This window comes from Coloeus monedula (assembly GCF_965178545.1).
Source record: "Coloeus monedula genome assembly, chromosome: 3".
Lineage (NCBI taxonomy): Eukaryota > Metazoa > Chordata > Aves > Passeriformes > Corvidae > Coloeus > Coloeus monedula.
In genome coordinates, this window is record NC_138783.1 from 25,983,793 (window position 1) to 26,036,434 (window position 52,642).

At 40.5% G+C, this 52,642-nt stretch overlaps 1 protein-coding gene across 1 annotated transcript; it reads left to right on the top strand.

The window, feature by feature from the left end:
- Positions 1-1,118: 1,118 nt before the first annotated feature.
- CD200R1 (CD200 receptor 1) lies at positions 1,119-17,973 on the top strand (the record flags this gene model as incomplete). Its single annotated transcript, XM_082277772.1, has 6 exons — positions 1,119-1,206; positions 12,914-13,222; positions 14,007-14,261; positions 15,515-15,614; positions 16,546-16,597; positions 17,851-17,973. The coding sequence occupies 6 exons, from the start codon at positions 1,119-1,121 to the stop codon at positions 17,971-17,973; spliced, it is 927 nt and encodes a 308-aa protein (XP_082133898.1).
- Positions 17,974-52,642: the final 34,669 nt, after the last annotated feature.

Below are 52,642 nucleotides of genomic sequence, written 5' to 3' on the forward strand. Positions count from 1 at the left end.
CACCTGCAGCCCATGGAGCAGCCCCACACTGGAGCAGGTGGATGCCTGAGAGGAGGCTGTAACCCCATGGGAAGCCTGCACTAGATTAAGGGCACATAATAATGGATTTTTTTTTTGTTTTAGTCATCCAGAGAAAAATGTAATTTCAATTGTGCCAAAAAAGAAAAAAAATTGCTCAATTTTTTGCCTTTTGTACAGATTTCTGACCCCTTCAAATTAGACCAGTTTCTAAACAAAAGCATAATTTAAATGTGAAGTATCAGTGTTTCATTTCAGAAACATTTACTATTTCCTTGTTTCAGTCCTCCAGAATGAGACATTCTGCATTTTTTCTGGAAACTGTCCCATATTCACAATTTTTTTTCAGATTCAGGAAGAAACGAGGTTTGGATTTGTAATATTTTAGTTGGCAGGGGTGGGGATGGAGTAAGGGTACACCTACAACTTATTTAAGAGTTCACAAGGCCTGAACTTAGAAGTTCACACAAGGCTGTGTATATATATATGAGAAGTCTAGAATTCCATGTGCTAAGTAGGTACTTAAGAGAGAAATAACTGAAAATGTCACTTACAGAGAAGATGTAAGACTGCTTTTTTTTTTTTTTTTTGAGGAAGACATGAAGAAGAATTTTCTTGGAGGTGGTGCCAAAGATGTGATAAAGAAAGTAGCAGAAGGAAAAATCATGAGAAACATGAAGAATAAGTTTCTCTTTAGTTTCCCAAGACTAACATTTCCTTTTTGATATTAAACTCAACATTGAATAATCTCCTCTGCTTTTACTCTTTCTGAACTCTGCTGCAGGGTTTATCTTCACTCATCAGCCTCCTGAGGAGAGCCAATGAACGGAAGGCAGAATTGTTCAGCCCTGCTTCCTCAGCGTTTGCCTGGGCTCTCAGCACAGGAAGCTCTGAAAAGTGCTCTCAAAAGTCAGAAGGAGGAAGCTCTCCAGCTTTGAGGAACCAGTTGATCAGGAGCATGCACAGCTAAAGGAGAGGCATGGGAAAGGGGGAGAGGAAACACTGACACTGGCTGCTGAGGATATACTGGCAGGCAAGAAATGCTCCCCATGACCACAGTTAAGCTGGTGGAGGGATGGATGGAGTGAGCTGCCTGAGCCATGAAAGCAGGAACCAACATGAAGATGGCTGGGAAGACTGTGTATGTTTTTGTGCTGCTCACCATCATCAAGGTCATGAGATTATCAGGTGAGTCTAACTGGGACCAACTGGCCATTGGGATGTAAGAACGGGAAATGTGCATAGCTCCTTTCTTTCTAGAAAATCATTCAGTGGATTTTATTAAGTGCTAAAATTTATGAAGCACAATTAAGACATGCTTTCCCAATATGCACTCCTGCTCCTCTTTTCTTAGTGGTCACAAGGCTGCCAGGAATTTTCCCTGTGACTTCCATGTAAGCAACTATTTAGAGACCCTTAGCTGGGAATGTACAATTTGTCACAAATGGCCTTTTACTGAGACCTCCAAATCCATGTCATCTGAGAAACCGATCCTTTTGACATACTAAAAATGTCAAAAAATAAATAAAAATATGCCTGGGAAAGTGTTTGTGAAGTTGAAGCTTTTGGACATGTAGTTTCTGCTGAAGAGAGGCTGCAGGCACTCTGAAATAGGGCAGGGATCTCTTGCATCTTTTAGAGGAGAAGTGGAAGGTCTCTGATGCCCTGACAGAGGGGAGCAGTTTCTGCAATTTTGTTCTAAGGGGCACGACCAGTATCAAGATGGGAAAGGCTTTTGTGCCAAGGGCAGTGGCAGTCCAAATCTTCTGTCCTTTAGTGTAGTTGACTTAGTCTTAATGCAGTTTAGCTACAGCAGTTAATGTTTCCCACATACTGCTCATTTGCATTTTTAGAGCTTGTGTTCTTCCAGACACCATGCAGCAATCCAGGGACTTGATAATGGAACTAGGGATTTGAGGAGCAGTTCCAGAAACTTAAACTGTTTCTGTACAAGAGGAAGAAGGCAGATAGGTCCATGAGATCAAAATTAAACTTCAGACATCTCTGAATAATGTGTAACATGCATGTGTCCATTCCTATTATGGACAGATAGAACTAAACTAAATGGACAAGAGTTTACTTCATTCCACTTGGTCAGAAAATAAAAATATCTCCTTTGTCATATTTTAAAGCAAAACAGATGCAGTCATTGTTGGCAGTGATGGAACATCCATCTATAATGTGTTTGAGTGATAATAAAGGATCCCAAATGGTTACCTCAGTGCTACCCACTGGAAAAAATTTAAATACTTCATGAACATTATTAAACTTTGAATCACTAACCTCACAACAGGCATACTGGTGGTAAAAAATCTGTCCCTATTCTGTAGGTAAAGAACCATGTCAAAAGAATACTGAGGAACCTGCTCAAGTTCATACAGATCAATTTCGGTAGCATCAGAGACCATCTACATTTTTGAATACAGTTGCTCAAAAAGTAAAGGAGTGCGGATACACCACAGAATGTTGAAGAAAATGGAGACACAGGGGAACCCTACTGGCAAAAATTACTTTAAAAAATTCACTTTGCTGGAAATATTTTAAAAAGTCCAAGCCAAAAAAGTGGGGGGGTTTTCACCCTAAGGTACTTGGATTTTAATTTCTTGGTGTCTTGGTTAATGAAATATATTGCCATTCAAAGAATGTAGAAAAAGATGTTCCATTAAAATCTTATTTCACACCTGAAATCTCTTCCTCCAACCTGCTCCCAATAAAAAGCAGCCCACGTTTGATGGGAAGTTTTTAGCTAGCACTGATCCTAAACTTGTTTCCTTCTATGTTAGGGTGGCTCCTCTGAGCAAGATCTAGTGGCAAGGGTTTTTTTTTCTTCAGAGATCACAGGCTAAATGTGTCAAGCTGATCCAATGTGTGAATTTTGTCCACATAATTTTAGTCATGTATGTCATACACAGTGTTGCATGAAGGTCAGAAGGATCTATGTCCCCCCTTCTGAAGACTAGAGCAAGCTACTCTGAAAGACATAAAGTAGTGAAAAAACTGTTGTGTGTACCCAGACTTTATCGCCATTAACATTTTCCTTAACATTTCCTTAGTGTGTTGTTTTTGTGTGACTGGGTTAGTTTTTACCACAGCAGATGGGACAGCTTAGAAAAAAGGATTGAGGCTGCTTCATAATTGTCATACCTAGAGCTGCCCTCAGGTAGAGTTGGATAATAAGCTACTGAAGCTGCTGGGGCATGATCTCTACTAAAACTCCTTTCGTGATGATCCTCAGGAGGAGCAGTGAAAAAGACTCAGCATTAAAATATTTTTGGTAATGCTTTGAAGATTTCTCTAGTTTAACTAAGCACACACGACACCTCAAGTGGTTGTGTACATACTCCAAAGGGAAGTGGTAAGGACAGATAAGATCTTCCATGAGAAGTCCATGCAATAAATCTCTTTTTATTGAAATAACATTTGCAGCATTTGACTGGGTAAGCCCTGCCTCTGTAGTTGCATCCTGTGACAATGGGTATGTCCAACTGATTCACAGGAAGTTGCAAGAAATCTATTATCAGTAATGAGATGTGATTTTCTATGGTTGTTCAGTTTTATCAATAGTGAAAAATTGAAGTCTGTGACATTGTGCTGGAATTGTAGAGTATGAGGTGAATAAAAGTAAAGTTGATTTACAGAGCAACCTAGCTATAGTTCAAGTTCTCCTACATGACTTTCTTGAATGCTACTGCTTTCATTTAGTTTCTTTCCTTAATAAAACTGGCAAATTCTTTTTCACTAGTGTACTAGTGTTTCATTGCCTTTTGACTCTCTCTGTCCTAGTATGTTTCACTGCACCTGTCTCTGTTGCCTTCTATTCTAGTTTATGGTGGAGTCTTGCTCCAGATATAAAAAATCATAGCCTAAAAAAACTATTATGCTAAACTTACATTTGTCTCCATTTTACTATTTCTTTGCTGCTCCTTTGGGACTATGTGCTGGAATCGTTCTGACTTCTTTTACCCTAAAAACATCTTAATCCAAGCAGCCTGTTTTCCTCATCCAAATTCTTAGAAAATAATTCTGTACTATTTTGAGAAAAAATTTTCTTAGAACGCATCTAAATTGCCATAGTACAACCTTCCAAGCATGTCCTTATGATACCAACATTTTACTGTGCTGTGGTCCAAACACACTGAGTGCATTCCTGTCTGAACTTGTCTTCTTTCAAAACCACAGAAGGAAGGAATTTCAGTCTTGCAAGTTGACCACATACTTCATGACCTACAAAGGAAGCAGATTTTCATTAACTGCGAATGCACTTCTAGAGACACATGCTACTTAAAACTCACAGCTGATATATTTTGTAGTTAGAGGTACAATCATTCATAAGAAAAAAATGTGTAGGGGATTTTCTTATGCTGCCTTATCTCGGTGTTGAATAAGAAAATGCTGGGATGAAAACTACCGTCCTAAAGATACGCACTAAACAGGGTATGACTGAGATTTTAATCGTATAAAAGTGAGGTCATAAGTATGTTTTCACAGCAGTCCCTTACCTGCTGTCAGCAAAGAGTGAAAAAAGAAGGCACACAACCTACAGTTTGCAGTCAATGATCTATTTTTGTTTAGAACAGTAGGAAAATGCCGCTTAAGCGTAAGTGAAGAGTACTTGGTTTATTTTTCTTCTCATGTGGCCAAGAGTAAAAGGCCAAGTTCAGCACACAGAACAAAATATAAAACAATCTGTATCTGTTTCTGTAGTGAGAACTGGAAGCACTTTGTTACACGTGGTGTCACAGTGCTACTCTTTAAGCAATTCTACCCAAGGCACTTCGACATCCAGTGCAAATCCCTTTTCCCCTCATCCATTCCAGCTCATATTCTGCAAGGACAAAGATGTACTTACTTTGCATACAAAAGGAGCAAAGTTCAAAGTTTACAGCCAGACTGGTGTACTATGTAACAGCTTGTTAAGTTCAGTGATGATTTATTATCAGCTGAGGATTTGGCCAACAGTGTTTGTTCTCTAAACTGCATGACTGACACATCGTTTAAACACCAACTAATTTCTTCATTTAACAAGTGTACACATCCTTTTTTTTTCTACACAGTCATGTTTATATCGAGACATAACTTATTTACGTGAGGATAAATCACTGAATCACTGGATCGAATTGCAGTGATGAAAATAAATTGCCTTTTCTTTTGCAGGCATAGTATTAGAAAACACTTTTCATAAACAATATGAGCATCAAAACAAGCACCTATTTTATTGAAAAGCTGGTTTTAATACTGATTGAGGCATGGTTCTCTATTCTACTTTCCAGTCAAAATTTGTTGTACTACCTGGTTTTATTATTATGACATTTTTAGCTGCTGAATTTCAGCATACATCTACCATTCTACTCATCAAGGTCAATTGGTTCTTTTAGTGTGACATATCAATTCTTTACACTAATGACACTGTATTCTTCCTGCTTTCAACAAATTCCCTCACACACTCCTGATACAGCCAATGCCATTAGTAAAAAAGTTAAATGGAATTACAGCAAAAATCATCTGCTGAGAAACATTATCAGCAAGCTACCTTCAACCTGGCACCTCCATTTAACTGCCCTTTCTTTCTCTCCTTACCCCAGTTCTTTATCCATCATGTAGTTGTCCCTTTATTCTTTCAGCCTAATTTTTTTCAAGAGGACACTGTATCAAACACATTAACATCTTTTCATTGCCTTCAAAATCAGTTGTCTTGAAAGGCTGCTTGAAAAGATACTGGAGAAAGCTCAAGATGATCGAAAGATCATAGAAAAGTTACACACTAGGAACTGGCAACTGCAAAGGTATATTCCACCTTGAATGGGAAGACTGAAACCTTGGGATCACTATTGAGTGCTATCAGTGTCCTCAGCCCTCTGCAACATATAAAGTCACATTGAAGTTTGCAATCTAAAAAAATCCACCCATGCTATGAGCACTTCATATTGTAAAACCAATGACAAAGTGTGTAAGGTTGCTATTTCAGCTTGCATGAAACAGCAAGAAAGAGTGACACAGTATTGGTGGCAAGAAAAGTACTACAACTGGCATGGTAGTGGTGACAGAAAAGAAATGTGTCAAAAGAAGAGCAAAATAACAACTTGAGTATGAGGAAGAAAGGAATTTCTGAAGATAAGGAAAAAGACTAACTAGAATTAAATGAGAATAGGATATCTTTTTGAGGAATAATGATAAGTATGGATAAAACAGTATGAGTGTGAAACTAGCAATAAAGGTGTAAGTCTTTTAATGTGTCCTTTAAAAGATATATGTGTGCTGAAAAAGCTGTGCTCTCAGTTTCAAGAAACAGAGTCATATGAGCTTAGGTCAGCTATTTGATGTATTTCTATAATGAAAATTAAAGCAGTCTAACTACTTACTACTCACCTGAAACACAGGGGTGTTTTTTAGCCTACACTCCATCCTGTGCTGTTGTGACTATGTTCTCACAGTCACAAAGCCACAATATACGAGTCTGTCAGTATGTTAGCAATTCCTACCCTAGTGCAAAGCACTTCTATTTATCTTTCATTTCATTCTAGACAAGCCTTGCTGAGTGTCACAGGAACTCTGTGGCAGTAGAGGGGGAACACAGATGCAGAACACCGATACTGTTGTATCTGAACTCTTCCAAGCGTCCGGTGCTGCCTTTTTGATTATGACTTGCTGTGACTCATATACTACATTCATTCCAAGATACAGTTAGACATTTGCTGTGGTATGATCATTGTTTCAGTTCATTATATCTCTAAGTTTAATATCTGCAGGGGGTATAGGGGGAAGATCCATCGAAATGATGTGGTAAATTGTTGCTCTAAGAAATAAAGAATCAGTAGGATGTTTGAGAAATATGTTGGAGAAAGTAAAGCAGTCTCTTTATAGTGCAAAAACTCTTTAACAGTTAAATTTTGGAAGAGGCTGTCATGGAAATTGAGGCAATAAAAAGTTCTACTGTGGTTTAAAACCTGCTATAAAGAATAACAGAGGCTGGAAATCTTTCGTGTTTGAAAGCAACCAGAGGCACTTTCAACCTACGTAGCTGTGTCTGATTTTGCAGTGATTCCCCTCAATAGTTTAGTGGCTTCACCATCAAATTTTCCTGTTTTTAAAATCTTTCTTCTTTTAGTGTGGGAAAGTCTCTGAGAAACAGGAGAAATGACTAAATAAGTGATACTGCAAAGAAGCTGGTGCAACTAGTTATTCATGAGAGCTGTCGAACACTCTACATAAACCACACTGAAGAAAAAGGAGCAAAGTTAATTACAGTAATCTTACCATGACAACAATAACCAGCACATTTTTGAAACACAAATGTGAACTCCTCAACCGAGTTTGTTTTTTTCCTGAGAGAGGATATGTCCATTTTCAAACATAAAAGTGGAGTCTGTCATTGTGCTGGAATGTGCACTCAATGCACTGCAATAGAGCTTGAGAACCTTCTTAGACATGGCTTGAAGTCTTCTTCAACAGTCAAGGAGAGACAATGAGGCATAATTAGATTTCAAAGGCTGGAGTCAAATTGGAGGACCTCAGTCTAAAGGCCTGCTACTGTCAGATGAGTCTCCAAGGTGAAACCTGTTCACAATGGATTTGCATTCACAACCAAAATAAAACGGTTCAGCCTGGTGCTGTACAGAACTCCCAGAACCTGACTCACCTTTTTTCCACATTGGTGTGACAGGCAGCACGTAATCCTGGTTTCCTGAGCTCTGCTCTTTCTGGCTAACAGAAAAAATGATTGCTGTTTTCCAGAGTCAACTCATTGTGAAGAACATGACTGAAAATGAGATGTTATTTACAATAAATATGTGGATATATGACCTTTCATTTTATCTCTCTTGTGTGCAATGAAATATTTAACAGTACTGACATTTAATTACCATCCTACAGTTAGCACTGCACCGAGATGAGTGTGATAGCTCACACCTCTTCACATCACTTGTTCTCTGCAGGCCCACAGATGATGAGGCCTTTGCTGCACCTCTTATCCCCTTTTTCAGCCACAGCAAGCTGTCAGTTCAGCTCAGCTGTAAAATGAGATTTCACCTTGAGAGATGTAGCCATGCAACATTGCTGGTTTGTTTCTGAGCCTTTGTTTGAGTAGAGAAATGCTGATGTGGATGCCATATATCTTCCCTAATGCAATGGTCATAAACCAATTGCTTATCACAGAGAAAACGTCAGCAAATGACTTTTAGCCACTTTGCAGCATGAAAGACCATTCCAGAAAACAGTGTTCTGATGACAGGTCTGAATTAGAACACTTGCAGCACTGAACCTTTCCTGTTTAACAGAATGGAATACTGTGCTGGTTTCTGGCAGGGGTAGAGTTAATTTTCTTCACAGTAGTTACTATGGAGCTGGATTTGTGCTGGAAACTGTGTTGACATTACAGGGATGCTTTGAGCAGTGCTTACACAGAGCCAAGGCCTTTTCTGATTCTCACACCACCAGTGAGTTGGCTGGGAGTCCAAAAGAGGCTGGGAGGGAACACAGCCAGGACAGCTGACCCCAACTGGCCATAGGGGTATTCCAGACCATGTGCATCATGCTCAGCACATAAAACTGGGGGAAGAACAAAGAAGGGATGCTTGGAGCTATGATGTTTGTCTTCCCAAGTCACCATTATGCATGATGTAGTCCTGCTTTCCTGGAGATGGCTGAACACCTGCCTGCCCTTGGGAATTCCTTGTTTTGCTTTGCTTGTGTACATGGCTTTTCTTTACCTATTAACATGAGAGTTTTCTCACCTTTCTGATTCTCTCCCCATCCCACTGTGGGGGGAGTGAGCGAGAGTGAGCCAGCAGCTGTGTGGGACTTTATTGCCAGCTGGGATTAAACCACAAGAAATACTTTCGTTTGTTTAGTTCTCGTGCTGATTAAACATGCACCCTCTAGGTTTAGTGAAATTCCCAGAGGGAAGGGGAGATTGTGTCTTCCCTCAGAGCTGCTCAGTCCACATCCAAGAGCACAGGCTGGGGCAGGCAGCATAAGAAGGACTAAAAAGCAGATCAGGAGACCCAAGCAAAGGGCTTGATTGGAGCAGACCCACAAGAAGTCATGGAAGTGAAGGAAAAGGAGCTCAGATGTCATCATGTAAGAAATGTTCAGCCTGACAAGTCAACAAAAGCTTGTGGAGTAGAAAAGAGGATTGAGGGAAAGAACCTGTTCTTTAGGGGTAGAGGAAGCAGAGGAGATTTATTTTCTTGTCTTTTATTTTCATGAGTATAGCCAGCAATTCTGCATTCCCCGCAGAACTGTCCCTTTCTAGCATATTGATTTATGTTCTAATAAAATATACTTTTAGATACTTAGATGGCTTTTGGTATGCTCAGAGAAATTAGAGAAAGCAGAGTATGCCCAACTTCAGTCTAACATGAGGTCCTAGCAACATCGCCAAACTGGAGGAAATGCTAAGGCTGACCAGGAAGGACAGGATAAGGCTGAGGATAATTTCCATTTAAAGAACAGCCTTTGAGCTTGGGGATCCCATAGCTATTTGCATATTAACTTCTGGGAATATCCATTTTGGATGGCTTCTAAATAAAGTTCACTCTGTGGTAAAAACCAGCAAGTTTTGACATTTCCTGAGATTATATTTTAGCTTGAAATGGAAAGTTCATCAGAAACTGCTACGAAAATGGATTACATTATTCTTCATGGTTTGGAAGCTCCTCATCAAGTATTACCCAGGTCCAGTCCTATTTTGCTTGTAAGTCACTTCAGAGTTACTTCGGAAGCACAAATTAACCCAACCTTTGAGGATTTTTGGCAGACACATTCTTCTGTAAAAGAAATTGAATGATCATGTTTCTAGCAGCATGTACAGAAAAAAAGCAGGTCGAGGAAGAAAATTCACAATTAATATTTACACTAATGCTGCTTACCTGCACTCTAGCAATGAAAGAGGCAGTAAAGTAAAAACAGTTTAACCTTTTATATTAATAAGGCATCTTTGCAAAACTAGAAAGCAGTGTGGAGAGGATAAGCAAGAAGATTTTTTACTAATAATCGGCCATCTGGGGAAAAGCTCTTGCCTTACTAAGAGCCTTCTGATTTGATAACAAGATACAGGGGATTTCACAAGCCTTCTACAAATTTTCTGTAAACCTAAACTTGTACTTAAACTTGATTCAGCAGATTATAAGCTGACTGATGTGGTTTCTTATTTGAAGTGAATGGTACCTGATTCATTCAGAGGAGAATATGAAGGGCATGGCAGAAAGCCCCACTTTCACTGCCTCTTTCTTTACAGCCTTGAAGCGTGAAAACCCATTATGCTGGGGAACTTTTACATTGCAATGAGCTCCTTAGGAGATGAAGAGTTGAAAGACAAGTAAAATGATGCTGCTTTAATATGTAAATGAAAGTGTACACAGTTAAATATGTACAGCACTGTCATTCATGCTCAACGTTTTCAAACATCATCCAAAAAAACCCAGCTCCAATACATGGGCTTGTTTGAGTGCTTGGGTTTGCTTAGTCATTTTCAGATGAGGTCAGCCATACCCTGCATGACTCAGAGCTCTGAGGCTCTCAGCAATGTAAAACTAGGAGAGGAAACACTTTGTTCTCCAATTTTCAGAGACACTCATTGAACTCATCCAGAAACTATCACGAGACAAAAGGCTTCTTTCATTTCCACTCCTGGTAAAGTCATCGGAGTTTAAAACAGGTGCCTCACATTTTCTTGGAATGCCATTAGGGAGAAAAATACTTGTCATTTAAAAACACCTCCAGTGTAATAATGCATCACAGAACACTCTTAACAGCTGAAGTGTCTTCACCCCAAGGATATCTAATGCTCAAAATGAAAAGGCAAAAACCTTTAAAGGAATATATAAGAAGTTAAAATGCAGTGAACTGTGTTCATTTTGCAAGACAGCAATCATTTCCCAAGAAAACAGTCAAACAGAACCAAAAGTGCTTGAGCTGCAATGGTTCATTCACCTAGATTCAAGAAGATGACGAGGTTTCAGATAATATTATTGAGGTAAAACCAACTATAGTTTTCTCAAAGAGGCTAATAGTAATGATTTGACCAATGATTTAAAGTTGATGCTCATTAAGACCACTGCTTATAGCATTGTGAATGTTCAGGAACTGGGCTTCACATTGTGCTGAACAGTACAGGTAATATAATTCCAGACCTGGGTAGGGGGTAGCAAAACCCAACAAAATCAGGAATCAGGTCTGCTACCATGGAGGAAGACTGACAAGAGTTTGACTAATCATGCAAAAATTAAATCTTCTAATTCTTTGCATATTCCAGATGAACTTTCAATTGCTGCTTTAGTGTATCTGCTTGGAAGATTTGGGGAGGGGGTTAACATTTTTGGAATCATTTGTGAAAAACTCATTTGTCAGTACCAATCAGATTGGTTAACTTTAGCTGTCTGTCCAGATTAATGCATGTTTTGAAAGTAGTACTCTGATTTTCTCCCCACACACAGCTTTCAGAATGCCACTAAAACCATTGCTCAGCCCAAGGAAAGAGCAACTCGTGTTCCACCAGTGACACAGGGAACTGAGAGATGAGTGGTTTACGGCCCCAAAGTTTAATGGCCACCTACTAAAAGAGGAACTGAGTGAAGTGGTAAATAGAGGTTTGTTTGGACTACAGCTATGGGTATTATTCCTGTTAACTCATTAATTGTGAATTTTCATTCACATACATTGTGAATTCTAGGGATTCCTTGCTTTTAATTTCAGCAGGAGCCAAGGGACACAAAAGTTCCATTCCCTCTCCTACTCTTCACAACCTGTGCCTCAGACTCTTCTCTGAGTCTCACCAGTGCCTCACAAAAGAGGCTGCCTATGGACGTGTAGGCAACACTAATGCACATATAAGACAACCCTGAGACATAAGGCAAAATTCTTTTGATGCCTTCAAAAATCTAGAAACAAAACAATACACTTTCAAGACAGTATTAATATAGTAAGTAATATAAAAGCAGGTCTTTAATTGGAGGCATCCAGGTGTAAATATGGCAAAATGCCTACGTAATACAGGAGTTCTACAATTTTATAAGTTCAACAAATTAGCATATTTAACAATAGTGTCCAATTAGAAGAGCAGTTAGTTAAGTAATCCCCCTTTTGTTTCTGCTCCATATGGAGCACCACCCCCCAAGTTTCTAGACCCATATTTATTATGTCTAGGATACATGGTAAAAAAAATATGATGTCCTTGGCTAAAGAGGCAAGACTAAATAATATTTCAGGAATGTAGTGTAATACGTGCTAGTGTTAGCTTATTGCTCTAAAATGTAGGGGGAAAGGGGTAGGAAAAGTACTGGGAGCTACAGCCATGTATTAGAAATCTACAAAGCTACAAATATATGAAAAATATTTAGAAAGCTTAGGCATGACTTTCCTCCTACACAAAGCTCCATCACTGTTATGTGCGCCTGTGTAATGCCTGAGAGGTGTAGGTGGCCTTTGCCCACAGTGCTGGATTCGTAGGAATGCAGAAGTAAAACTGTTTACTTTGTTGGTAGCAACAGTTCCAGAGAAAAGCCACTATCATGTGGCCAGATGTAATAGTCATATTTCTATATTTTCAGCCCTGTGAGCAACCCACTGGAGGATTTGCTGATAGAAGCACACTGTTTGGATGCTGAACTGCTTAAGACAATGGGCAGCTGTAGGGTCCTTCTCCAGTATCCAGTCTTGTCCGCTAAGATGATCCCCAGTGGGAAATTTGTTGAGAGTATTGCGAGGGTTGGCTGTGACAGGCCACTGGCTCCACAACCCACAGTTACAATAAGAGTTGACAGACAGTGTGCAGATGAGAACAGCCATGGCCTCATGCTGGTGTGTACCAGGGCAGACATCTTGTGAAGTGCAGACCACAACTCCAAGGCTAAGACATCCCTGGGCACCGTCTCACATGTTCTTTTTTTTTTCTCCTCAGGGAACAGCAGAGTGTCAGTGACTGTAGGTGACAGCTCAGTACTCACCTGCCCTCTCAAAGGAAATATCACTATGCTGACATGGACAACAAGCCCCAAGGCTGGAGGCTCCTGCTCCTTGGTATACAGAGCTGATAAGAACATGACAAACATAACAAACTGCTGTGACAACATAAACTTGATATTCAGACCACGTCTGGCTCCTGCCCTTGAGATACGGCAAGTGGGAATAGCCCAGGAGGGAAATTACAGCTGCGAAATGGTATCAACAGAGGGGAATTTCCCCACGACGTACCACCTGACTGTGCTGGGTAAGGCACTCCTTGCTCCTTTTACAGTTATCCAAAGGACCATGGCCAGGCCTGGACATACAGAGCTCCTCTGCCCATGCAGCAGGGGAAGTGTGCAGCAAGAAGTGGAACTTTTTTCTTTTTTTGAAGTGAAGGAGAGAAGATTTAGATCAGATATTTGAAAGAAATTCTGTACTGGGAGGCTGGTGAGGCACTGGAACAGGTTGCCCAGAGAAGCTGTGGATGCCCCATCCTTTGAAGTGTTAAAGGCCAGGCTGGATGGGTCTCTGAGCAACCAGGGGTGGTGGAAGGTGTCCGTGCCCATGGCAGTGAGGTTGGAACTAGATGATCTTTGAGGTCCCTTAAAATTCCCTTAACCTAAGCCATTCTGTAATTCTTGCTGGGATAAACTTATGGATTTCATTGATAGTAGCTGCCATATCCCTTCTCTTTATTCTCCAAAAGCCTTTCTGCTGTTTCCTTTCCCACTGGTTAGAAATGACAGGTGTGAAGCAATTTCCCACGTACTCACAGAGGATATGAATGGCTGAGGTGAGGTTCACCTGAGGGGGAGAGAATTGTGCAAGAGGGAAAAAGAGACACTGTCTGTCTCTTGTGCTTTGGGGCCACATCTCTGCGATGGGATGGGATGGGATGGGATGGGATGGGATGGGATGGGATGAGATGGGACCTCCAGCCTTATCCTCCTCTTTGCACTGGGTTCATTTTGGGTAGGGAACAAGAACAGCCCAGCCCTGCTGTGCCAAACTAACTCCATGCATCTCCCCTTGCTGGCGCTTTGCAGCCCCCCCCAGGCCGAGCCTGTACTGTGATGAGCAGGGGAGCCCCGTGTGCAAGGCAGCGGCAGGGAAGCCGCCGGCTCAGCTCTCGTGGGTCCCAGAGAGCAGCTCCACTGCAGAGGAAAAAGGCCACGACAACGGGACAGTGACTGTTCTCAGCAGGTTCACAGCAAGTAACACCAGTGTGACCAATGTGACCACCTGCATGATGTCCCACCCAGCTGGGAACTGGAGTGAGTCTATAGCCTGTTATCCCTTAGGTGAGTTTCCCTTTGTATGTTTGGTGTTCAAATCCCTGTCAGATCATGTTCCTTCTAGAGGGAAAATCTCTAAAAAATTCACTGAAGTCCTGCAAAGACAAGGGTATCATCCCCAGCTGCCTTTGCCCAGAAACATCACCAGCTTGTTTGTGTTCTGGACACTATTTCCCAATGGTTTCTTCCCCGAGAGGGATATATATACAAATGTTGTAGCGTTCTTTTGGTAGTGGAAATGCTGTTGGAAGCGAAGACAAATCAGTCATGATCTTTGGGATAAAATAATAACTTGGAATGAGAATATCAGCAATTTTTTTTTTTTTATGCAAACGTAAATGTTATGGTGATGCATTTTCTTGGTCTTAAAATCAAGAGTCAAACATGGTTAGAAGGGAAAAAGGGATTCTACCTTGGTATTTGTTTTAAGGATCTTTAGGTGCGCTATGTCTAGGTCGAATGTCCTTTAATGCACACCGCAATTCCCACCCCCAAAAGATCTGGTGTAACATTATAGGTCTTACTAATTAGCATATCTATCAAAAATTCCCCAATGAGAGGCTCGAGTGAGCCCCCCTCCCCAAGGAACCTTCCCCTGGATGGTTCTATCTTAGTTTACAGAATGTGTTCTGGAGAGGACCTTGGGGTCTGGGGCATTCTGATCCCTAACTGAGAAGCTTCTAAAATATTTTGTCTCTTAGCTGAACTAACAAATCCAAGAATGTAGGCAAAAAGCACTAAGAATACAGAAGTTGTAAAAAGGTATAACAGGAGTATAAAAGAAAAGGCAAAAATCATCATGGCATCAATGGTAAGAGAGAGAAAGAGAGTCAACTCTTGTGTGGCTAGCAGAAAAAAATGAATTACTTCATTCCAAGTTGTGAATGTCTGACACTGTATGACCCTTGGGTTCTGGTATTTGGTTTTCTTGTTGCTTTTGACAACTACACATGAGTACTGAGAAAAGCTGAGTCCTTGAGAGGAGCTCAGATGTGGCATTGTGAAAAAATATTCTGAGTGTCCACTGTGGGATTTGTGGAATCTGCTTTAGTCTCCGACACAGACTCTATTTGTGTTTCTCAGCCAGGTTTCATTACTGACTTTCCCTTCTGCTGAAGGACATTCTATTTCATTCTGTATTTCATTTACAAGCATGCTGAAAATATGTGTATATGCTAAAACAACTTTAATCTTCTACTGAAATAAGAGAGAAACTGAGAAGTAAGAAGATATAACTGAGACTGTCTCTTTGTGTTTAGAGGGATACAGCTTTATCCGGTATGTCTACGCCATTCCTTGTGTTCTGCTCATTCTAGTCTTGTTGGGTGTCATTCACTATTTCAAGCTCTGCAGTGATAGGTATGTATGTATGATAAGGTGCTAAGGAAATATTTTCTAGCACTGGAAGAAATATTAAAGTACTGTTTGTGTCTTGAAATCATATGATTCTGTCAGTCTGTGCTGCTGTGAATAACTGAATTATCTACATCAAATATTTCTGTACTGCAGACACTGTGCATTGTGCACATCTTCATGGAATAATGCACCTGAGTGAAATATAAATGGGAAGAAGTTGGCTGAGGGCCCTCATTGCATTGCCTGCTAAAGGGGAGCTCTTCATTCTGATAGGAATTTGTGAGAGTAAAACTGTTCTTCAGATACTGTGATAGTCTGTCAGTGTCTCTCTTGGTTAGATCAGGGCGTTTGTTCTGCTGCCTAGTAAGTTGTGCGAAATGCCAGAGGGCTGATCAATGCCAGCCTGCCATATGATCAGAAGGGACAGCAGATTGTATCTGTATTTATGAAAAAGTTCCCTGGGTGTAGCTGGAGTCTAGCCTCTTTAGGATTTCCTATGAAGAAAAAAAAGTAGTTCAAAGGAAAATCTACAGAAATCATTTGTGCAGTGGAAAGCTGAATTGGCACCTGTACTGAAGACCTCAGCTATGTTCCTCATTTGCCTGTTCAGAAACTGTTCTTCTCTCAGGCCTTTTCCCTCTGAGGTGAAGAATTAGTTCTATACAATTCCACTAACCACAAAATGTATATCCTTACAGAGAGCTTTGATTTTAATCTTTTGCTTCCATTTTATGTACAAGCTCCCACAAACATGAGAAAAGACTTCTTAAGAAAATTAAGGTGCTATAATTTCAGGATCAAATTCAAGGAGAGAGAAACATGAGAAAGCTTTACTCTTGAAGAGAAGAAAAATAAATATGTCATAAGCTTTTGATCAAAGAAACCAAGCTGTGATCCAGCCAAACATGTTTAATATTTGTTTTCTTTTTCACAGACCATGCCACAAAACCAAGCCTCCTGAAATTGCTCCTGCACATTCCCAACAGGTAAGGACAATGCTCCAAATTAGACCATCACCAAATCAGGCATCTTCTGGTAGCCATGGAAACATGACCAGTGAAAGGAAAACATTAGATTTTTACTCTCTGCTTTCAGCAAGTACTACTGTGTCTTATATATTTACTCTTAGCTCTTTATAGGACAAAACAAAGCTTATCTTCACTTGGAGCAAACACTAGAGGGGTGTTCCAACAGCAAACACTCAGCTACTGCCATCCTTTAATCTTAACAAGAAGTGAGTCCTAGCACATTTCCCTCATCATATCAGATACTCTGACCACAACTGCTCTCCAAATAATAATCAGGAAGGGACTCAATATCTTGGGTTGGGGAATATTAAGAAAACTATTAGTGAACAAGAAGATTAAGCAACAAGATTAACAGACACCAATAGAAAAAGAATATCTCTTTTGGTGTCCAGAATGGTAATGTGAGTTTTGAAGGCCAGTCTTTTTCTTGCATGGTGAATCTACAATCAAAGAAACAACCATACTCAAGGCAACGGAAGGAGTGCTGAGTTGCAAACTGGGACATATTATTGGATTCCCTATGTTGTTAGAAGCTTCCTGTGCAGCTGATCAATTCACCTGTCAGCTCTGTCTCTGTTCTCTGCTGCCAAACCCAAATAAGAGCATCTCTATGCAGACAAGATGTGTTACAATTATATTGTATCTGTGCACCCACAGTATACACTAGCCTCCAAATCTGTCATCAACTTTAAAAGATGCTTCACTTTCTGAAGAGACTTAGTCAAATCTAGTTATTAGCGTTCTGCTGTTCCTACCTCCCCATTGTTGCTGACAGATGCAGCTGCATTAATGTAAAATAATGATTTAAGTACCAGTGTTCTTGCTGTCATGTCATGTGACTTTTATTAAATTGTAGGCTGATGGAGGAGCGAATCAAGGTCAACACTCCAGCATATTATTTGCTCTTTCTAGAGAATTAGAACCTAATACAATTTTTTTTTTTCAGGCCAAAATAAGTAGAGTAAAAGGGGAAAAAAAGGAAGCAAGTGAAACAATACCTTAGCTTTACACTCCAAATCTTTGACAGGAACAGCAATCCATTTTCCTTGGTAGAAAAAGCAATAGAAGGGGTTTTTTTCCCTTAGTTGAAGAGGAATAAATATGAGAGCACTATTTCCCAGTTATTTTCTTCAGTCCAGATGAAAGATTTGCAGAGTCTTGCCAAACTAAATTCCTCCTTGTATTCACACTTCTTGGTTTTGTTTTGCTAGGATGACACGATGGAAGTGGAACCTTATACTACTTATGTGCAGAAGGAGAACGTAATTTACAACTCAGTGTCTGATCTGACAGTGGGGCAGAATCTTCCACAAGACCTGTGTACAGAAACATGAATGATTCAACAACACCGGAAAAGAAAAGAGGTACTTTATAGAAGACTGCTATAGAAAGAAACTTCTCAGAGGATTTCTTCAGATTTTGGAGCAGCATAGACCACTAGGTCTGTTCAAACACCTCTGCCTGCTGATGAGTCCATAGTTCTTTTTTTCCCCATTTTGCTTTCTTCCTTGGGAAAATGTGTTATTCCTTGGGAAGACGTGACAGACCACACACCACAGTTTTTCCTGGAAAAGAAGTTGTGACCAGTCTTCCCTTTGCTGTTCTTGCCATGGAGATCCTAGTTTTGTCAGTCACTTGTAGTTACTTTGATGCACTTGACACTATGATGCACACATTTGGGAGACCAGAGGAGTGTTATGTCTGAACTAAAATGAAACACTCCTCCACCAACAGCCACTTTTTTCTAATTCATATGTTAGTAACATGTGACCTGAGTACTGATCATCACTGAATACCTCAAATAGCAGAAGATAATGGTAGGGAAGACTTGGGTTTTGAAAATGGAAATAAGGGATAAATTTAGAAGGTCATCCACTAAGAAGGAGACTGCACTAGCATGACTAACTCACTTGTTAGGTTCATATCCAGTATTTTGTGAAGCCATTATGGGATGTCATCCAGAAGGACCTGGACAAGGTTGAGAAGAGGGCCAATGGGAATCTCATGAGATTTAACAAGACCAAGTGCAAGGGGTTGCACCCAGGCTGGGACAACCCCCAGTATCAACACAGGCCAGGGGATGAACAGATTGAGAGCAGCCCTGCTGAGAAGGACTTGGGGTGGATGAGAGGCTGGACACAGCCCAGCAACATGCGCTTGCAGTCCAAGAAGCCAAACACATCCTGGCTGCATCCAAAGCAGTGTGGCAAACAGGGGAGGGAGGGGATTCTGCCCCTCTGCTCTGCTCTGGTGAGACCCCACCTGCAGTGCTGCATCCAGATCTGGGGTCCTCAGCACAGGAGGGACATGGATCTGCTGGAGCAGATCCAGAGGAGGCTATCAAGATGATTAGAGGGATGAAGCCCCTCTCCTATGAGGAAGGCCTGAGAGAGCTGGGATTGTTCAGCCTGTAAAAGAGAAGGCTGCAGGGTGACCTAATTGCAGCCTTCCAGTACCTGAAGAGAACCTGCAAGAAAGACAGAGATGGACTTTTACAAGAGTGTGCAGTGACAGGGCAGGGGGGAATGAATTCAAACTGAAAGAGAGTAGGTTTAGATTAGATATTAGGAGGAAGTTTCTTTTCTGTGAGGTGGTGAGACACTAGAAGAGGTTGCCCAGAAAAGCTGTGAATGCCCCATTGCTGGCAGTGTTCAAGAACAGGTTGGATGGAGCTCTGAGCAACCTGGTTTAGTGAAAGGTGTCCCTGCCAGTGCCAGGGGGGTGGACTTTGATAATCTTTAAGGTCCCCTCCAACCCAAACCACTCTATGATTTTGTGATGTCCACTAAATATGTTCATTCTGTGTTTCAGATCACTGGTATGATTATTTTCCCATAAGATTCTATGAAGATACAGCATTCCTCTCTTTCTTAAGAGTATAAGCATTAAGATGCTGTAAAATAATTTTGTTACTCAAAACCCATAGACTACTTTTACCAGAAACAAACGTAAAATATTTCACAAACCAGAACAATTACAAATACATCTTCTATAAATGTGCAATAATATACAAAAATGATCAAATGCTTGCTAATTGTAGTCATATTTATTATAACTACCACAAATGAAGTTTTTTCATTTGTATGTCTAGATATTTTACTCATATTCTTTTCAATGTACTTGCAAGTTCACGTTTTACTCTGTAAATTAGCTTATATATCTTATTGTGTCTCATTTTGAGGTGACTTGTTCCCACCTTCACAGAATATCCTTTGGGAATAAGTAAAATAAATTGTCCTCCATATAATAGCAGTTCTCAGACTTTTTGGATTGATGCCTTTCTAGATAAAGCATGAAATGACTTTACAGTAAGAGTAAAGAAATATATTTATAAACCGCTGTTGACTACCTCTTATTTCAGTATTTTAAAAGACTGACTGGGTACTTGGTCTGATTGTAGCATCAGAACCAGATTTCTCCTTTAGATTTAGAAATGTCTTTTGACACACATTGCTAGAGTTTTCTTTTGAGCAAAGCTCCCAAGGGCTATGACACAGTGCTTGGAAAACAGACTTCTAGACTGATTGCAGTTCCCAAATGTATTACTCATGTAGACCGATACAGTTATTTACTCTCACTCTAGCAGCTATGAAACAGCCGCTCTTGTCCAGGTGCTCTCTGCATGCAAGTATTGCTTTTCTCCATTTCTGCATGGCCTTTTAGAGTGGAAGGGATCAAAGCTGAATATCAAGCAGCTACAAACAACTTTTAAAGGAACTTCCATTTCCAGTGACTGACCAAGGAAGAGAGACAGTCAACACAGGCATAATCCTCTGAAATTCTCCACTTAAAAAAGGTGTAATACTGACCAGTGATATTTTTTCCCACTCAAAAATAGAGTTGCATCCCTTCTTAAGGCTTTTTTTCTGTGTACTAGATAGTGGTTTATGTTGTTCAATGTTCATAAATGGGGTTCATCAGCTCTTGAAGGTAGGTTGTTGCCAGTTTATAAGCAATATATTACATTTACAGACGTGTATCACCTACTAAACTGCTCTCTAGCTGTGGGGTTTTATGATCATTCACAGGCCTATCACACTGAACTAAATCACATAAGTTCCAGACCTGGACATTGCTAAGTTGCTAATTGGTTGATTATTTTCTTTGTACTTTACTTTGTTCCACAATCAGACCTGCTATGGGCAGAAAACAGGATTTTAGTTTGTGACTGTGGTAAATAGTATTGAGTTAAGAATCTTATGTATACACACATATACAAGTGCATTTTTTGTCCTTAGCAGCACAGAAATCTAAAGCAGAGAGTCCCTTTGTGCACTCCTTTTTCTCTGTCAGGGTGCTTGCTGCTCCTCTCTGCACTGTGCTGCTATTGTGGTGCAGGCATCCTCCACACAAAACTTCTGTGTTGGCTGTTTCTTAGCAGTCAGGCCGGCCTGCCCTATAAACTCCCCAGCGTGTTACAAAGTCACAGGAAGAAAGTCAGCAGCTTTTCAGCTCATCCCGTACAGACAGGTTTTGGCTTTAACCACATTTACCGATGCTGTATCTTGTGCTGCAACATTTGATTTTGGTAAATTTGCATCTCACACTTTTACCACTATATTTTATCTTCACAGGCATGTTTCAGTCTCCTGACAGTTTATAACTGCCATTCCTGCTCTAAAGAGGCGGTTAATAATCACACTTATCTTATGACTGTAGAGTCCCGAGCACCCAGCTCACACGCACAGCATGTCAGCAGATTCTCTGCTGCTGTGCATCCACAGAGTAGCTGCTCACCTATTCTTTAGGATAGCAGTGGAGTACTAAAAAATGGATGCACCACAAATCCTGAGACTGAATATAGCTTCTGTACATGCATCAATTCCTTGGCCTCCCTAACTGGAAATAGTTTCATGAGAACCGGGTAAAGCGCTTCATCACCCATCACAGTAACATGTAAGATTTGGTTACATTGCAAATATCAGCAGAAAGGTCATTCTATCATCACTTACCTGCTTCAAACAGCTTTGCTAATAACAGAGTCCAGTGAAAGTGGTGTTTCAGACATAGCCCTGTCTCTGCATCCCAACAGCTTTCAGGATTTACAACTGCATTCTCCTGCCAGTATCACCTACTCGTATTTGTTTGTTTACTACCTACAGCCTAGTTTTTAACCCTGCTGTCCATCATGACCCTCTGGTTCAGTGTGTGACTGCTGAAGTATTGCTCAGCTTCCAGTTATGAAGTAAAATGACCTCAGGATCTTCTATATTTATCCTACTGGCTACAGAAGTTTAAGTTTTCATGCTAGAGCTGGATGACTTTCACAGGAGCATTCTCCCTCTAGATATAGCAGGGATTTCTTCATACAAATCTAAAGAATGAGTGTACTTACACAAATCTGGAGAACGAGTGTATTGGCTAGGGAATACCAGATAATTTTTTTCAAAAAACCCAATTTATTAAACTAAATGTTAAGAAAATCTAAAATCTTTATAAGCAGAATAAAAACAGATTCATATTTAATTGGTAGGGAAAGAAAATTGTACAGTGTATTTAGTCATAACTAGAAAGAAAGATAAAAAAATACATTTGCACAGAAGCTATAAATATATATATATATTAAACCGCATAAACATCCAGAAGCTATGCAGTCAGAGCAAAACCTATTCACAGCAAATACTAAGCAAAGAATGTCCACTACTAAATGTATTTCATAATGAATATGTAAGAAAGGCTTCCACAGCCTAACCTGTTCTCCCTTGCATTCACCATTGAGAAATCTTTTCTCTCTGGTGGACTAAAGATGACAACTATTTTTGACTATGCATTAAGTTTAAAAATAATTCACCTTGTGCTTTTTGTCATTTACCTCAGATAGCACTGTCCTCAGTCAGGAAACCGCATAAACATCCAGAAAGGTACCTCATTATTTTTATTAATATCTTTGTTAAACCTCTTCAATAACATCTGCTCAATAGAAATTACATTCTTAAGCATGTGGGCATACTGGAATTATTGCTAATTATGTACAGACTGTCTTATAATTTCCTTGTGGTCCCCATCATCTGCCTCTGTCAGCAATGCCCTTCAATATATGCTTAAAACGCTAAGCATTACAAGGCAGATAGTATCTTGAAGTTCTGAGTTTGCAAAGCACCTTGAATAAAGGGATCCTAATCCAAAACTAGGGATCCACCACCTTGTGAAAATACAAGTTATAAACAGAATCTGGAAACCAGACTGAGCAGGAAGCTTGTTTGCTAAGTATTATGATTTATACTAGCCAATTCACTCCAGGAGATACTGCCTGCATAAAAGCTTTCCTCACCCATCAAGACACATGAATTTCTCCATTAAAAAAATCTGAGAATCCCACCTGCTTCTGTCCACAGTATCACAGGTACTAGATGCAGGTGCTAATCCTATGCAGCAATACTCCAGCCTGAGTCAATAAACTCATAGCACTGCATTTTGCTCTGCCAGTTCTCCTTTTTTGTAAGGGCATAATCTTATTACACCATGTCCCAGTGCTGCTTTTCTTCACATTTATTCACTGAACTCCAGTTGTTAATATGTAGGTGTGAGCATTACCTTTACCAATCAGCAGCTGCAAAACACTGGTACACAAATAAGCTCAAAATGAGAAGACGCACACAGTCAGCTCTCTCCTGATAGCATCAACGTGCTTGTCGCAGAGAAGTTGAGACTGACTTGTAAAATGACTGTAGCAGGACACCTATTAAGAGAGGTTATTTTGATGGTCTCTTTTAGCTTCAGTTATCTTGATCTTCTGCCTCCCACAGCTGTTCAGTAAGGCAGAAAGTGATATGTCACTGTGGTAAATTGTGGGAGAGAGAGAAAAAGGGGAGTTCACAGCTTTGCTGCATGAAGTTATACATTTATTCTTTATGAAAGATTCTAGGGTTTTTCCCTTTACCTCAAAGCCTTTTGAACACATATTTTTTTCTAGCTTAGTATTTTCAAGTGTATTTCAGTATATTTCATCCTGGGAATAGGAAACATTCTGGCTATATCCAAATGAAAACAGTAATTCAGGAACAGATCATGACCACTAGATGACAGTTTTACCTCGCCCTATGGAAAACACTTCCACAGGAGAAGCATTAGCTCTCCAAATACTCTCTTATTAGATTTGTAATTGTAGTGACTCATTTTCCTACATTTAGAGCTCCATTTGTGGCAGAATGTTCTCACAAAAAGAAAAAAAATCATTTTCTTGTGCATAACAACATTGAGAAATAAGGCAATTAAAAGGAAAACCAACAAAAATAACATGGTATACACCAAGAAACTCATTAAAACATCACTGGACATTTCTCTGTGGTATACACAACTCTCAAATGTTCGGTGGTAAGTAGGTTCTGAGGGTATAGAGAAAAGAATAGGGAAAAATTAGTGGGATCTGTAGGGCTGGCATTGTAAAAGACAAATGAGGGAGTGAATAATGAGAATTCAAAGGACTGCAGATAGGAACACGAGTTCCCTTCCATTTTCAGCACTCCAGCTTCACAGTGGAAAGGCTCATTCTTCTCTTTATTTTAAGTATCAAAATCTGTGTACTGCCTGGAGTCCACAGAGCAGCTGGTTCCTCCCTGCAGACCCCACTGTCCTCATACCTCCTTGGCTACTGCTTCAAGACAAGAAGTAGGTGTGTGTCCCAGCAGAGAGCCAGCAAAGGACAGGGATGTCTGGGCTAGTTAGTCCTCTTGCTGGTAGGTCCAAATCCACAGATTTGCAGTAGAAGCCTTAGGAGATATCCCATGCCTTCAGTAAAATTCATGCCCTCAGTTCCACAGGTCCCTGACCTCAGTATGAGTAACAACAGAGCAGACCATCCGGTCCAGTGGTTATTCTACGCAGAAAATTGGTCCTTATACTCTAGACAAAATAAACATCTGAGGTCAGCTTTGTCCAAATTTCCTACTCCTCTCCCTTGTACATCCCTCACCTGTTAAACCAGAAAGTTACAGAGTTCTTGACAAGGTGGGATCCTTTAGGGTGTCCATTGACATCACATGAGGGTTGTTATCAAGCTTAATCTCCATCTTTCAGTTTGGACACAGAAAAAGGAAGTGGGTGAGAGATCACTGCATACCAGCCCAACGGGTAACTGTGATCAAAACCTAATGGAAAACACAATGGAAAGAGCACACAGTGGTCACTTTCTGCTTCTATGGAGGGCTAAGCTGGGGAGAGCCATGTAAACAAGAAGAGCTGATGCTGGCCCTGCCTATTAAAGGTGTGACCTATGTATTACCCCTCTGCTATGAGGGGCCTTTCTATCTTGAGGCAATCCTATGAAAGTGGCCAAGAATTTCTGATCACAGGGAAACATACACACCCCTCAGGAACACTTATTTCACAGCCCTTATGGCTCTCTCACAGTGAAAACCAGGGACCAGATACTATTAAAAGTTTGCATTCCACCACAGTCACACACCTTAATTCCCTTCGCATTTCTCATGAGTGACTGCTTCATATCCTCAGTTCAACTCAGCCCTCTCTGCAAGCACTCAGAACTCTCAATACTGAAATGCTGATGAAAATGTTGGGTGCTGCCAACATGAGACGCCTGTATGGTCACATTACAGACACACTGTGGATGTCTGAAGACGTGCACACTGGGCTATATAATGTGAAAAGCTGTTTTTCCACATAGAAAGTAAACAGATGTCTGGGCATGGACTCGTGTGATCCATCATGCTGCTTGGCGTGCTGTTTCAGGAAAGGGAAGTAGGTGGGTGTGAGGTTCCAGCAAAGAACAGGGACATCTGGGCTAGCTGGTGGCACCAGCATAGATCTGCAGAAGAAACTTAGGGGAGATTATACAGAGATGATTTATAGATGAATGACTGTAGTAACATGCCTTTTAGAAGTATTTACCGCTGGCTGGGTGCAGTGCAACTGCCTCTTTCCAGCTCCAGGACTTCCATTTTAGGAAAACAACTCAGCACATTACAAATCTTCTATCAAGGTGAAATCTGATTTAGGGAATATCCAAACCAGGATGCTGTTGTAAATGTAGGAACTGCCACTGCCACAGCAGAGCAGCATGGGAGGCAATAAAAAAGGGATTTTTAAAAAAACATGGTTCCCTTTACCTTGCTAATCCAATAAGGCTTATGTAAGTAGTCAGTCATGGCTCTCTGGGTTTAGTATCAGTATTTTAAGAGCAGTCCAGAATACTGTAGCATATGAATAATATTGCCTTGCCTGTCAGTAAATACTTCCTAGCCAAAGATCTTGCAGTACTTTACCATTACATCTAAATTTAATTCTATTAATCTGCTTTCAATTATCATCAGTATTTTAAAATTAAAATCAAGGTATCATCAATATTTTCCATAGACAAGAATATAAAGGGAAAGAAGGATTCTGTGATTTGCACACAGTCACCAAGAACCACATTTTGACTACTCAAAAATCAGGACAGATCTACGGCAAGAGTAAATAAAAAATAAAATAATAATTAACATGCTCTAACTTTCCTTAAGAATAAAAAAAAGCTTGTAATACTCTAATAATCAACAGCCAATTTCTTCACCTCTAAAAGCCTCACTTTTCCCTTAAGTAAAAGGGTAATGATACAGATGTATTTTGTGAAGTGCATTGTCTTCTACTTATGTCAGATATTGTGTAAAAACTAAGTATTGCTTTTAACCTCAAAGTGCAGCCACCTCTGAGCCTGAACACTGAGAGAACAGAAAGCTGAGAGAACAGAAAATTTGAGAGTCACAGAATAGAAAGTGAAAATTGTATCATCAAACTGAAACTGGCAAACTGAGTTTAGATGGGCAAGCTGTCCTTCAGCCCCCAGCATTTGCACCATGTCACAGAAGAGTGTATAATATCCTTACAGAGAATACTATTGAAAGTTTTAATGTCTTTTGGTATTTAAGATGTCACTTAGCAAAAAATAAATCACTGTCTATTGTCTATTTGCTAGGCAATGCTTTCCTCAGGACACTGGTTTTTGTTGGCTTTTTTGTTTTCCTGTGGCCTCCTCACTTCACACTGACCAGTGCCCAGCAGTGGTTTAGCTGCACAAGCTGAGGAGCTCCCGCCCCAGAGTGGAAAGGTTACACAAGACTCAGCTGCTAACACTCCCAAGGCTCAAAATCTACAAACACTGCCACGTGTATGGGGGGGGTGGGAGTGTTGATTTCAAAAGAACTAGGAAAAAAACCCTGCAAAACCAGTGTACAGTATTGAGACTTTGGTTGTTCATCATCTGCTTTCACTTACTATTTCAAGCTCAATTGCACCAGCCGAACGTAAACAATTACTTTTTTCCTTCTTCTATCTGTAAGCATACAACAGAACACAGAAAATCACTTAAATGGCCACATGGCTGTGAAAGAGAGCTTTAGGGAACTAAAATACAGTAGGACTACCTTGAATATTTTTAGGTATTATTCCAGGTAGATATGTGCTCTCCTTGGTTTACTCCTCACATCACATCAGAAGGAGGAGAAGTAGTTCTAGAAAAGAAAAAGTTACTTTTGAGGGGGTAAAGAGGAGAGAAACTTTGTAAAAATTTCCATGGCGACTTTTCAGCTTATAACCAGATTCCATGCAGCTTATTCATCCCATAAGGGGGGCAAATATCAAGTCACATACAGTCCAACAGATGATCACTTAAATACTTTTAATGAAGGAGGATTGTATTTCCCATGCCCTGGCTAAAGATTAAAAGAAAACTATTAGGGCTGGAAGTGGACACCAAAACTTTTTTTGATGCCAGCTCTTTCTTCAGACTTCCATCCAAAACATACTTAATTTGGCAGCCTACACAGAGGGTTGTGAAATCATAAAGAGCCACTGTCCAGTTCTTACCTCTGTAGGACAGTGAACCAGATCTAATCCTTGCAAATTGCAGCTGTTTTGATCAAAACTTTTTTGCCAAACTAGACACTCTTTCTTCTTTTTTTCCCCCTGCTTTTCTGTTTTTCTGTTGTTGTCTGGACCCGGAGGGGCTCAGATGACAATTTTTTCCTAAGAATTTTTGAGACTATTCTCTTACCTGTTTTTTAGTGACAAAAAGAAAGAATAAGAGATGGGGATTCCTAGAAAGGAGGTGGAAAGGTCTTGTGCTGAAAAAAGACTGAGTGAATGGCACAACAGATGATTAGGCCTTGCCTTTATGCTTCTAGCTCAAATCTGATCTGACTGATGATTCCTAACTGCTTTGTTTATTATTGTAATGTCTAGGGACTAATCAACGCAGACAAAGATTAGTTTACCATATAAACAAGGAGCTGTAGACAGTCCTTGACCTAAGGAACTTATAAGTTAAACAGACACACCAACTTGACAGAACAGGATATTATCAGTGATTTTGGAAAGCATGTGCAATTGTAGCAGCATATTTCATACTTTAATGCCCAGTCACACCTTCCTAGATCAAAGAGAAGGTTTTCCAAAAGGGTGTGAGATACGCAAATGCGTAGAGGAAGCTCACCTTAAATTACTGACTCTGTGAGCTAGTGAAGATATAAACCCTTCACTGAGAATTTCCATTTCCCTTGCAACCTCCTGTAGAAACAAAAGCTGGATCTTGTGCCATTGCAGTCAATAGTGCATGTTCCATTTAAAAGCTCAAAGCAAAAATAACAAACTACGTTGTTATGATGACTTTATTGGGCAGGCATCAAGGCAGTTAAGTAAAATGCATGTAAGCCTCACTGTATCCCCACTGAGGAGTGGGGAAAGTAGGCAGCAGATAAAACATAAAGCATGAAAGATGGGACAGAAATTATCTACAGATACAGGATAATTTGGAATTAGATAGGTAGGTCAGAGCTCAGGATCTGTCCCATCACCTTGAGCAAGACCGATGAATAGACTGTGTATTGTCAGAAACCTAATAATTGCAGGTATGCTGAGACAGAGCAGAATTCATATGTAAATTTAAATAGAATAATTCCTGCACCAATAATCCCCTGATCTCTGAGTGCATGGAATTTTCCCTTTGAAATTGTGTTGCAGAACTGGCAGTGATTTGACATAGGGAAGGCTGTGCAGAAGTTACGTATATGAAGATAACTAGTGGATTTCAGTTCCAGGGAGATTTATGGTACATCTTCTGGCATCATATTCAAATTTTAATGCTCTATGAAGTCAGATTTTAATCACTATATTCTGCTAGGTGTTAAGAGATTATGCTGTAATGCATGTATGAATTGTATTCCCCTTTGATCTGCAATAAACAAACTCCCATGTGTCAGTAATGTGAGAATTTGATCTCACCAGAGAATTCAAGGGCAGATAAGCTAAAACCTAAAACAAGTAAATAATGTTCTTTGGGGAATAATATCTGGCATTTACTAAGGAAATTCAAAAGTATAAATATTTACAATAGGAGGTACACAGATTTCTCGTAACATTATAGCTGATTCCAACTTGGAATACATGCTGTTTTGCTTAAGTTTATTTCATTTGCTTTTGAAATCTGATCCATACTCTACATATAAACTTTATTATTTGCTCATCCTTTTTGTCCCAATGCCTGCTCTATTCTTTTTCTAGAGTTTGTCTTTTATTGGAAATTTCACGTGCTTTTAAATTTTACCAAAAGATTGTCTTGATAAAAAGCTCTGAATAAAAAAGCAGAATCCTAAACTGGTATTTACAAAACAGATTTGTGCTGTATATATACCGTATGCATTTATAGATATATGGATGTAACATTACTATTATTTAATGTTATTTATGCATTACTGGTAAATTTAGAGGTCCTAGTTTACCAGGGATAGTTTACCATCTGAATAGTCAAAATAGGTACAGTGTGTAAGAAAATAACTTCAAGTCTTCATGACAGATGTATACTTTCTATCTCTTTTATTTCATGCCTTTCATGCATCTCAAAAAGAACTTGCAAATTAAACAACAGTGAGTTTTATACCTATCATTAAAATTAAAAGAAAGAAATCAAACATCTTGTAATAGGCAGGGCCCGAAGAATGAAGCCATTGGCAGCACAGAGTGACACATCTACATTAGGAGTGTGTAACAGTTCCAGGACCCATGCAAGGAAGATCATAGTTAAAACAAACTGTGAGGCTCTAGCTAGGGCTGGGCAGACCTCAGACTATGCAGAGATTCCCAATAGCTTTTAAGTGTGCAGGTGCTGTCTAGGCCTTCTCTGAATAAGCCTCAGAAGTGTCTGCTCAGTAGATGCTCAGAAGACACTCAGAAGTGTCACTCAGAAGGGTCTACTCAGGGTCTTCAGCCACAGGCATTAAGTACATTCCAGGGTCACAGCTGTGTCAGTCTAATATACTTGATACAGCTACCCAAGAGATGTAGGGACAACTCTGCCTTGAAAGCTCAGCCCTCAGAGGTTTGAATCAGGCCGAAATCTGAAGGCCAAACACCATTAAAGTAGCAACAGTTAAACAAGGCATTAAGAAACCATAAATGTATCCTTGGTCCTGGCCTCACTTTATTTGAAGTAATATAACTGTTTTATTGGACAGATCCCTAGATAGTTGCCAAGGGATTGAAATAAGATCTTGTTATCCACTGAAGCCTCAGAGATCCAGGAATATAAGGAAAACTTGTGATTCTCTTACAGATAGGGGATGACTTTGCTTTCAACAATCTATCACCATTCAGGCCAGGCAGATTCTGCTCCCCAGGGACTATCTAAAAGCATGGATTGCAGAGGCAAGCACAGCCAAGCAACAGAATCCCAAGGATTTAGTCTTGCAGGGCTACATAATGATCAGCAGTCAAGTAGCTCCAAGGCATGAATATTATATTTAGAGCAAAGATCTGACAGCCCTTATACAGCTTTGCTGGGAAGGGGAACGTGTATGATAACACCGCTTCGTGCTGCGCTACATACAAGCGAAGCAGCTCCCACTATAGCAGGTTTTCATGTGTGACTGCAGCCAGAAGGCACTTTGACCACAGTGACAGCAGCCAGTGCAACAGTCCTACTCAGAAATTACATTCTTAGCCACTGTCTGTAGTGTGCCTCATCCAGCTGGCCAAACGGCCTCTGGGTTGAGAGCATTCGCAGCAGTTCAGCGTGAGTGTGGACACAGGACACAGCACATTTCTCCCTTCGTGTTTCTGATGTTTTGCTTTGTTCCTGCAAAAGTAATTCATGGGCTGTTTACAGCAGCAGTGGTAAGGAATGACCTCAGCAGCAAGGTTAGGAATGACCCCTCTCCTGTGGCAAGAGAAAGCTGCTGCATAGTCGTACCACTGACTAATTAAAGCTAATTAAAGCTGACAGAAACCTGCATCTGATGTGAAAATGGTAACAAATGGAGAGTCAGGAACATGCAACACATGAAACGATGTCCATGAATGATGAAAACCATGAAATGATGAAACCACGAACAATGGTTTTGAGAGGAAGAGAGATGTCTATATGCTAAAATCCCTCTTGGAAGCCAAATCAGAACATGGCTCCAAATTTCCTATTTGGGCTGAGCAATTTCCAATACAGATCTTTGTATTCTAGGTCACGCCTTTGCTGTTTTCAACACACAGAGTATAAAAAGGGGAACAAATTGTCTCTGTTCACCAGGAATCCCCAGCTGTTTTGAGATTTTTTTCTTTGGCCAGTTTTATGCAATGCCAATACCTGGCCGAAGACTAGAGGAACCTAAGAGCAGGGGAGCTTTAAAGGATGGTTTGAAACTACCCATAGCTGTGTGTACAACACAGAGCCTCTTTGGACTTCTGCCAGGTACAGTCCAGGCAATCTGGAGACCTTGGGCCAAGCTGTACAATGCAGGCCTGTGGTGGTTTAGGCCCTGAGGCACATGAACACTGTGAGGTTCAAAGGTTTGCAAGGAGAAAAAAGCACACAGAGCACAAAGCAGTATCTTTCTGTAGCTGTGAGTTCTAGACCCACGAGTTACTGCCTTGTCTCAAGCTATAACCTGGAGGCATAATCAGCTCTGATCTGTTTGTTTTCATCTCCTCCTGGGAGCCATTATACGACATTAACAAAATAAATCAATTTTAAATAACTGATTGTGTAAGCTTACAAGAGAACGGTTGTTTCTGGCATACCTCAGGGACATTGCACAGTCCTCCACCATTATGAATGAATGAATGAATGAATGGGCCTTAGCTGTACTGCAACAGAGTAATTTGTTTTAATAATGTCTGAATATACACTGAGGTAATATTTGTGCAATCCCTAATAGAGTACTGGGGAAGAAATTCACATATTAAGAGAACAGTGTTTATTTACCTTTAAAGAGCAGTTACAGACAGAAAAGAGGCTTTTAAAATGACACCAGGAGGATCATATTTACTCTCTCCCTATGGTTTCACCATGAGGATCATATTTACTCTCTCCCTGTGGTTTCAGTTCAGGCTTGCCTGCTGCAAGTCAAAGGTGTTTTCTTTTAAATGACAGTTACAGAAACTTCATGGGATTTGAAAGGCATCTGCTTTTTATCCCCCTATGCACAGTGGAGAGTCTGCAACTGTATTTAGCTGAAAAGCTGGCAGCAATGAGAGACTCCAAATGCCCAGAACCTTTTAGTCCTTTCCAAGAGTCAGTCTTCCTCCTCTTAGAAAAGGAACATTTTGGTTGGTGGTAAGTGAAATCCATATAGAGACTTGAAGCACCACAGGAAAGGCACTGTTTTCAACCTGGGAGGGGTTTTTTTTGACTGTTTCCTAATGTTATTACCTTCTCCCATTAAAAGTGGCAGGATGCTTGAGAAGGGAAGATCATACTAAGGTCTTCAAGAAAGCCTTCTTGGGGAAGATTGGATAGAGACATATTGGCGCCATAAATAAAGTTAAGAACCAAATATTGCATGTCTGTCACTTTTGATTCTCCATGAGTATCCCAATCAGTATCTCTTTCTCAGTCCAATACAAAACTGTTTTGAAGGCATTTCCTATGTGACTTGTTTCTACAAAGATCCTACATGTTTCTTTTTAATTTACAGCAAGTCCTTGGAATGTTTAGTTCTTACTCCAAGAACAACTGTCTTTCAAAAAATAGGTGAAATATCATTCACCACACGCAAAAATAAATTGCTGTAGGCCAAGATTCGAAGTCACAAAACCAACAAAAATGGTTAACAGCCAACTACTCACAGTCATTTGATAAAGGCTAACCTGTATTTAATTCTGGCAGAACATCCTGTTTGACCACACAAATCAAAAAATCAAAATCAAATTTTAAAAAAGAGAAAGATCACTTGCTGAATTTTATGCAGTATATTTATGTTTTTTTGGAAGGAACACTGATGACTGCTTTCTGTTCTCCAGGCTACCTGCTTGCTAGACTACTTGTTTCTCAGTGTAGGGATTCACCACAATTTTTGTTGGAGCAGTTTGTTGCATCATAAAGGTGGGTCTGCTGCTCCTGGATTGCTGCTTCAGCAGTGGTGGAGCTCATGACAGCGCTGCAAAAGCATGATGCTGAAGATAAGGTTGAGATGGAATTTCCAGGCTCAGCATGGCAATCAGTTATAGCTGTCTGTCTCTTTCCAAACAACAGTATCCCTTCTGGGCAGCCGTTACTCATGTTTGGCTGTGACTCAGAAGCAAATATTTCCAAGCTTTGGAAAGTTTGAATGTAATCATTTGGCTGCCTTGCAGTTATCTCAAGTGAACAAAAATGTTTTTCATCTGTTAGGAACTATGTTCAGCTCAAGGCAGCTGAAGCATCATTCCAACACTCCACAAACCTGTGTGCTTCTCCCTTCAGCATTTTGTTTTGTCAGATTCAGGATGTAGACTCCATAGGAACTGCTTAACAAAGTGAATAAAACTCAAATGCCTGATACTGCTGTGGAACTCAATTTCTTTGAAGGTGACAGCCCTGTATTTCATCTGTACATGACACACTAGTAAAGCCACCAGCTATTACAGCTGGTGGAGGGGTCAGTAGCTCTGACCCAGGAAGAGGTGACCGGTCTGGGGAGATGGTCCCGAAAGGAATCGCCTGCCCTAGGCCCGGTGTCTTCCCTCAGCTGCTGGCAGGAGGGCCCGTGCAGAGGCTGTCAGCTCTTTAGTGATTATCAGCTCGTGATTCCAGCTCAGCTCTGCAGGGCAGCCTTCAGGCCAGACCAGGGAGAGAGACGAGAGGCTCCTGTGGCTGGTTCCGCACGGAGCTAGCTTTATTGTTGGTCTGTACTCCAGCGAAGGGGAAAGCCAGGGACGAGAGCTCTATCTTGCAGGGGCAGAGGGCTTGCTTTTATAGGGATACAGGGGATGGGTGTCAGAGGGTAAAGGCCAATGGGTTACAAAGGATCTGCATAGGGTTTCCCAGAGGGTTCTGGGTCTGTCTTTTCTCGACGTGACTAAAGAAGTGGTTGTCTTTCCAGGGAGTGCTGCTGGGGATTGTGCAATCTCAGCAGACATCCCTCCAGGGCAGTGGCTGGGCATATCCTACAACCAGCTACTAATAAAAGTTCTTCTTCAGGAAGGAATGCAAGCAACATGAGTAAAACCCTTTGCCGATTGTCATTTAGAGGCAGAGGTAAATTGTTCAACTTGTACTTGTAACAGAAGCTCCATGACAATCTATGTGACAATCCCAATGATAGAGCAGTTTCATTAATCCACAATGACAAGAAAACAAAGGCCAAAAGAGGGGTTTTGAAAAGAATATTCGCTACACAAAAATACAGAAGAATAGAAACCAGATTTGCTCCTTTTATAAGAAACCTTGGCAATCTTTGCTAGGTTACTAAAATACATTATATTTATAGTAAGCATTCTTTACTTCATAACAGTAACAATGCAATAATAGGAAATCTTATCACACAACTGTGAGCCTGATTTACAACAGAGATATTTATCTTTACATCCTAATTTAGGAGTATTTTAATGTGCTAACAGTTGATCAGATGCATCAAGCACATTTCTGAATTGGAATTGGACCTCAGTATCTATTTTCTCTTGTTTTAGAAGAGACTGTTGGAGGAGTTATGTTATAGAAGTGGACATAAATGGGTTTTGAATATTTTCAATTGTTTTTCATTTCCTTACATCTGTGCATGGACAAAACAGCAGTATTTTCATTAAGTAGATTAGCATATAAATTCCTGGTTTCAAGTTAGGATGGAAAAGAGCTGATTCCTACATCACTGCTGAAACCCGTCACTAGATTTGTTTCTGTGGAGGCGGTGAAACACAAGCATTTTCATGAGAGGCAGCATCATCAAAATTGCCAGAGAGCTCCTGAATAACCCCATTTATTTTCTGCCAAAGAGCCAACTCAATGCCCAGGACAACAACCCCCACCTCATATCACTTACCCTTTATGCTTTAGACTAAATATCTTTAAAATTGCTGTCTGCTCCGAATTGCTCTCATTAGAGGTTCTCTAAGGAAATGTGGGTTGCTGTATCTTAAGGCAGCTGTATGGTGATGTGCAGAGAAAGTGCCTGAAAACAAGTTTAGAAGTACAACTGTAGATCAGATGTATTTCTTCTAATGAAGAGCATGGAAGCAGGGAGCAGTGCCAGTTCAAAGGGGATAATGCTAATTTGATGGAGTTTTTAGTATGCTTCAGTAAAAATTACACGTACAAGGTCCTATTAATATAACAAGTCTGAGTTTGAGAACACTGGGAGAGTTAAAAAATTCCTCCCTGTATTGTAGCTGCTTTAAAACAACATTATTTATGTCAGGTATTCTTTGACAGCAGTTAATTCAGGGTAGGCTTGGCTTAAGGATGTGTGTGTCATCTTCTAAGAGAAAAGTTAGGAAGAGTAAATATACAGCTTTCAACTGTTTTTCAGGAAACTCAAGCAGTGTTTATTGCTGTGACATTACTAAATCAACATTCAGAATCTGAGCCAAACAGCACTAAAGTAAATCGGAGGCTTTTTGGCTGACTTCAAGGGGCAAATGAGATACCATGTACTGAGGATATTTTGTTAGTATTACAGGCATAAGATATAAAGATCTGCCTATGATCTGCATAAGCACTTTCAAGAGGCTCTACCAAGAAGATCAGTGAATTCTAGAAGAATAGAAAGAGCAATTGAAAATGAGCAAAAGAGAAAGTAACACCCTTTAGCAGTTATTATTTTTGTGTGTGAAGAAAAAATGCTGTTTCATCCACAGATGACAGAAAGCAGAGCTACATCAGGCTGTGCTCTAAATGAAACTGATTTGAGAGAGAATCTGCTCTTTTCCCCCTTCCAAAACTACATATAAATCTAGTCTGCTTCACTAGAAGAATAGAGTGATAGAAGTCTTGGTTCACTGCAACTAGTTAGAACATGTCTTTTTGGTTTTTAAAGTCAATCTAATGCATTTTTCACTTTTTGTCCTAAATTACAAGCCCTAGAATGGATTTTTGGGTTTTGATTTTTGCTTGTTTGTTTTTCACTAAAACAAGCTTTGTGGTTTTTTTGTTGTTGGCTTTCACAGTCTGTGCTGGTCTGGAGAGATTCATCATGGAGATTCTCCAGATTATTTTTCACAGACCATGCATTGTTTTAAACAATTCCCAGGACAAAAGATTTCAGTCTAATGCCATTTGTGAAGTGGCAGGGGGCTGACTTTTCCCTGTCCTTTCTTCCTCCCTGTTGCCTTATGTTGAAGTACACTTCCCTTGGCAGTAAGCAGGAAATGAATCATTGTCAGCATTTGAACCCTCAGGTACTAATCAGGTCCTAGCAATATCCAGCAATTAAATTTCTCCAGGTCAACCTTAGCTACAGAATTCTCACCCAGATCCAAAATTTCACCATTGTTTAAGTTCACAGGAAATGGAGATTTGCTTCAAGCTCAACTTGATTCACACATTGTATAACTCCACTGTATTTCATGACAATATTTTATGTAACTGGGGCTTGTTTGTGTGTTAGACAATGAAATATAAGGAGTTTGTTGGCTCCAAAGACCAGCAGCCATGTGCACCAAAGCCAGTGCAGGCTCCGAAACAAATGTTATACTTGGTACTAGGTAGAGAATACTTTGGCCCCCTTCCATTTAGTCTTCTCCCTAAATATGTTTAAAGACAATACTGATAAGATACATCTACAGAAACACCATGAGATTTAAGTAGATGAGGATGAAAATGTACAAAAGCAAAACTCAGTGATAACTGAGCCCTAAAAAGCAAATACACAATGAAAAGTTCTGCTTCATATGGAAAAAGAACAAAACATCTGCTTAAAGAAATCCTGAAGATTTCTGGTTTGCCAGCAATTAGAAATTAATCGTAATAGAAAACTAGATCTGTTCTTAAGACAGTACATGAATGTATAAAATACTCATTCCAGTAGGGCTCTGATTCTGTCTAGGAACTCTGTATTTCTGGAGGAAATATTAACACTACTACTACTACTACTAATAGTAATAATAATTGAAATCACATGTCATTAGCCTAACTGGAGGCATCCATGTGTAATGCTACAGTATAGTCAGAAAACCACAGAACCAAAATATTAATGTTGGATTGTTGGACCTGAAAGGACAAAGAACACAGGATGAGCACAGAGTCTGTGTAAGGAAACACTACTCTGAATATACAAACTTTGGGAGAGGAAATAAAATCTCCCTCAAAGAGTGGTTATTTGTAGAAAAGCAACAAAGTAAACTGACATGGGTTTTTCCTTGTGAAGAGTCAAAGGTGCCACGTAGCTCTCTCCTGGTCTTTTTGCAAGAACAGTTTTCACTCCACGTGAGCCAGGAATGTGGACTGCTCCATTTCCTGGTAAGTGAGATTACACACCCAATCACCTTGCCACACATCCAGCCTCAGCCATTATGAGGTGGGGTATAGTCTGCATCAGCCACTGCTCCCCTAGCTATTGTCTCATTTCCAACAGAGTATTTCCTACTGCTAATGTATGGGAAGGGATAGAAAAAGTCCAGCTGACTTTTCAGAGGAATCAGCATTTGCCTCATTAATTTGCTTATCTGGATTTGAAAAAGTGAAATTAATGGAGCTCTTAAAATCTTCCTTAAAGCTCAACTGAGTCCTTTGGACAATGTCAATAGACACAAAGTCATTAAAGAACAATTAATCAAAGTCTGATAATTAACAGTATGAGCTGATAGTAACCTCAAACCACAGGTACCTTAACCACACAAAGCATAGGCAAATGAAAAGCAATTTGGAAACCTCAAACACATCAGCAGAATGGCTTCATTAGGTACATATTTATATCACAAGGGCATGCATGTTTTTCTGTGTATTAGAGCAGGGGATGGACTTATGTAAGTGAGAGCAAAGAAAAGAAACAAAATTCAACATTTAAATAGAAACACTGGGAACTCTGTGAAAAGGTCTAGAAAGGCGGCTTTCACCATGCTGTCTCTGAAAGGCTAAGAACCGAAAACACCTTGACTCCTACTGTGTTTGGGGGAACATGCTCCTGGTTTTGCATACTTTATAAATACACAAGATGACATCCAAGGTTTATAATCTGTGTTTGTGTCATTAGGCAGGACAATGATCTCTTCAGAAACAATGGTGTTTTGACACTCAAATCTTACTCATCTAAGTTCCATGCCGAAAGCTGGATGTTGTGATATCCCCCTTGCAGGGTTCCACTGAAGATTTTGCTCTTGCAGGTTTCAAAAAACATGATGCATTGAAGCCCTTAGTTCTTGGTAGAGTTTGGGTACTCGACAAGAGCAGCACCTCTGCTGGGTTCCACCCTATGGAATATGGAATTTGTGCAAGACTAAAGCTGCAAAGCCAATGGGTTTCTTCAATGACACACTTTAAAAAGCAGGTCCAGCAGGCTCCATTCAAGATGGCATACAAGAGTATTCATATTTAAGACCTAAAGCCATGTTCTTAGCTCTTAGGCAAAAGTCATCATCATCATCATCCTCTGTACTGTCCATTTCCATGGAGCTTTGCCAATGCAATTGCAGCCCCACCAGACATAGTGTCACAGCTGTTGCTGGGCTGGACCATGACAGTTCGAATTCCTGGACCACAATCTAATATGAACAGAGGTGAGTGAACACAACACAGCAAAAATCTTGTTTGCTGGACTCTCAGCTAGAGTGTTAAGTCAGCTGTTGGATGTGATGATGGAGCAGTTCCATGGACACACATCTCTCTAAATTTGCAGAAAGAGCCTTGATATCTGCAGTCAGATCTTGCCATTCACTTCTGGTATACCTCCACGCTTTGCACATCAGATACCTTTTAAGAGCAAAATCAGCTTCTCTTTTGTATGTATTCTTTGCTCAGATTCAATGCAAAGAGTGGATTTTTAACATTTTTGTTATTACATATAAATAAAAAAACTTAAGATTTAAAGTTGTGCTAATTTCTCAGAAAAACACTTTATTTTTCAGATTGTTTCATAGTGAACCACTTTTAAACATGCTAAGATATAAAGAAGCACAAAAGGATTAAGGGTGCTTGTTGGGATTCTAATGTGCATATACAGACATTGCCTTGACAGGGAAAAATAGTCATTATTTTCAGTGCTGCCTTACTTCTGCTACAGTCCTGCTCTCAATGCGTTACTGAGAAAATTGGCAGCACAAAGGATCCCACCATCTATCCAGCAACAGATTTAAAGGAAATGAGATGTTAATACTGAGACATGCTCTTCTGTCTGTGGCTTTAAGAGGTGAAGAACTTATTCGAGCCCAGGATAAACAAACATGTCAGGAAGTCAGATGATAGACCCCAGAGTCTTTGCTAGAGAAGAAATAACAAAAATAATCTCCTTGTGCTTAGAAGGGAAACCAGGGGCCCACACTTTACAACCAGCTCACTACAGACTTTTGGAAGGAGTGGACTTTCCAGTAAAGGAATGAACCAGTTTCCAGACAAGCTCACCTTCCTCAGTGGCTGGGGATTGACAATATATCTGTATTAACAGTGCTGGGAACTACAAGTGTGATGTGAAAGGAAATATTTATGATGTTATTGCAAGTGCTACATACTTATAAACTGGAAATTCCTGTAACTTTCACTGGCAAGCCTGTTCACATAGTGCAGGCTTACAAAGCCTACATGCTTCCAGGGCTATACTTTAAGCTCCAGAAAATCAGCTTTCTGGCCTGGCAACAGATAAAAGTATTTGTAGGATAATGTCAATATTTTTTTCTCACGAACTTAATGCTTGCTTGAGAATTCTAAAAATGAAGTTCCTATTAGGAAAAATATAACCTCTCTCATTATGTCCTCCTCATCATCCCTTGCCTGATGTGCAGAAATTTTAGTAAGGGGATAAGATACTAAGAGATAGCAACTGTCTGAGTCTGCAAACCTCTGCTGGCAACAGGAGCAGAAGTCTACTGCTGTGGTGATTTCTTTAGCATCACAATAACTGCTCTCTAGCCACTTCGTTGAGATTGATTCCTGCCATCCACAGAACCCTGGTAACAACCCATGCAACATGTTGGTAAGAATAAACAAAACTGAAAAGGGTTTTGAGGTTATGCAATGAGGCTCCCTCTCCCAGTGATATCAGGACATGCAGAAAGAGTTAGCTTCTACAATGTGAAAATAAATCACTGAAGAGAATGGTCAGATTCTCTGATTGAAATGGTTCTCAGTGAAAAAGCAGCACATCTCAAAAACTATAGGTCAGAGCAAGTGAAATCTTCTTCAGTGTGCCACAGTGATCTCCATCTCCCCATCAAGTCCCTCTCCTTCAGATTTGATATTCACTTACATCCATTAAGATTTTTTTTCCCTATTACAGTGAGGTCAGAGCCAATTAATTCAGATTACCACTGAATTTCAACCTTTTCCTTTAAACTCTGGGATATGAAGACATGGGTTACATATGTTTCTAACCAGAAACAACAAAGCCAGGCATTGGGGATCACCTGGAAGGCACCCAGTATCCTGATAGGTTTCTACAGTGCAGCTACCAAAGGCAGTAAGTAGAGCTGCCCCAGTCTCATTCCCTGTGCCTGAGTGTGTGGTGGCCCTAAGCCACTGTTGGTTCCTCTAGAGATGGCCCATTCCAGTAGGAATGTCCTGCTCACACATATTAGGCTCAGCTGGTTACAGAGGCAGTGCCAGGGTATAAATTTGCAAATTCACTTCCCAGTTCTGGACCTATTTCAGAGGCCTACAAATCTTGGAATAGTTTGTAGAATCATTTGTTTCTCTCACAGCTCACAGTGCAACAGCCTCTTAAGCCAGCCCAGAGCAGCAGCAGAAGAAAGGGTTGGAGCTATGTAGCAAGAGTTGAGGCCACAGCAAACCCCTAAATTCAAGGCGTGTGGAAAGCCTGGCTGGCACTCAAAATTTTGGAAGCTGGAATTCAACATGGGCATTTGGAATCTAATTGATGAGCTCCTGGGGCAGGAATCTGTCTTATTTTTATTCTGTACTGCGCAACACATTTTTATACATCTACAGTTGCATTTTACTATGATAATAAAGCCTTCAGACTCTGCTGTTAAGTACTCTAATTTTCACAGAAGATGGACGAATGAAATTACAGTGTCTGCAAAGTTCCTGCACTACATATCCATGGCAAAATGCATCCCAACATCTCACACCCATCAAATTCAATAAACTGAATTTCCTTAGCACCTCCCTCTATCCTCCATATCAGAATGTCCACAACTTCTGCTCCTCCAGTTAGATCGTTTGGAGTACCTAAATTTGCTTTTCATAGGATCACCTGATTTTTTTCCACCAATAGCTAGAAAGGATTTACCTCATTAGTAAAGAGCTGTTGGAATGACAGGTTTCTAATAGATTTGTTCAACTTCTTGTTCTGAAGGTTCTTACCTGGCCTGAGTTGTAAGCAGAGCAGTGCATATAGAAGAGTACAGAAGAGAGCAGGTAAGTCTGGTGGGCATGCTGGTGTGCAGTCATGACTCATGCTCACAGATAAATGTGCTGGGTGACCACAGACTCACACATTATTTGCCAGAGATGATTGCAGTCACCAGCACCTGACTATTCCAAGAGTGTTCGGCAGCAGGATCATTTTAGCCCTCCTGTTCACTGACCACAATTAAAGATAGATAAGCTTTCTAAATATATCACTGCTTTGCAACATAATTACCCTGAAGATGTTTTTTACTGCCAATTCAACACAATGGGTTTCCTTGTGTCAGGTAAAAGTTGAAGCTTCTTTTATGGACTCATCATTGCTGGATAACAAGCAGCCACTTTGCTACAGAGGCTCTCACTGGTCTCTGTAGATCAAAGAAAGGTCACTTGTGCCCAGTCACATCCAGAGGCCTAAGAGGAGAGGCAGCACCAGGAGCTGCTTCTGAAACTTGAGTATCCACCCAAATATGTGCTGACTGTAAGGTCTAAGGCTGTAAAAAGCATCCTAAAGTCTAACCTTTGCCAGTGAGGAAATTATTTCCAACCATAACAATGGATTCATTTAGTAATGTGCTTCATCAAATGCCAGGCAGCAGGTGGAAATAGGTCAGGGCTCAGAGGAAAAGCTCTCAGAAAACAGCCAAAGTATTTTTAAGTGAAAAAGTCCACAGAGGATTGTTTTTTCTCTCTCCTCTCCCCCAGTCCTGTTTGTCATGGTTTGGGCTCACAGGCTCATCTCCCAGAAAAGTCTTGAAAAACCTTTCACCAAAATCTCTTTTCAAATCAAGTGAATTCTCTCAGCACAATGCCTGGGTTTTTTTCATTTCTGGCTAAATAAAAAGTATTTCAGAACTGGAGGGCAGTTTGCTTTATTTCTACATAACTGAGAAGTTGAGATTTATTTGATCTGATCTCCAAGTGAAGTGTAGAGGGAAAACAGGATACTGTATCTGGCAGCAAATATGTGGCAATCACGCAAAATAAACTCTTGATATATCTGTAATCTCTTTGTTGGCTTATCCCTGATTCAATTTAAGGCTCTGGAAAAAGCTACCAAACCTCTTCATATGAAGTGTGAGATGGAACTTATTAGTCATGGCAATTTGCTTCTTATGGGATGCTGACAGTCAGAGAGCATGGTGACTGAAAAAAACAAACCTAGAATCCTGAGTCTCTTAGTCCTCCTTAGAGTTACTGGTGAGAGAAAGTTCCACGTTAGTTTAACACACTGGACATATGCGGGAAAACATGAGGAGAAATCAGACTTACAAAGCTTTAGGGTTTGGCTTTTGACAGTCTTTATGGGTTTTGTTATCTTCAGCCCACAGTACACAAATGCATTTGCCTTAAACCCATTAAACCTGATGGATGAGAAAGCTGGTTGCAGATTGTTAAGGGGATGTAATTCTGAAAGGGTACAGCTAGAAAACCAGAGGTACTTCCAATCTCTTCTCCAGGTATCATTTTTCTTGCACCTTTTTCTTATTATATTTTGGTTCTCATGTGACAAGACACTATTCACTGAGAAAAAAATAGATTCATCTCTGCCTATTTATATTTTCAAAAATCAGACAGTGTCTACTCCGTTCTTCCTACCTCATTCTGGACAGATGAAAAAAATCCTCTTACTTCAGGCAGATGGAACATATAGGTAGGTGTCCCACATACTTACACATCCCATTATTCTTTGGCAGAAGCGACAGATTTCAGGGTATCTGTCAGACACCTAAAAACACTACCAAGGCATGTGGGGCTTGAAAGAAGCAGCAGAATGAACCAGGAGTTCCCTCCTCACCCAAATAGCCGGACCCTCACCTGAATCCCACAGGAAGTGCCCATATTGTCTGGCTGCAGGGCAGCTTGGCCACCACACATTAGTTTGGGCCTATCTCCCCACTTCAGAAGAGGCATGGCCACCAGCTCTTATCTCAGCAAGGGCTGCAGGGAGTCCAGTCCCCTTTGCTGCTCCTCAGGAACAGCCCCTCAAGCCCCTGCCTGTGCCTCACAGCTGTTCCCCATGCCCTGCCCATGGGGTGCCCTCCTCTTCCCTCCCATCACAGTGTGGGGCCAGAATGTTTTGTGTCCAAACACCACCTTATAACCTGCACGTCCTCATCGGCTGAAACCTCGTGCAGAGGCGATGTTGCCCTGTGGTAGGGCAGAATGGCCTTTTCTGCAGGGCGGAAGGGTCGGAACAGGGTTAGTGCCATGGGAAGTGGTGGTTTGGCAACTCAAGAGTGCTTGAAAACATCTCTGTTTTCCTCCCTGCCCAGCTCAGTGCAGTCCGTGGCAGCTCCGGTGTCTGGTGCACTACTAGCAGCACCACCCTACCCAGGTTCACAAAAATAACCAGTCATGTTTCCCTTTTTTTTTAAATTGCTTTTTGTTTCAAATGTGGGGTGAAACACCTTGTATTTCAGGGTGTTCTTTGTAGGGCAAAGTAAGGTAAAACTGGAGGCCATGAGGGTGAGCTATGGCGGCTTAGCAAGAAGCTGCGTCATAGCCACCAGGACCTTCACCATGAGCCCATTTCACACAGTAAGATTTCATCCATCTTACTGCACATCCACACATTTTAGGGTGAAAAAAAGGCCAAACCAAACTTCAGAGAGATTTGTTTTTCTTGGTTTTGAGTTATTTAGTAAAAATGAAAAAATCTTGCAAATTTTTGTTTGGCTTTGTTGACCATTTTTTTTAGCTTCCTCCCTTTTTTCTCCTTTTTTCTTTAAAGGACAGGCAAATATTTTTTGAAACAGCTCACTTAGCTGGAAAGTAAAGGAAGAAGCAGTGAGAAATTGTGAGTTAAATGGAAAAAATATTTTTGGCAAATTTAAGGAAAACACTTCTAAATGCTGATCACTCTTTAAAGTGAATTCTTTTAGCTAATTCCCTTAATTATTTTCCTGAGTTATGAAACAAGCTGCAGAAACAGATGAACAGAGGATTGTACTTAGCTGTATGTAGAATTTCCCTGTAAATTCTTTGCCCTCGGTTCCTGCTTCTCCTTCCTTTTCCTCAGTTAAAATGATGCTGAAGGGGATGTCAGGCTAAATTCACAACTCTGCTGAGAAAATGACCACAGCCTATGCAGAAATAAGTATGGTGCATAACCAGGGGCTCTCTTATGTAGTTCTTAGCTTAGAAAAGATGAAGCAGGTTAGACCTTGGAAAGAGATACAGTAGAGAGGTTAGTCCTCCCAAACTTCAGAGTAAGTCAGGAAGAGATGTGTAACCTTGCTCCAACCTGGAGCAGCCCCTTGGGTATGTTTATATTGAGGGCCACATTTTGCAGTTTTCAAGGAAGCAGAGCAGAGAGTCACAATCAGCATCCCTATTTTCCAAAGTGACTGTAGAGATGTTCCAGTGCCTCAGGAAGCTCTATCCTCCATAGCATCCCAAGAAACAACAAATAAATGCTACCACGGTCTAGTGCAGGCTCACTCCAGACATCTTTTTTCAAGGAGGAAATTTAAGAAGGCAGGATTCTCTTGTATGACTTTCCCTGTCTCCCAGTTGTCTCAACACATTTTTGTTCTTCCTGACAGAAAAAAAAATCACTGACCCATCTGTCAATGCCATCTCTGCTTCAGTGAGCTGCTTCACGCATTTGTTCACAGAGGGCTGAATAATGGACCAGCGCCAAAGTCCTAATCAAGAGAAAAGCTACTAGTAGTTAACAGCTCCTCAGCTGTATTATACATGTTTCTGAGTGTGACTGATTAAGACTGTTGTTTGGAACAGGGGAACTGTGTCAGAGGTGCCACATCCCATAAATTAGTTTAAGCTGAGGTAATGTATGCGCCAACATACAGCAATACGTCTGCTAGGTCAACAAGTTTGGCAAGCGAATGTCTGGGGAAAACAAGACCATTTTCAGGCATTTAATCCAACTAAGACAGAGTGGCACAATTGAGGAGACCCTTACAGGAAAAAAGTTGCATTTTATTTATTTTTTAAGGGGAAAGAAAATATCTGAGAAAAAAATGTTGGTGTCCAGACTCAGTTAAGTTAGACAGGAAGAACGGTCTAGTTCTCAAAGCAAGGCATTTGCCACTAGGGACTCCTGAGTTTTAATTCGTCCCCTCTGCAACCTCTGTAGTGCTCTACAGAAAAGTCATTTAATTCTAGTCCAGACAGTGAACTTTGTATGCTGCTGAGCAGATTAGTCATACAAGTGTGTTCCTTTCTGTGGGACTACTCATGTGAGGAAGGTATCAATGGGGAGAGGGGGAGCAAATCTGGCCCTCTGTATGGAGTCACATAGAAGCAGAAAAAGCTACCACAAGTTTTAATTGGTCTGGCCTCCTTGGAGGAAAAAGTATCTACAGCAATGCTGGAAGAAATTGTAAGAAAATTAAGGGACCTTCCTGATAGGAAGATCTGTTAATTGGAACAGTAGTCTCTTAAGTAACAGAAGCTTTATTGACTGTTTCAAATACAATTAACTGGACTAAGGAATTGCAAATGCAAGGAATCAAATAAACCCATTTCACCAGGAACACTGAGTAAATGAGTCAGTAGGCCTTTTCTGTTTGTAGCACCCATCACTTCTTACAGCAGGTGACTAAGACACCATGCTTGCTGGCAATGCAACCAGAGAAATGAACCCAACCAAAAGCCACCTAGAAATGTCATTTTTCTTTTGAACCAGAATTGGAGTGTAGTTTTGGAGCCTTGCAGAACCTGAACTAGAACCAGACCCTCTCAAAATTTACTTTAGTTAATTAACAAGGGGAGGTAATATTTTTTGTGCCTGAAGCTCTGTTCCACTGAATCTTTTCCAGCACCTGACTGTTGTGAGTCAGGTGCAAGTGGTTAACAAATTATTAGTGGTCTGAACTGAAACCAAGCAGGAACATTTTCAGCTCCAGATTAACCTGAACTGGAATGGAGGTAAAAAAGCAACTTGCTTGATCTCCTGATGTGACAACATCCTTGCTGATGCTACAATTTCCTAATCACATTGATTTACCTGAGGGGAAATTTGATGGAAGCAATCATAGGAAACCATGCATTTATAACCTTTCTGTAACTGTCAGTAGATTATCTTTGCCTTCACTACTTGTCTTTCTTACAGAGGATCCCAAAATTAAACTTTCTGAGACCAAGGAGATAGTGGTTTCTTCTTTTGTAAGAAAAGTAAGATGCCATGCAGAGAATCCAAACCAGGTCAGGAAGCGGGATGTGGGAATCCTGGTGCCAAACCCTTTTTCTGCCCTACCCTACCTGTACAGTTCAGTAAAATGCTGGTGTTCTAGGTACTTGCAAAAGACCTACTTTTCTCCATAAGGAGCACAACAGGCAGATTCTGAGTAATTCAGCCCTCAGGAACACTGTCTTCAAGTGCACATCTTCTCAGCCAGGCATTACTCAGCTGTATTTTGTGCCAATGACCATATCCAAGTAAGGCTCAATTCTTTCCTCTCTCCTGACCCCTCATATTAGGAATACTAATTAGATTTTCTGGATTGTGATTTTCATTAGTCTAGAGGTGAGCTAGGCTGCAAAAATGTGTTTTTGCCAGGACAGGACAGTACATGGCTCTGCATCCCAGTTGTACTTTGCATAAGACTGATGGCACTGTGGTGTTACCAGGCCTTGATTATGACACCTGGATGACCAGAATAACCAGAATATTCTCTTAGAGAGGATGGGGACAAGAACATGTAAAGGTGAACCTAGTGCATTAATACTTTGCCTTGTGCTGCAGACAATAAAAGCTTTTAGCTCACTTGGAATTTACTAAAGTTACAGTGTACTGGAGGACATGTATCATAGTTTATTCATTCTTTCCATACCAGAGAGGCCTCTCTTTGAGCAGAGCTTAGTCCATTTTCCATCTGGAAATATTCCCCTTTTAGAAGCCCATGACCTGGGAGGGTGGTTGCTCCCATTTTGGGGGAAAGAAAAGAAAACCTCCATGAATTCCAAGGACTTAGTGTCACTGATTTTGTTGTATTATCCAGAATCAAAGAGCTTAATCACCATTTACACTAAAGCCTTTAGCACTGCTCAGGCAGAAAATTGTACTGTCTCTGTTCTCATGTTCCTGCAGTCTTACATTGTCAAGAGCTTGAAAATGCCCGGGAGAGGCACAAAGGCACAAAGGTGAGGCTTGCAGTTTTTACAAGCGTGTGTACAAAGGATGGCAGAGAAATCCACAGCCCAGGTTCAGGCCTTGCCTCTAGAGAGTTATATTTGCCCTGTCCAGATACCAGAACTACTTCAGAATCAGTTTAACGTGGAAATCTAGTTGGGCTAATTGCCCTTGCTGAGAAGATGAGACTCCTTCATACATGGGACTGGCTCATATCTCTGTCCAAAATACTACTCCTAAGGCATGCTTGTGCAATATGTGGCAGAAATTATAGTAGGTTATTCAGTTCAAACTCAGATGGCACATGGGGGGACCTCATACTCTGCAAGTATTAAGTCATAGAAAGATCACACAGCCATCCAGCATATTCAGATATGCAGCATGTAATTAACACAGGAGACTGAGAGCTGCAACTGGAAAGGCAATTGTTGGACAGCCTGAAGAACAGGTCTGTGCTTAGCAGTCAGAAGTGTTAGGCCTGCTTGGAATTTGTAGAGGAAAACGAGTTAAAGTAGAGGGCAACAACTCTGTGTTTTGTGCAGCACTTGGCTGCACTGCCAGTGAAAGGAAAAACAGACTCAAGTTCATAAGCACTTCATGATCCCTTGCTTTGTTTTCCCTTACCTCACCCTAACACCTTTCAAACTACCTTATTAAGGTAAACCACTCATTCATTACACAGAGGTTTAGTATTTGCAGGAGTTTAGGGAGGAGTAATAGTTGCACAATGACATGTGCAGTTGATTTACATTTATTTATCCAGCAGTGTTTTCAAGTCTCTTGCCCAAAATCCAAACAGCCGCTCTCTCAGGGAATGCAGTGTCAAAAGAATGCACACATGCAAGGCTGTCTGAAATTTTAATTGCAGAAAGATCAGGAAGTTCAGACTGCAGGATCGCAGAGCAGCTCTAACCCCTTCTCCCTGGGTGTATCACGTTGTCACAATAGGGTCTTTCATTACATAATCATGCAGAATGGGCAACTCAGCTTGCTGTTCGACATGTAAAAGCATCTCACCCACTGCAAAGGGTTTCCACTCCTTTTCTGTCACCTCAAAAGAAATTCTTTACTACTTCTTTACTTCTCTACTACCTTTTGGAATCTTTAGAAGTGCTAACAATGTTCTAAAAAACACTACAGAACTAGTTACAAGGGAGCCTGCATGCCTAAAGTAAGGACATAAATTCCACAAGGTGCTAAGTATATTCGTATCTTGAAGAACAGGTCTAGGCTCACTGATTAAGGCACTCACTTCAGGTTAGGTGTATCTTTTAACAGTGCCCAGGTGAGTAATCCCGCATATGAAGGAAGGGATTGATTCAAAGTTGCCCCAGTTGTTGCAGTGATACACAGAAGTCAATAAAGTCAGTTGTCATGAATCATTTTTAGAGCTGACAAAATAATGTAAACAGATGTTTTAAGATGAGTTTGATGAGTTCATGAACAGTGAAAAACTAGGGGATAACATGAAAAACCAGATTTAGAGAGTCTGCACATCTTACCCATCACTGTGGTCCTCTTTTCCTCTACACTCATTTGGTTTATGCATCAGTGACTCAGTTCTGTAACAGCAGTTTGGGTGTTACTGCCATGCCCTAGCAATTCTGGATCAGTCACCAGGGCTGATGCTCTGTAAGAGATTTCAAAAGCTCTCAGAAAAAATGTGAACCATTTTATGGTGAACATCAACCAAAGCAAGGCTCTGCCTCTGCAGACTGCTTCCGTACGTCTGACTGCTTCAGCTGGCGTGCACAGAATGACTATAGAATGGCTTGGGTGTGAAAAAGATGCTTTGTTTTTCCACATGGTTAATGTATGTGCTCACTGGGGAAAGCACTCTGTCTTCAGCTTAAAATATTCCAAAGAGGCCAGAACATTAAAAACAACAAAAACACACCAAAAAGGTATATTCTCCATATAAGAGAATAAGACATCAGCTGTGATAAAAGCAAATCTCTGATGTTGAGTGGAACTTAACACAGTTTTGTTCCAGATTCAGATTTTGAACCTTTTCTTCTCCATGTGAATGTAATAGTTCTTTGATCAAGCATGAAGTGTAAATGCAACACAATAGATGTAAAGCCAGATTGGATCTAATTACAAACTCCTCACTTCCTCTCCTAGCTGTGGAGTGTTCAGATACTAGCTTCACCTCTCCTTCTTCCCCATCTCTCAGTGTTAAAATGTCTTGTCCTTAAACACATTCCTGCACAAATGGAAATAAGATAAACTGAATCAGAAGGAGTATTAGTCTCCTAGGGAGTGATATACTAATTTTACAGTACACTACATCTCAAGCACTAAACCAGGATTAATTTATAGTACCTGCTGATTAAAAAGAGAAAAGGACCAGACCTTACATTGCACAAAACAAATGAACAAATGACTGATGCCAGCCAGATGCTGAAGCAAGTGTCTACCTCCCCCATTAACATATGCCACCTCAGACTTTCCAGGAAGCCTTCCCTGCTTGGTTTATTCAGTCACTGACACCATACTCCTAGGATCTGTGGGGCACATTCCTTACCTTCAGAATTCCTTGTAACATTTTCAGCAGTTAAGCACTGCATCATGAAGAATTTGTAGGCAGAGCTGAGGAAGATTCCAGATTTATGGCTTGCATGTAACCATGTGCTTCTGCCCAAAGAAGTATGTGCTTAATCCTAGCCTAGCTGCTTCATGACAGCTCATTACTAGAAACCAATGTTGAAGCAAATGTAGTTTAAACATAATATACAACAAATATATGTTGCATATTTCATGTTGCATATGTTGCAAAGGGATGTCAACCTTTTGACCGGATGTGTCTGCTTTGGTGAAGACTTTGAGTCAGGAAGATTTTCTTGAAGGTAAGTGCTAACTGAAAGAGTTAAGGATTATTGTGAAATCCTAGGCCGCATAGATTGGAAGACAAGCAATGATCATAGATTTTTCTCTGCAAAATGTCTGTTTACATGGATAGTAAATCACTGGTTGCACAGAATCCTAAGAGTCTACAAAGGTCCACACAAACCTACATATCCCCACAAAAATGCTGTATATACCAGTGTGACAGCTATTTATGGAGCATTTGTGGGCAGCGTGTTGGGGAAAATATGGATCAAACATCTTTCTTCTGACTATACTGTTGTGATTAATTTTCACCTTTTTAATGATACTTTATTCCCTAACTCACTTAGGCCAACAGGCCATTTGAGCATTCCAGAAAAGTCACAAAATGTGAATAGAACCCGGTGCGATAGAAATTGGCTTTCTTTCCAGAAGGAGAAAAAGAGAAATTCAGTGAGTGTTGGTAGAAGTGCCTCTTGGTTGAATTACTAACGTATGATGTAATGCACCTTGGCTCTCCCTTCTGACTTGAGAGCAGCTCAGGCTGCCGTTCCTGCCTGCAAATATTCAGAGCAGGCACCATAAATGCATACATGAGCTCTTACCCAGGGAGAGGTTGTGGCTGAGGTCAGGGCAATGATACAGCCTTGCACCGCAGTGTTTCCTTGTTAATCAGGGTAAATCAATCGTGGTGATTGGAGTGGTGGAACAGCAATCAGGTCCAGATTGTAACTCAGATAAAGTGAAAGCCTGTCTACTCCTTCCTGACTTTCCCCCCCCAAGTAATTTTAAATATAAATTAAAATAAACACCAAAAGTCAACTCTTTGTCTCAAAAGCCTGTCTAGCAGCCACTTTGTAAGGCAGGGGCCTGTATCACCTTGGCCAGGAGCCTTCTTTAACAGATCCCATTTTCACTCACATGAATATTCCAGGGGCCTGTGGCTAAACCCAGAATAATTCAGGGGGAGTTTTTCCAGTGTTTACATTAGGACAAGAATTTGCACTGATCAGTAAGTGCATTCCTTTAAAGTTTTGCTTAGCACTAGTTTAACAGCTTTCCATATGCTTCTTCCCCCTTTTGAAAGCTGCATGGGAGCAGTGTAAATCCATCTCAATGCTACTTTAAGACTAGGTTTAGGGTTCAGTTTTCCACAGATTGCACAGTGTGCCTCACTGCAGAATGAGCTGCAGTTGGAGTTGTTAGTGCTTGTTATGATACAGGGGTTCACAACAACGAGACAGAGCACAAAACAACCAAAGAGATTCAGGACTAACCAAGTTTTGTTTATCACAGATTAGAACTACTGACTTCCAGGTGAAAGGCTCCATATGTTAGTATTAATTCCTCTCATCACTCCTTCCTTTTCACAAAATGCCCCTGTAATCTCTTTTTTTCATGGTGCTCTGAAATCAGACGGATGTTTGCAGTGTTTCCATGTTTCCAATGCAGCATGGTTAAGGGACTTTGTTGCAGAAAATCTTCATCACCTTGGCTTTTGGCTAAATAAACAGCACTGAGAAGTTGACTCTGGCGTTAGGCTCTTCAGACAATAAAGATAATATGCTGTCAGAAACTAGAAGCTCAGAATGAACAAATAAAAGAGAAGCAAGCCACCAAGGCTGGATAACAGACACACCAAAAGTCGTGATGGGACCAAAGGACAGAATGGATGAACTGCAAATGAAACAATGGGCTTCTTTTATGCATGACAATTTCCATGATGGATGACTAGAAGACATAAATATTGCATTACCTGCTCATTTCCTAAGACTTAAAAAAGTGTTTATTAAGTCAGAATGAGAAATAATGCATTGAACCTTGCAGAAGCATTATATGAATCAATGGCACACACTTACCCATAATACTGTATTCACCTCCAAAAGAGCCACAGAGGACTTACCAGAGTGAAGTAACAAATGTGAGTTGGAGCAGAATGTTTCTGTACAGGGGAGACTGAGGCTATTGAGGCCAGAATGAAGATGCTTAAGAAAAATCAGGAAAAGATCCAAAACCATTACATTATTACTGAATATTGGATGACTGCCACAGAGGCTGTGTAAATCTGTAGCATCAGTTTCGAGTACCATGGACTTAATCCTATTGCTGTCACATATGTGCAATGATTTTGAGGAATGCTAAAGTGGGGAGAAATTTGGCTCAGATTAACATCAAACTGAAAGTCATCTCAGACAGAAGAAAAGAAGAACCCAGGCAGCCACTGAGGCAGTCACTTTAGCCAGGAATTTGGTGGCATACAGGAAGGAATAGGAAATTTCATAGGGGGGAAAAAACCCACACAGAGGCAGAGGGTGACTGAAAGAATATGCTGTGAAGTATATAGTGCTAGGCACAACTTATTTGTCACCATTGGAGGGGAAAAAGG